Source organism: Cupressus sempervirens, chromosome 3 (genome assembly GCF_028749045.1).
Source record: "Cupressus sempervirens isolate cs-2001-9-10 chromosome 3, ASM2874904v1, whole genome shotgun sequence".
NCBI classification, from domain to species: domain Eukaryota; kingdom Viridiplantae; phylum Streptophyta; class Pinopsida; order Cupressales; family Cupressaceae; genus Cupressus; species Cupressus sempervirens.
The window spans coordinates 1,044,417,497-1,044,489,585 of NC_143120.1; the positions used below are offsets into that span (position 1 = coordinate 1,044,417,497).

At 34.6% G+C, this 72,089-nt stretch overlaps 1 protein-coding gene across 2 annotated transcripts; it reads right to left on the bottom strand.

Annotated features, from left to right (window-relative positions):
• Positions 1-35,072: 35,072 nt before the first annotated feature.
• LOC149570308 (putative sugar phosphate/phosphate translocator At3g11320) lies at positions 35,073-53,640 on the bottom strand. 2 transcript variants are annotated; one of them, XM_089822936.1, is made up of 4 exons: positions 52,772-53,640; positions 51,581-51,684; positions 49,283-49,511; positions 35,073-35,552 (listed from the first exon to the last, which is right to left on the bottom strand). In XM_089822936.1, the coding sequence occupies exons 1-4, from the start codon at positions 53,285-53,287 to the stop codon at positions 35,406-35,408; spliced, it is 996 nt and encodes a 331-aa protein (XP_089679062.1). In that variant the 5' UTR covers positions 53,288-53,640; the 3' UTR covers positions 35,073-35,405. The 2 variants fall into 2 exon arrangements, with proteins under 2 accessions (XP_089679062.1, XP_089679063.1); XM_089822937.1 differs by having other exon boundaries at positions 35,073-35,669.
• Positions 53,641-72,089: the final 18,449 nt, after the last annotated feature.

The following is a 72,089-nucleotide window of genomic DNA, read 5'->3' on the forward strand; positions in this document are numbered from 1 at the left end:
ATCCTAGATGTATGATAGCTATAGGTGGCAAATGTGTGGTAGCTATAGGTGGCAGTGTGTAATGGTGGAAGTGAGATGTATTTCATTAATCTTATAAGTGCCACAAACGTAATAGATCTTATAAAACAATTAGAAGAGTTTTTAAAATTGCAAGTTATTTTGGCAGAAGACTTGGAGTTAATGATCATAAATCGACAAAGAGGAGAGGGGAAGAAATATATTCCTTGTTTAGTTAGCAGCGAAGTACTTACATAGGTTATGAGACAAAAAAATCTTTGAAAAAATAGCCAAAGTCAAATATTGTGATCATATGAAGAACACAAGGATTCGTTCAAGATTACATATGGAAAATATGGGTGACAAATGACCTAAAAGATACTCCACTCTTCTCTATTCCATCCACACTCATTCCATTCCCTGCAACGTCACTAGTATGAATTTTGATATGTATGGAAGAGGGAAAGAAGTAGAATAGTTCCATAGCCATAGAAAACCAAAATGTGGTTCAAACGCGTTGTCAAGAAAATAGAACAGATACTCACTATGCTTAAAGACTGATCACTAAGAAGGTAGTGGAAGGTAGATCATGTTTGCATTGCACTGGAAAATGATACTAAATGTTTGAACATGCATTGGCTCAGTCATTCCCTTCAAATGTGGAACAAGTCAAAGGTATTGATAGATAGTGGGGCACATGAAAACATTATAAAAGGAATAGGGCATATAAGCTCACAATAATATCAACTACTAACATGTTGAGACATTGATATCCAGCAATGACAAAAAATGATAACAATAGAAGGGGAATACAATGGAAGTACTAGCAATGAATATCATGGAAGACATGGTATTGGGTCATGGGAGTTTGTGTGACCCACATAGACCCTACAAAAGGGAGATTGGACCATTGCAACAACTTATAAGTTATATATTTTAAAACAATGGTGTAACCCTCAAAGATTTGAATGATTGAATATAGACCATGTTTATAAAATTAATAACTAGCACTTGCACCTTTGAAGGGTGCAAGGGTTATGCTGATAGTTTAATACATATCAAATCATGTCACTATAGTGTTGACCTAGAAAGCTTTATCATACTATCTTTTGTACATATTAAAACATTGGAAATATAATATTTAGACCTTTATTATTTTATCTTCCTTTCTACCTATGGAATACACCATATTAAAATGTTCTTTCATCAAGGTTCAATCCTTTCAATAATTTTTCTACGTAGCTTTTCCAATATCTTTATACCCTTTTTCACTTATAATGAACTTTATAGACTCTTGGTGATTATGGTTTGTACTTTGATTATCCTCCTCCAAATGCATGGATACTATAGAAGAATTGGCATTGTTATTAATGAAGTAAAAACTAATGAAGTCATTTTGGTTAAACAAAATTCCGATCACATCATATAATCTTTGGGATAATTATAAAAGACTAATTCCAATCACATCATATAATCTTTGGGATAATTATAATGGAATTTTTTCCTGATGGTGTTTGTCTATGTATTTTCTCTTTTCTAACCCTTCTCCTATATCCCTCATATGATTTTAAAGATTGATCATTGTAAAAGTCTAAAACACAAAAACCAATCAGTTGGAAAATATTCATTTTAAACCCATGTACTGAGAAAATTTATATCAATAATAATTATGTTTTGGCATGGTAAACTCTTAATAGTATAATAATAAATACTTTATGTTCTTTATACCTTCTATTTACAACAAAGTCATAGCTAAACCATCTTATCAATATAATTTATATTTTTATATGATTAGTTGAAACAAAGAATAGTTGGAAATTTATTTTTATTCAATAATACTAAATACATAATTTTCTCATCTATTTTGATAGGAAAACTATTTGATGAGTGATATTGATGTTTTTATAATGCTAATTGAAATATTATCTCATCAAATCTTAAATAAAAGGTTAGATTCAACAAAGACAAAAAATATGGATCTCATATGGGAAAACAATGCATTTTATATTATATGATATTTTATTTTATTTTTAAAATTTCTAGCCAATTATTATTAATTCTTGCCATAGGAAGTTACTATACAAGAGAAGGGGTGAAAGTGAAGGTAGGTGTGTGTGTAGATATATATACATATATATACATACACACAGGCCTATTATTATATGAGAGATTTCCATTTTTATGAATTCAATGGATATGTAAAAATTTAGAATATAATAAGGTTTAGACATAACAAAGGAGGTGTTTAAACATTCATATATATTTATTGATTAGAAGCAAATATCTTTTTCAAGTTTTGTATCTTACGAACAATTGTAAAACTAAGGTCAATATGAACTCTAGTTTTCAAATATCCACACGCATTAATATTTTAGTTAAACCCATCATCTTGCTTAATGTTTCATATAAGATAATTGCTAAGGCCTTAGCTCTTAAGATTCAGCATCTTCTTCACTTAATCGTGTGACTTGAGAAAACTAGTTTTATCGAATCTAGGTATATTCTTAACAACATCATTGTTTTCTGGGAAGGCATGAAGTGGGCTCATGTAATGCCTCCTCAGGGAACCCAAAAGAAATTAACCTAAATTTTTACTAAGTTTTCCAAACATTTTGTTTTGAAAGATAATAACTTAACAACAATAAATATAATATAGTGGAAGCATTAAAAAACAATGATCAAAACTCATACCATAAAATAAATTACAATTCTTAAGGGTCCCATAGCGTTGTATCACATTTAATTTTATTAACAATAAATCTAACACATAACCAAAATTCACCTCATAGAAATATTACAAGTACAAATCTATTTAAACAATATACAATTATAGAATGTCTCTTGGCAATAATTAGAATGCACAATCATCCATTATACAAGTCGCAGGGTACGAAAGGCTGAAAGAATATACATCATAAAATAAATGCATCTCATAAGATCTCTTATAATAAAGTATCGTACAATAGAGAATAATCGTCCATCATAAATTATACAAATAGAAAATAAGGTACATCTACACAAACACATCCAACAACGGCATCCAATGGTTAGATCTCAATGGTATAAGAAAAATACACTACCACCTGACCTCGTGGAACCTAAATGGCCCACTCCCACCACACTGAGGAGATAAACTCAAGTCTCAAATAGAAATCAAAACACAAGTCAAAACCAACATCTAGGTCAAGGAAACACCTAAAAGTAGACTATCTCAAAGGGTGCCAAGACACAAGTATCAACTAATCCCAAAGGCAACAAAGACACATAGGAAATCTACTATGCAAGTGGGCAAGTGTCATCACATGAGCCAACTCTAAGGTTACTCTGGTAGCCACTATGGACTGTAGCCCCTTAGTGTCTCTATCCAGCATCAGTATCCTTTTGTTCAGATAAGGTATACTAACAAGTCAACTCTAAGGTTACCCTAGCAGTCCGTTAGGACTTCAAACCCCCTAGTGACCTTATGTGGAACCTTATCTTATTAATTCATTTTAACCCATTTAATGAAATGTTATCACTTATTAAAATAACCTACAATAGGTTACTCGACAGCCTCTTTGGAGCCTTAGCCTCCATTACAATCCACTTCCCAACATGACATACACATAACCTACCCTAAGCTCAGTAAAAGCAGTAGATCACATATGACCATAAATCACTTATCAGTTCTTAAATAAGCAACTGCAAAAATATTGAAAATATTATTGATCATAATCACAGATTTCACCAATATGATCATCCTAACAAGATTGGTTCGAAGTCAACTAAACATAAACCAAACCATGACATAACATGACATCATCAAAAACAAATCAGAGAATCATGACACTCCTATACAAGCAACTGGGAAGCAATCCAATGATAACTGATCGAAGACTCAAAGGTTACACAAGAAAAGTCACACCATTCACTTCAATTCTACACAAGAGAAACTAGAAAGCAATAACAACCAATAGATCAAACTCATCGTAGAAGACATGTGACTACATCACAATGGCCAGGAATAAAAGATAAGATGCTTAACATCATCACTAAATAAAACCCCCAAGCCTTTGGTAAACATCCTGATTTGGTCATAGCTAAGGCAAACCCAAAACCCATAATAGTAACCCACACGTCACATAAAGTACACACAAAAGTAAATTTCACAATTCATTAAGTTTTGAAAACACTAAAGTTCAATTATCACTAAAGGTTTCCAAGTTTCCATTTTAGTTTTCAAAACACAAAGATTTGATAACAATCAGGGTTCCAGTGTTCGTTTTTGTTTCAAAGTTTCATAATGACAAAGGTTTTTCGATTAATAAAAATTTTCCTAGTATTATAAATTATTCTTATATAAAAATTGTACAGTCAAACAAAATTTGATTTAACCAAATTTTCCAACTTCTCAAATCACACTTTATTGCACAATTACATTTTAATAATTAATTAATTAAAAACTTCAATAAAATATTATTAAAATTAAAATCATTAACCATTAAATTCTTAAAGATAATAGTTATTTATATTTATTAACAAAATAACCCATATTAAATTATTATTAAAAATTAATATGAAATTACATGTAATATTTACTAAATAAATAAAAAATGAGTATATTTAAAAATATTTATTAAATTATTTAAAATTTAATAATTAAAAAACTATTTTAAAAAACAACATATTAAAAAATAAGTGTTTTAGGCCCACATAGCTGGTAGTAAAGCTTGTTAGAGTAATTATTTGTTCGCACTTATTAATTAAATCACTTTGATTTAATTAAATAAGTTGCCTATTACTCTAGTTTGCTTAAGCTATCTTGTAGGTGCATATAATTAATATTTTATTAATTATATTGTACAACCTAGCTTTTTTAGGCTTTAGGTTACCCTTTTCGGGTTTCAATCTCCTTTTATAAGGATTGATCTCTTTGTATTTTTCATTATGAAGATCTGGTGAATAATATTTTCTTCGTCTGAGTTTTTCAGATCAAACCCTTGCCTTTTCTTGTCTTTTTCTTCTCCATGACAGGTTTTCTACATGCAGGTTTTCTTGGGCTTCATGAACTTGTTATGCACTTTTGCTCAAATCCTACATGGTATCAAAGCCAAATCTGTTGTAGCTTGTTCGGTGTTTCAAGAAAAAGGTAGAACAAGGGTTTGGCAGATCGAATATGGTGTTTTTTCAAGTTTTTCTAAAAAAATAGGGGGATCATTGATTTTTGGAGCAGTTTGAGGCTAAACGGACACTGCCATTAGATCCGAAAGGTCGTTTACAATCAAGATTCATATAATTTTTTTTGTTTTTTGGCTTCCATAGTGTCAGGCAAAAAAAATTTGCCCCCCAGGAGGCCGTACGGACACAATTTTTGAGAAAAAAATTTTAAAAGTATAAAAAAGTAGCCTTAGACACCACCACCCAATAGCCACCACCACGCCGCCACCGTTGTTGGCAGCAGCACTGCGGAGCCACCGCGGCACCACCCACCAGCCTCCGCCGCTCCACGGCCACCCAGCGTCGCCTGTCATCCTCCTCTGCTACGGTGCCACCAGCGTCTTTAGCCCCTGCGGCCCCTACTGCCAGTAGCCACTGCCCTCCTATGGCCCCACCTATTCAACAACCCGTGTGGATTTTTCCAGCCAGTCAGTACCATTCAGTAGGTGACACGTGGCATGGGTGCCATGTTGGCACCTGCCACCTCTGCCTGCCATGTCACCATTTTGGGCCCGCATTGCCATGTGGCAATCCCTTTTTTGCTGCAATGACCCCTTGGCTATGAATTTTTTTTCCATAAAATGCTAACATCAGCACTGCATCAGCATACCTGCAGGCTCTCCAAGGTCCCTTTTTGACCTACTCGCGCTTTTTTGGACATATCTTGAGCATACAGAGGTATTTTTTCGATCTGAAAGAAGCACCAAAAAGCTGGTTTCGAGACAGAGAGAGTGGTGTAGGAGTTTTTTGGTTTTGATTTAGTTTAGTTTCTTATTTTTGTAGTTAAAGTTTGAAGTTCCATTTTTGACTCCGGCGAGCATTTCCTGTGCGTCCCATCTCCATTTTTTGAAAACGTGATATTTTTGGAAAGCTAGTTCTATCTACTTTTCAGAAATGATGTAATTTCTTCCAGATTCTACCCCATGCTCTTTCTATCATGTTTTTGGCATTTTTTCTTTATGATGGATATCTTAGGTGTTTCAGGTCCGAGGATCATTTTCTTGGCATGGGATATTTCGTTTTGTGTTCTACTATCTTTTGTATCAGCTTTTTTCCCTTTCTGATCATTGTTGATATTCATTGTAAGCATCTTTATGCAAACGCACTGAGATAAAGTTTCACTCTTGCATTTTGGGATCCTTTTCATCATTGTGATTCATTGTACTCGCACTATTTTATAAAGTACCATGGGGGGGATAGTTGTTTTCTAGTTTTGTGCCCTCTTCCTCTTTTGCCTCATGTAGTGTCTGTGACACGTGCCTTTATAGGTGTCTGTACCTCACTCTTGATGTGTCTGGTTCCCGTGTTGTAGGAGATTTTTTGGCCAACCTTTTCAGCTGCTTGTCACCTCACCTGCCTTAAGGGGGGGTTATATTGTTGTTCTATGCTTCTTTGGTTGATGTTTCGTTGGTGTGAGCTATGTATTTAGTACTTGATCCTACATACTAGGCGATTGCAGTGGCTGGTTACCTATGCATTTTAGTGAGATGGATCATCTACCATATAGATTGGTGTGAGCTATGTATTTAGTACTTGATTCTACATACTAGGCAATTGCAGTGGCTGGTTACCTATGCATTTCAGTGAGATAGATCATCTACCATATAGACCCGCTCAGTTTGTGCCTTCTATTTCCATGGAGGTTCTATAGATCAACATTTTGATAGAGTTTTGTGGTTCTTCATGCTTCAGTGATTCTCTTCTGATCTCTTTGTTCCTTCTTCTAGAACATTCTTTGCTATCTCTTTTTGGAGTAGGGTTTTTCCTATGTGGTTTTCTCTATTTCTCCTCTTTATAGAGATTTTGTTGTGATTGGGTACCTGATAAGGCCTTGTTGCCAGGACCCAATTTTCTTGCTTTCATAGTTGTGCTAGGTTAGCTTACCTCCTAAGCTTCGCTTAAGGGGGGTGTTAGAGTAATTATTTGTTCGCACTTATTAATTAAATCACTTTGATTTAATTTAATAAGTTGCCTATTACTCTATTTTTCTTAAGCTATCTTGTAGGTGCATATAATTAATATTTTATTAATTATATTGTGCAACCTAGCTTTTTTAGGCTTTAGGTTACCCTTTTCGAGTTTCGATCTCCTTTTATAAGGATTGATCTCTTTATATTTTTCATTATGAAGATCCGTTGAATAATATTTTCTTTGTCTGAGTTTTTCAAATCAAACCCTTGCCTCTTTTGTCTTTTTCTTCTCCGTGACAGGTTTTCTGCATGCAGGTTTTCTTGGGCTTTGTGGATTTGTTATGCGCTTTTGCTCGAATCCTACAAAGCTGCCATAGTAGCAGTACATAGTATTGTTGTTGTTGCAGTAGTACATGTTGTACAAAGACAGTAATAAGACCGGCATTGAGCAAGAAAGCCACAGGGAGGAGAAAGGTGGGTGGGGGGGTGTTGGTCCCTGTCCACTCGAATTTATATTTTTATTTATATGATTTTCAATAAAAACATAAAATGTAATGCCCACCACAATTAAATTCACATTCAATTACTATGTAATTACATTATTAAATATTAAAAGGAGGAATGCGAATTTAATTGTGGGGGGCATTATTGTTTTATGTTTTTATTAAATAAACATATAAAGAAAGCCATGAGGAGGAGAAGGGGGGTGGGGGGTGGTTGTCCCTGCCCACTTGAATTTATATTTTTATTTATATGTTTTTTTATTAAAAACATAAAATGTAATTACCCCCACAATTAAATTTGCATTCCTCCTTTTAATATTTAATAATGTAACTAAATAGTAATTTATGATTACATTATTTTTTTTTATTTTTTTTTGATAAATTCTCCAATATAACCTTGGTATAGAAACCCAAATCAAACAATCAAAAAACTAAAATTTTAAAAAAAAAATCCTGATTTTATTTTCAAAAACCACAACTCGATTTCAATAAATCTATTTCGAATCACCTAGTTTAAATCAAACAAAGGTTTAGAATTAACGATCCATATACAGATGATTTCAAAATGAAGAAAAATGAATTCACCTACAAGGGTTTCAACCCAAATAATATTTTTTAACCTAGAAATACAATAGACATGAAGAATAGAGAACTTTGAAGAACAAAAAACTACTGTACAAATAAACCCACAAGATTCTACCTGAATCTGATGCTAATTTGACAATGCATGAAGCTGGCAAATGATCTCCCTCCCTCTGAAAACCTTCTTCCAAAAATTGCTCCTCCAAAACCTTGGTTATTGCAAAATGAGCTCTAGATCTTTGATAAAGAGTTCTCCCCTAAGTTTAGGGCTTCGATTGTGCAATCACACAAGAAAACTTGTTGATCTTTATCTTTTATTATTTCATTATATTTTAATTTCATGCACCGATTTATGCAATTTAATTAAAATATTTTTTGTTAAATTAATGTTTTCTCTCTTTTATTAAATCATGAGACACTTTTTAAATAATATATTTATTAATTCAGGCAAGAGCCTACAGCACAACGGTAACTTGTGAGTCTCTCATATGGGAGGTCTTGGGTTCGAATTCCCTTAACATATAAAAATAATTAATTACAACAAATAACAATAACTAATCTAGGCTTCGGCCACTTACCAATCAATCTATATATATATATATATTCAACTAATATTATTATTTAGAGTTTATTATTTAAAAATAAAAATTTTAAATAATAATTATTAAATTAAATAAATATAAACACACCAAAATTAGAAATTTAATAAAATCTTTAAATTTAATTATTTTATTTAGTTAATTTCTCAATTAATTAAATATAATTAAATATTGAATTTACTTTACAAAATTTTCATTAAATTATCTTTTAATATGATTTAATTATAACTAAAAATACATCAGACCTACAAAACTAAATTTGAAAGCTCAACTGAAGACAAAGAACATAATCAGACTCCTAGGTCAAAATCACGAATTTGCATCACTTAACGAATTTAGATAGGTAAACAACTCAAATACTTGTCCTACTTTCTAGGACAATTGGATTAGGCTAAGATTTGGACTCAAGAATTATCTCTCCACTTATACCATTGAGATACTATGATAGGGTACGATCATCTTGGCAATTCAAGGAAATCAATACTTGGTACCTACAATCTGCATAAAATCCACACATGTACATACACATATAATTTAAACTAAATAGGCAATGGCTGGGAGTGGTACATCGTGTAGATCCCAACTAGTAGGTGACTATGACTCTCTCCCTCAACCACATTAATAATGTCAATCATAAAGTAAAACATACATGTACACCATATGCATGCAAGTATGGGGTAAGTATCCATAAAAATGCATATAAATCATTCATCTAACTAACATCATGAAATAACTAAAAGTCACTAAACAAACATATATATCATCATTGAAATAATCCTGAAATAACTAAATAACTCATCACATAAATCAACTGAGTATGAAATACATTTAATCTAATTTGGTAACCAAGTCTCGAGAATCATAAACATAAACTTAAAACAGGCCTAAAAAAATCTAACAAACAACAAGAAAAGCCAACTAGGGGTAGGCATTACAGCTTGTAAGTCCAACCAACAGACTCTACTTTTTAAAATTGATTTTGCCAAAGCTTATGATTGAATTGAATGGCCCTTCATTTTGGCTATGCTCCAGGCTTTTGGTTTTGGCCCTAATTTTCTCCAATTTGTGGAGATGCTTTTTGGCGATGCTAATGCTTGTATTACCATCAACAACTGACAATCTAAAGCCTTCGGGCTTTTTTGATCTATCCATCAAGGTTTCCCTCTAGCTCCAACTTTGTATGTTCTTTCTGTTGAAGGTTTTGGTTACCTACTTGCCCACTCTATTTCTTCTAGTTCAATGCATGGCATTTCCTTGCCTGAGTCTTCTTCCTGGCTTGTCAATGGTTACTTTGTTGATGACTCATTTCTCACTCTCTTGGAACACGAGGAGAATATCACTAATTCCTTGCAATGTTTGGATACCTTTTGTCAAGCTTCTGGTTAGACTATTCAATGACACAAGACCTTCTGTTACAGACAACCCTTTCTTTTGGCTATGTCTTGGCTTGCTCAATTTGAGTGGAAAAGGGTCACTCACAAGGATATTTTTTTCTTTTTAGGCATCCCCTTTGCCTTTCAAGCTTCTCCAGTGGATTTGTGGAATGTTGTGCTCATGAAAATTGAGAAAAAGCTTGACTACTTGTGGGAAGATTCCACATTTTCTTGAAGGTGTTGACTACTACTCATGTGTATTATTCCTCTTATTGGGCTTCCTCTTTAAAGCCTCCCACCTCAAGTTGGAATGTTTTCTTTGTGACTTCCTTTGGGATGTTGGTTTTGATCATCATGGCTTTCATAGGGTTGCCTAGGATTTTTACTATCTCCCTAAAGATTTTGGAGGTCTTGTCCTTCTTTCCATGCAGAAGCAAGGTCTTGCTCTTTGTGCTAAGTGGATTATTCATGCTCTCACTAGTGATGAAGCTTAGAAAGTATTGGTTTGACACTATATCTCTTTTGGATTTTTTATCAATAGTCTTGCATGGAAGGGGATTGGTCTTCAAACCCTTCTCATTATGCAAGAACCTATTCATATCCAAGGCTCTTTTGTTATCAAGAGCATTTGAAAAGCTTGGGAAGTTGTGAAGCCTTGGCTTCATTGGGATGGTGATTGGTTTCATGATGGGATTTCTTTGAATCAGTAGAACCTTCAGTGGTCTCTATTGTTTTCCATTCAAGGTATTCCTCTAGCCAAGATACAAGGCACTAGTGCTCTACATTTTTTCAAACATGGCATCAAGACTCCTAAGGATGTCTTCTCTAGGGTCTTTATGAGTCTCGAATCTTGGGAGGATATGTAGGTCCAGTTCCATCTTGCTCATCCAAATCGTCAAAATTTTGATTTGTTTCTTTCTCCCATTCCTGATCAGTTACTTCATAAGTTGGGAATCTAGTCTTTGTGACCTTGGTAGAAAGACAAGAAGTGGTATCCTATAATGCCTTTCACCAGTTATAAGCCCAAATTAGGGTATCGATGGCTTTCTCCCCATCTCCCTATGGTTGATACTCTCAACCAGTGATGGCATCTTCAGTCTTCTCCTTATCATTGGAGGGTTCGATTGGATACTATTTGTGATGCTATCACTGAGCCTAAGATTGCCCATTTTTCCTATGCATGTTGTTTCAAGGGCTTCCCCTTAGGCTGTGGCTCAAAAATCTTGGTGTTCCTAATCCTCGGTGCCCTTTTTATGGGCATCCTGAGTTATTTTTGCATTTTTTTTTGTTTTGTAGGCATGCTCAAAATTATTGGTAATGGATAAATGAATTTTTTAAGCCTTTCAAGCCAAAACCCTTTTCTTGGCACATGATTTTGTTGGGTGATTCCCCAAGAATTCCTTGTCAATTTACCCAAATATAGCATACTTTCAGGATGGAGATTTTGTTTACCTTGTGGAAAGATAGCAATGTTGTTATTTTCACTCACAACTTTCTTGATATCAATGTTGCTATGTACACTAAAGCATGCATTTGTAATAATATCATGTTGCAGATCTAGGTCCTAGCCAATAAGGTGGCGTTGGAAGTGACCCACCTCTAGGAATTGCTCTTGATCATTGGGGTAACGCGCCTTGTATGATCGCCATAGTTCCTTTTGACTCTTTGGTTGACCACACTCCACCCTAGGGCCATCGTCGAGGCTGAGTCACAATTCTTCTGCTTGTCGTTCACATACACCACACTCATAGGCACCCCATCATTGTTCTCCTAGTGGTGGAAATATTGGTTGGTGGCGCCACTCAGCTTCTCCACCTCGCCACAATTCTAGCTTGTCCCATTTCCTGTGGTTCCCCCTCCTGTTGCCCCTCCTAGCTCTAGTTGCTCCAAGTGGTCTTTCCCTCGGCTAGATCTGGCAACTTCTCTATCGTGGGTGGAGGAGAAAGACAAAGAGAAAGTTGCTAATGAAGATGTTGATGCCTGGATTGTTCCTAGTCCACCTGCCAATCCAAATGTCTCCTAAGGTTATAATGATCGTGATGATCCCCTTTCACAGTGCTCTTATGGCCTGAGGGAACTACTAATATGTTTTTTTGGTGAATAGTTGTTGTTTCTGGCTTTTGTTGTCTGAACTTTCATGAGGTGATCTTGTGTCCCCCGACCCCTTTTTTGTGAATATGTAACAAGTATATTACTTTATTAATAGAAAGGGACTATTCATCAAAAAAATAAATTATAGTACAATATTAATATTATTGAAAATAATATTACAAACAATAATACAATAGATTTTGACTCTGCTTCATCTTTAACACATAAGAATAATTAATTATAAAAAATAATAATTAACCAAGACTTCCCTATTTAATTATAAAAAATAATAATTAACCAAGACTTCCCTATAAGATAAATTAATATAAAGTGTTTCTCAAATCCTTGAATTGTTTCTAGATTTATATTTTGGAATACATGTACACAAATATTCTACAAATTAAATAAGTATTTTTATTTTAAAGTTGAAGGTGAGTATAGATTTTTAAAAAGGGTAATAAAAATAATAATAAAAGCTATTTTTTAAAGTGACAATTTTTGTAATTTTAAAATTGAAGGCAAATAAAGATATAGGAATAGTGATTAAAGACAAAATATCTTTTCAAATCTTTTAAAAGATCCAATCAGGCGTGGAATTTGGAATTTGATGGTTGTATTAGTTGTTTTAGCACTTTTGGACTATATATGACAGGCTGAAAATTTGTTAGACCGTATGAGTTGATAGGCTAAATTTCTAAAAAAGTGTCAATATGACATTTGAATTTATTACTAAACCATCAATATTTATTATAGAGAACTCAAAATTTTACTTAATAATATAAATAAAATAGAATAAATTTTAAAAACTTAGTTCTAGTCATTTAGAATATTACTATCTAGTAAATTATTTTTATATTATTTATTGTATATTTATATTAATTTGAAGTTATGAATTTAGAAACTTGCTAAATATTTTTAAGGGACTTTTTATACATTACTAGTTTATATTTATTCTTTTCATTATTTTTTAAATGTTAAAATTGACACTCAACTTTATTTTTAGAACATAAAATGAAAGAAAGGTATCAAAACAAGTTTTCTACATTCAATATCTATTTTAGGTAAAAAAAGGTGAAAAAGAGAATGCAAGAGAAAAAAATAATAGAAGATATTTTTGAGATTCTTTGAAATATTCTAGATTTTTTTTTCAAAATCAGAGTGAAAAATGAATTGTAGAATGATAAAAACAAATCAATATATAGATATTTTTCAAATTCTTTGAAATATTCTAGATTTATTTTGTGGAAACATGGTTAGGCAAATATTGTGTAATTAAAAGTAATATTTTAATTAGAAAGATAATGCATTTGAAAAATTGTTGTAATAATATTAAAATATACACACATTAAATAGTAATTTAGATTTTTTAAACAATAATTGTGGTAGTATTATAGTAAATTTTCTAACAAATTGAATGCCAAAATAGGGTTTCTCTGTCGCTTCATCCTTACATTCTTTTCAACTTCTTCATCTTCACCTTCCACAGACAAGTTATCTTCCGGCTGTTGCGAGGAGGAAGCTTCCCCCATACGTACGTCTTCTTCATCTTCTTCATTTGCCTCGGCCGCAAATGAGTTCACAGGGGATTCTAAGGACTGAATGTGTTCTACCGGATTTCTCTTAGCCAAATTTCTCCTGCATCTGAATGAGGAAATAAGGTTTTTCTCCTGCTCCATCCTTACGTGATTGATCCTTAATGGATCGATGCACGCTAAAGCAATTCAGGTTCTCCTCTTGCATGTAAGGTTAAATACTATAACTGTTGGTATGCAATGTTGTCATTCTACCTTGAATTAATAAATGTCATTAGTTGCAAAATCCAAATCTGAAATCCGATGGTTGTGGACGCTCAGCACTTCAGCAACATTTTTGCTGTCTCACTCTATACAAATCCTACCAATGATCTCCTATACTCATAATCTAGGCTTGCACTGAGAGAGAGGAGCTTTTCCTGTTCAGAAACAACAAGTTTTTCGACCAGCGAATTGGCCATCTGGAATTCGGTTACAACAATTACATTGAGGCAGAAGCGAAGATAATTTAAATGTGGTTGTGCATGACACATCTTCCTCTTCTCTCCATTCATTGGTCTGATAACTTTCCCTAGACCCCAAATTGATTTTACTAAATCTTCAAATATTACAATCCGGTATTGCATTGTGTAATCGCAAGAGAAATACGAGAGATAAACTCTGAACAAGGAGCGAGCTTGAAAACAATAATGATTCGCATTGATAGGACGAAGTGAGAGTAAAATGAATGCGATACAAATTTCAGAGAGGAAGGCTGGCTATAGTTGTTTGGCAGACAACACTCTAAATCTTTTAGGCGGCTAAGACTGCCGGGAAATCCGGACAATCCGGCCATTGTTTCTCAAGGAGAAGATGCCTGTAGGCATAATAATTACATGAAATAGGAATATAAGACGATGGGCAATTAAGAGGGATGACTATATCATTGTTACATATTAATAATAATAAAGTCAAAAAGTTGAACAAGAAGGAATATGTGATGGGATGGAAATTGTGGATGTGAGATAAGTGTGAGAGACAATAAAATCACTTTTTCAAAAGAGATATATTTAACACGGCCTACGTTGTATACAATGAAGAGGACAATATGGAAACACAATAATAAGTGAGTTAAAAGTGACCGGGTCATTCCATGATGAAGTGGAAATCAATATAAGGAGATATAAGTATTTTTATTGTATCTTGAAAACCACTTCTATTTATTTTTAGTTAATCTCTTAGTTGTATTCATGAATGATTAATAAGAGTTATTTGCCTTGCTCTTTTTCTTTTTTTTTTCAGGGTTATTCTTTTCAAGAAAAAGAGGGAGTCTGACGTTCAATTAGAAGTATCATTGGATGAGGAGCTTAGATGATTGATATTCAAAAGGAGTCAAAAGTCCATATGTGTGACTATGATTATAATGGCCTTACTCCCTTGTGTATATCATGAGGAAGTAATGGCTTCCAAATGATGCCACTTGTATTTGTAGAAGTTAATGTAAGGTGATGATCTTACAATAATTTGTATTATGAGATCAAACAAATTGAGTATATGGTGAATGTCTTGCATCTCAACATTTTGAAAGGTCGTTACTTAAAGAGTATATGGTGAATATCATTGATATTCTTATAGACCAATACTCTTGATATTAGATGTGATATCATAACAGTTTGAGTACTTGGTGAATATCATCAATATTCTGGGAGGCCAATACCCTTGATATCAAATGTGATATCAAAACCTTTTGAGTGCTTGGTGAATATCATTGATATTCTGGGAGGCCAATACTCTTGATATCAGATGTGATATCAAACCTTATTTGGTACTTGGTGAATATCATGTGTTGATATTCTAGAAGACCAATACTCATGATATCGAATGCAATATCAAATAATGGAAATCTTCTGATATATCCTTAAAATTGTTATTTGTAATAAATTGAAGTAATATTTATTCTTATGTGTTTATCCTTCAGAGCTAAGAGGGAGTGTTGATTTTTGATAGCTTCAGTCAGATAAACCTATATACAGATATAATGTGTGTGTGTGTGTGTGTGTGTGTGTGTGTGTGTGTGTGTGTGTGTGTGTGTGTGTGTGTGTGTGTGTGTGTGTGTTCTTTATATTTGAGATATAAGGTTATTGTTATATGAGAAAAATAAATATAATGTGTGTGTGCGTGCGTGCGTGCGTGTGTGCGTGCATGTGTGTGTGTGAGAGAGAGAGAGAGAGAGAGATTAAGTTTGTTATTAAATTAATTGTCTAATTAATGACTAGACATGTGTCCTATGAAGGGACATGTCTATTCATGGCCTATACTCAATATAAATCTAAGATGTTGCATTTGGAACACAGATACTAAATAGACAATCGTTAACACCAATTTAATTTAATTATTTGTTGGAATATTTATCATTATATATCAAATATTATCTAATGCATCTATTTGGGTGTAAGTTTTCATTTAGGACTATTTGAGTGCATTTGTGTATAATGATAACCTTGCATGTTGATCAATTCAATATTTTGGGTGCAATATGAAAACAAGTGATAGTGGAGCTTCACAAGCAAGTCTAAATTTGATTGTGGAATGGATTATTCATGAGAGACAAAACATGTAATATTTTCTATAAATGCTTGGCTAGAAAGTCTTTTGAGAACTTTTTGTCAATTCATTTCTCTTGCAAGTTGTTTGAATGATTGTCTTCAACAATCTTTCTTATTTACATAAAAATTCAAAGAGGGATATCAACCTATGGATGAAATCCTATAGGTTGTGATGGTCATCCAATGAAACCCCTATAATTTGGGATGTAGTTTCGCTCAAAAGTTACATTTAATCTTTGAAGATTGCAAATTTCTCGATTTTGTTTAGTTTATTGATGGCAAGTATCATTTTAGGTTTAAAGATTTTGTTGTTTGATGTCACTTTCTTTAGGCATTTTATTTCTAGTAGATAATTATAGATTAAATGATGCCTTGAGTTTAATTTAGATTTATTTTTAGTAGCTAGGACTTCTTGTGTTGTTTTTTGAGTATTCAATGTAGTGAATATTTTCCCATTTTGTGTAGTGTGATAATCAAATGTTAAATTGTTTAGAGATTAATGACTATTGTAATGACCAATAATTACATTTTATATTTTAGAGATTACAATATATTGATTGTGTCATATTTCTCTCTTTTGTGCATTTTGGTGAAATTGATTGATTCAAAATAGATTGTTTGATTACCTGATCAATATTGTAAATTAAATTTGGGATATGTTTAATATAGTATAGAATCAAGATGTGCAATTATTGTCATGATTGTTAGCATGAATGGTGATGATACTACATTGGGGGAGTATCCTAAGAATTGTAGAGTATTAACATGTTGCATTCATGTTGTGGTTTTCATTAATGTCAACATAGCAGCAAGATTGTGAAGACTAACAAAGTACCAGACAGAGATCTAAGTTTTTATGGACAATGTTTTGATTGTTTGGTGATGCGCATTCATGGGCATGTTCAGTACAGTGTCCTAATGTGAAGGTTCAATGTGCAGCACATAAGTCGAAGACGTATGGAATTTATACCTGATTTACAGAGAGCAGTACAGAGACAGAGTACCTGAGAAGTGGATTTTGATGTTTGCATTATATCCTTTGCCAGTGATATAATATGTTGATGAGCAGTCAGTCAGTGACCTATGACATTTTGATAATGACATTAGCTAATGCACAAGCCCTAGTGTCACACATGTGAGAAGTTGTATAGACTATGAGTCGATAGTACTATTGTAATTGTAAATTAATTAATTATCTTAATATAATTAATTGGAAAAGCCTTAAGGCCAGATCAAGGAATTATTTTGAAGATATGGTATAAAGAAAATATATTTTCCTTGTTTATAACATGATTGAAATATTAAAGTGTATGCAAAGTGTAAAAAGGAGTAGAGTGTTTATTGAATGCGAGTAAGGGATTTAAGGGATTACTAGATTTGAGATTTGTGATCTGGTTTCAAGATCAGAAGGAAAAGAAGTCAATTTGACAGGACAGGAAGAGGAAGAAGTGGTACTATTCATTTCTATTATTTTGCAAGGAATAATATAGAGATCATTTGAACAGTGGATTCATTGATCTTGCCCTTGAAGTTGTTTGGGCAGTGGGTCCAGTTGTCTTCCACAACTCTTAACAAGGTTGGAATCTCCTAACAAGGATTCAAAGTCTCTTAACAGGGACTAATATGTATTGAATGTTGTTATGAAATCTTAACAAGGTCTATCCTCTAACAAGGAATATTTATATTAGTACATCATCTTGTGGGTACCATCCCCACCGAGGTTTTCCCTAGTTAACATATCTAGTGTTATTGTGCATGAGTATCTTGTTGTGGTGTTTGGTTAAATTGCTCATATGGTCAAAGTTTAATAAGGTTGATAATTGTGATATCAGTTGGATAATTGATTCACCGCCCCCGCCCCCCTCCCCCCCCCCCCCTCCTCCTCTTAGTTATATCGGTAGACTATATATTCTTGTAATTAGTATCAAAGAATCAAGTCCTTGAAGGGAAAGCTTAATAGCTTTGGGAGATCAATGGCGAGTCATTTTAGAAAAGATACTCCTAAATCTGATGGAGAAAATTTTGACACCCAGAAGATGGAGCTTCTTGGTGAGCTATCAGAATTGTGTATAGATTTGAGCATTGAATTTCTTGATCTAGAATCCTTTTGTTGCATACAAAATAATAGAGGCACAAGTAAAGATAGATCCAGATCCAAAGAAGACATGAAAATCAAAGGTGATATTGATATACTTATGAAAAGAGAACTAGAAGGTATGGAAATTTTTGTTTGTTGGACATGTAAAGAGTTTGGTCATTTTTTGTCTAGATGTCCTAATAGAGTAAAAAAAATCTAGAAAGATTTCAGTTTCTGATGAAGATGAAGAATTGAAAGCAAGTGTGGAAAGATTCTTGAATTGCTATGATGTTAAAGGGGTAAAAGCACAAACTTGTGTCACCCTTTTACAAAAAAAAAAAGGCTAACAAAAGTGTAGTTGTTCACATTCAATGACATAAAACTAGTATTATTATTTAGAATTTTAAAATGAAGTAAACTAATGAAATGTGTAGAAATGGATGAATTTTAAGATTATAATTTTTAATAATTATTTAGAATAAGAAATTATATATTTTCCTATTTTTAAAAAATAAATTTTAGTTACTTAAAAACATTGGAAATTAGGGGTGTAGTTCCCACCACAAAACTATATGGAAATAAACTTATTTCCCCTTGATCTTAGATTATGTTATCGATAATATATGTAGCTAGAACAATCAAAAATAAAAATGGGCTTTAGACCTATATTTTCTCTTTTATAACGATTCAAATTTCAACTTATTCAAATCAATAGTTTTCATCTCCCACCACATTTTTTGAAATAAATCTATTCTAACCAAAAGAAAAATTATAGATTCTAGAAGAGGACTCTCTCCTCTAGAACGTCATTTAATTTTTTAATTTTTTTATACTATTTAATATTTTTTTCTTTCTCAAAATTGACATCTTCTTGAGTGTTAAAATACTTACTTGTAGAATTTTTTAATTATAATATACTATATCTAGAATTAAAACACTATGAACTCTATATGAGAATATTCTTGACTTTGAGCTCTATAAAATGGTGTTTATATGTTATTAAAAAAAATCATAATAAATAGTGAGAGTTATTGAAATGTTAGTTTTCTAAAATAATTATATTTTTTTAGTAATTGGATACTAACTAGTATAAAAAAATGTATTTAATAGACATTTCCAATTGGAAAAGTGTGAGACCATATATAACTTAGCTAGAATAATTTTATCAAGATCGTATGTTTGAGAAAAATATTTTTCTAGATAGAAAGACTCAAATTCAGTCAGTGTGTTAAGTTAGCCTAAAAGGTGACACAACTTTATACTTTTACCCAATTTAGATAATGAGTCTGAATTGGTTAATGAAGAGGAAGTAGTAGAAGAGATAGCTTTGGTAACTATTGTTGATCCAAAGACTAACCATGAAAATGTGGAAGTTATCATTGAGGCTAACAATGATTTGTAGAATGGGAATCAGTTTGAAGAGCAGAGATCTAAGCCTAGAGCAGAAGAAAGACTTGAGTTGACAAATCCTAGCACAAGTATATTTAGGAACAACAATGGACAAGGAAAATTTATAAGAAACAAGGCTAGACTTATGTGCAAAGGATATTTGCAGCAAGAAGGTGTTGGCATCATGTTGTATTTGTCATTAATGACAACACTTATTCAATTTTGTATGGTTACCGAGCTCATCATTCAGTCTCCAATGTTTACCAAGCAATCCAGTGTTAACCAAGTTTCACAATTCATACCGAACATTCCTGAAGCTACCGAGTAAATACAAACAGTATGCAATCTAGCAATTATCACCGAGCAGATAGTGGTCACCGAGCTTTACAGTGTCTACCGAGTGATGGAATGAGTAGTGTTTACCGAGTGACAGCAAGGAAAACAAACGATTTAGTATCTACTGAGTGACACTATATCTACTGAGTCTCCAATGGTTACTGAGTTCGAAGCTACATTGTGTGATTGGTATGGACTGAGCCTCTACTTCTACCGAGTGCATGATGATGCCGAGTAATGCAGTGGACATCGAGCATCAGAAGTTCATCAAGTCAGCTTACAAAACTTGAGTTTCTACTACTTGGACGACTCAATAATATTTTGTTTACTTGTGTTTTAGCCAACCTTGTATTTGTAAATATTAGAATGGTATATATGTAATGTATTGTATCATTTGCAATATGTGCATGAGTATATCAAGGAATGGATATGTAATGTTTTGAGAAGAGTGAATGTGAATCAATAGTAGAGCAGAGTATTCAACAAGGTCTACAAGGAGCAGTAAAGTTATATCAATCACAAGAGATGATATGTACTTCAACGATCTTATCAGCAATCAAATTGTAAGTCAGATCCACTATTTTATCCTAACAAGTGAATCAATTTTCTAAATCCTTTAACAAGGTAGACTCAACAGTCTTTCTTTAAATCTCTTAACATAGTGCATACTTCATTGTATGTTTGTAAAACCTTTTACAAGGTGGATCTAGCAATCCAAATTGCTCTTAACAGGGCATATCATCAAAAGTGGTCAATGTAAGCCTTAATAGACCAACTTTATACTGCAGTAGTGAAGTTTTGTGAGTATCATCCCCACCCTAATTTTACTCTATTTGGAAGGTTTTTGGGTCACCAAAATTATGTGTTCGTGCATTATGAATGTTTATATTTTCTCATGCATGCAGTAGATTAGATGAAAAAATGATGAATGGATTAAGTGTTGAATTAATTTAAAGTTTTTGAGGTTACTGATTCACCCCTCCCCTCTAAGTAACCTAGCTAGTCTTGATTATTTCCAACAGAAGGCATAGACTATAAGGAGACATATGCCCCTATAGCCAAAATGGAAGTAATAAGAATGTTCTTGGCTTATGCAGCAAATAAGAAGTTCAAAATGTATCAAATGGATGTCAAATCAGCCTTCTTGAATGGAGAATTTGAAGAAGAGGTATACATTGAGCATCCTAAAGGTGTTCCTCTGACAAAAGACAAAGATATGGTATGCATACTTAAGGAAGGTCTACATGGACTGAAGCAAGCACCTAGAACCTGGTATGCAAGGTTGGATAAGTATTTGACAAAGCTTGAATTTGTTAAAGGTATGACAAATAGTAACTTGTATTTGAGAGAAATTTAAAATGGTTTGCTAATAATAGTAAGATTTGTTGATGACATAATATGAAGCAAGTGATAAGTTTTCTAAAGAGATGGAGATTGAGTTTGAAATGAGTATGATAGGAGAAATGAAGTTTTTCCTAAGGTTGCAGATTATGCAAAATAGTGATGTTATTTTCATTTTACAAGCTAAGCACTTGAAGACTTGTTGTAAGCCTATTGGTACACCTATGATAACTAGTCACAAGTTATCTAGCAACAGAAAGAGCACTAGTGGTGGAGCATTTTTTCTTGGAGGAAGTTTGGTTTCTTGGCTAAGAAAGAAACAAGATTGCATTTCACAAAGAACAGTTGAGGTAGAGTATGTTGTAGCAGTAAACAATTGTAATCAAGTGATGTGGATGAAACAGATGTTGAAGGATATCAGGATTGAGTTTACAGAACCTGTTATTATATACTATGATAACACAAGTACTGTAAGTATGTCTAAGAATCATGTATTTCATTTTAAGACTAAGCATATATCTATTAAGTATCATATCTTGAGAGAGAAGGAAGCAAAAAAAGAGATTAGATTGGAATATGTTAGTACTAAATATCAAATTGCAAATATCTTTATGAAGCCCTTACCTAAAGATACATTTGAGTACTTCAAAGGTATGCTTGGGGTTATGCCCCTGTCTACTTCTAAGTAGATGATGCAAAGAGTGCATCAGTCCAGTGGCAAAGAGCACCATTGTTAGATTGGACTAAATGTCGATGCTTCCTGTATGGCAAAGTATTTGTGATGAGTTGAGTCATTAAGGACTCTTGGTATTTGGTCTTTAATAGTCTCTTTGGACGCTTGAGCTATTTGAATACTTGGAGCAATAAATTGACATAATGAGGCATTTCTCATTAATGTCAATGGGGGAGATATGTACATGAAAAACACCCTCTAGTTGAATGGGGGAGAGAATGCATAAGAAAAGTATGAATGGGAGAGAAATCTCTACTTTATTAGAGAGATTTAGAAAGATTCATGTAAGGGAGAAGGAGGGATATCTCTATGGGGGAGATATGTATGGTGAGTTGTTTAGTGTGAACAACTGTTGTCGATCCTGAAGAAGAAGAAGAACAAAGTAGTGTTCCAAAAGTTTTCAGATTCGATTGATGAAGAGGATTTGAAAAGATGAGAATAGTAACAACAACAAAGTACTATTTTTTTTAGAATTTAGATGTTTTTCGTCTATGTTACCATCAATGCCAAAGAGGGAAATTGTTAGCATGAATGGTGATGATACTATATTGGGGGAGTATCCTAAGAATTGGAGAGTATTAACATGTTGCATTCATGATTGTGTTTGTCATTGATGTCAACATAGTAACAAGTCTGTGAAGATTGACAAAGTAGAAAACAAAAATCTTAGTTGTACAGACAATGTTTTCATTGTCTAGTGATGCGCATTCATGGACATGTTTGGTACAGTGTCCTGATGTAAAGGTTCAATGTGCAACACATAAGTCAAAGACGTACGGAAGTAGTACCTAATTTACAAAGAGCAACATTGAGATAGAGTACTTGAGAAGCAATTTCTAATGTTTGCATTATATCCTTTGGCAGTGATATAATTTGTGATGTGTAGCTAGTCAATGACCTATGCTACTCTGATGATGATGTCAACAGATGCACAAGCCCTAGTGTCACACATGTGAGAAGTTGTATAGACTATGAACTGACAATGCTATTGTAATTGTAATTTAATTAATTATCTTATTATAATCAATCGAGAAAGCCTCAAGGCCAGCTCAAGGAAATATTTTTTTAAATGGTATAAAGGAAAGATGTTTTCCTTGTTTATAACATGTTTGAAAGATTGAAGTGTATGCAAAGTGCGAAAAGGAGTAGAGTGTTTACTGAATGTGAGTAAGTGATCCAAAGAATTATTGGATGCAAGATTTGTGATCTACTTACAAGATCAGAAGCAGTAGAAGTCTGATTGACAAGACAATAAGAGGAAGAAGTAGTACTATTCATTTCTATTATTTTGCAAGGAATAATGCAAAGATCATTTGGACAGTGGGTTCATTGATTTTTCCCTTGAAGCTATTTGGGCAATGGGTCCAGCTATCTTTCACAACTCCTAATAGGGATTCAAAGTCTCCTAACAAGGACTAATATATACTGGATGTTGTTATTGACTCCTAACAGGGTCCATTCTCTAATAAGGAATATTTATATTAGTACATAATTTTGTGGGTACCATCCTCTCCGAGGTTTTCCCTCTGATCAAGGGTTTTCCTAGTTAACATATCTAGTGTTATTGTGCATGAGCATCTTGTTGTGGTTTATGATTACATTGCTCATATGGTTAAAGTTTAATAAGGTTGATAATTGTGATATTAGTTAGATAACTGATTCAACCCCTCCCCCCCCTCTGCTGCCACCCTCTCAATTATATTGGTGAACTATATATTCTAACAGTGATATGCTAATTTTCCTAAATATATATTTAGGAGGTTTTCCATTCCATGAGTGAAGAAATTGTCAATTCCTAAGCTTCTAGCATAAGAAGAAACTACTACTTCTAGAGCAAAAAAAAAAAAAAAAATTAGATCTTATTGTTGCAAATATATAATTTGGCATTTTACATTATTCTTCCTACTACTATAACGAAGTGAGTTGATAAAAAGTGCCAAAGAAACTCATACGACTCCCTATTATTGCAGTTCCTAAGAAATGGCATGTAGGTTCAAATCTAAACATACACAAAGAGGGATAAATTTCTAGACAATCAACTTATACAAACATATTTAACATAGCATACAATCCTAAAAAACATAGAAACATTCATGCAAATATGAGAGCAAGAAAATTTGCGCAACATATTCAATGTGAGAAGGTAAAAAATGGTAGCTTTATTAACGCAAGCATGTGGTATCCATTTGTAGACACTTAAAATCGTCCCTAAACACTATATTAATTAATTTTAATATTGCACATGACATCGTAATTAATTATTAATTAATTAATTATATTGCTCACATTCTTCTACTTATTTAATTAAATTAATTAATTAAATGAGTTCATTCTCTTAAGTATTTAAATCTAATTTAAATACTTCTAGCCTTAATGTGTTAAATTAATTTAACACATGATCCTCCATGTTTCCCCATTTTTAAATAAATTTTATTTATTTAAACCTCGCACCCCATTAATTCCTCTAAACCCATGATTAAACTAAATCTCATTTAATTTAATCTTAAGCCTAACCTAGAGCCTAGTCTACACCCATCATTTTCATCCTCTTAAGCCTACTTCTTCTCTAATCCCACTTAATCATTCCTAATCATCTTCCTAATCCCCCTCATTAGCCTAAGAGTGTGCTCACACGTGTAAGATGGCATGCCTACACACTCCCCTTTGCACTCTTGTCTCCCACTACTTTAAATTTTTGACCATTTGCATGGCTTGCATGTCACCTTATGTGGCATCTACATGAATGCCACTTCACCAAGCCCTCTCTTGAGCGTATAAATAGAGGGCTTGTCTCAAGCATTTTCATCTCCCATTATTGCATTGTTACCATGCCATTTTGAGTTTTGAGTTCTCATGCTAAGAGTTTGCATTGTAGTTTCATTGTCATAGTGATTTTTAGGTGCATACTAACTATTTGGTAGCTGATTTAGTTTATCTCATGCATTGTTAGCCTATTTGCTTCATGTATTAACATCTCCATTTTATTTATATCTTAATTTAGTTTGCACATCTCATTGGTTTCTTAGTTACATTCCATAGTTTCATCCTTGAATGCTCTCAAGTATGGCTTTCTCCATAGCCATTTCTTGAGGTGTTCTTCATCTCATTTAGCCTAGATTCATATTTCATTTTCACTCACACTTGCACATCCACTCAAGAGATTCACTCCATTGTTGTGTTTGCGAGAGCACACCAAACATACCCCCCATCTTAACACACCAACAAGGCCTCTTATGGGTGCCCTTATTGAGCTATAGAGGTGGTTGGAAGATTGGATTTGTTAGCTGCTTAGGGTTGCAAAACCCAAGCAAGCATTAGTTAATGTTTGTTCTTTTCATGTTGATGAATCTTTGATGCACTTTCAAAGTTTTTAGCTAATGTTTGTTTGTTAACCCATGCTCCTAGTAGGTCACATTTTCTAGCACACACTATTTATAATAGAAAAGTTGCAAAATCACAAGTCTTTGAAAGAAACAAAGAGAACCATTTATAAAATGAGAACATATCACAACCATCTTTTTTTAGGTTATTGCTAATTGAATTTTATAAATAAATACTTATTTATTTATAGTTTGAGAAAACCTTATTATGCAAAATTCTATTATGATTCTAAGTTTATTAGGATTTTATTAATGTATAAGATTGTTTTCTTTTTAGTATACCCTTCCTTTATAGATGATTGGAGTGGGGAAGGAGGATCGAATACTTTTTCAAAAAACATTACCCACCCTTAAGAGAGATCTATATTTACCTCTTTGGTGCCTTATGTGTTATGTTAGGCTACTTTTAGCACCCAAGTTATAAGCTTTGAAAACTGGGACCCATGGAGAAGATTTCCCGAACATTCTCATGACTTATAAAGATTTTTGCTAATGATGGCTTTGTGAAGTTATGCTTGGGATATTTTCAATTAGAGGTATTGAACTTGAAGCTTGAACCACATAGTTCAAGTTCAAAAGCTCAAAGTTTGAATTTCAAGATAATGGTTTCAAAAAAATAGTCTTGTTGCGGGAGTGATATCTCCAAATTTAACCATTGTATTTCTCTCCATTTTGGATATGTTTTGAAAGGCAAATTTCCCAAATTCTTGCTAGAGTGATTGGCAAAATTGTATCAGCTGTAAAAGTTATTAATCTTTGAGTACAAGCCTATCAAAACAGACACGTAGCTTCAAGTTATCATATCAAACTTGAACCTTGAACCACATAGTTCATATTCACTAGTTCAAAGGTACAGATCCAAATTTTGGTTCAAAAGTTCAAGTTCAAGGTTCAAGAATTCAAAAGTTCACAGACTCGATTAGTCTAACAATCTGGAATTGTTCTTCAAAGTTTCATTTTAGAAAGTTGTCATATTGAACTTGAACCTTGAATCACACAATTCAAAGTTCAAAGTGCTAATGCAAAATCAAGTTTGAAGTTTTAGGCAACCCAATGGTTTAATTTCCAAGGACCAACCAATTCAAATAGTTCATCCAACTCACGTGTTCAGATAGTTCATAATCATCATGGTTCAAAAGCTCAGGCTTGTAGGTTCAAGGTTCAAGGTTCAATATGACAGTCAAATTTGCATATATATTTGTTGATCCAAAAATGCATCCAAAAAAGTGTTTGAAATTTTGAATCTGAGGATGACCCACCTAATATTTTGGCCTCAAATACCCCCAGATTTAATTTTATGATCATACAAGCTCGTATGATATTTTATTTTAATATTTTATTAGTGCAACAATATGGTTAGCAGGGTCAATTTACAAAGGAAGTACTATGATTTGGTGAGATGTTCAAAAATAGTTTAAAACCCATTTGTAATTTTAAAAATCATAAATGCTTGCAAATTGTTAGGATCAGATGCCTAGTTAACTCATCGTGGGGCTGCAAGAAAAATTACCTATTTTCCCACTCTTTTAATGTAACAATTTAAAATGGTTTAATAATATTTTAAATCATTTTTAGAGCAGCATTTTAAAACATTTTAGTAATGTTTTAACTAGCTTGGATAGTAATGATTCCATCGGAATGTGGAATGTTTATTTATGTCTCTTTTAAATCAAGAATTGTATCAAAACTGAAACGTTACAGCATGTTATTTATGGCTGAAATTTGAAGAAAGAGGGGTTCTTCTTTTTCTCGAGAGTCTTGTGGCTACAAGGAGAGCGAGATTACATTTTTCTAAGCAGTGATTGTAACAGGGGGAATAAATAAGATTTGTTTTTGTTTTTTGCAACTTGATTGTATTGGCAAGGATAGAATGGTCTTGTGGTTGTTCTGTTACATTTTTAAAATAAAGAGGAATATGCTTGTGTAAAGATCTTATGGTTTGTATGTTCATTTTATGGGTTAGAACAAATCTTGTGGTCTTTTCATTCCTATTTTAAATATGGTTCTGCACTATTATATCAAGTATTCATGTGATTGTGAATCAGATGATTAACAAGCTTGTAATTTGCAGAACAAGTTATGTAATTCTTTTTAATTTCCTCTATAATGTGAAAGACTTGGTAGATGGTCGTGGGGCTGCTTTTGGTTTTTCTCTCATTGTTGTGCTTCTAAATTTGGTAATTGCATCCATTCCATGTTTATGAATGAATGTCAGAAAGCCTTTGTGACTTGAGGTTAAAGACATAACCAGTTCATCTGATTTATTGAATATCTTTCTAAGAGGGAATTGTACCTCTAAATTCAAAGGAAAACTATCATGTCTTTCCAACTATTGGTTCCATTTGTCTTCTCATTTTGGGCATTTAAGGGTTATTTGTAAAGGTATTTTTGGAGAGGACAAATTTGTTTACTAACAGACTATGAGATCACGAGCTTAGGTTCTCTCATTCAAAGATATCTAATGATTTTTCATATTATAGTTTGAATAACGGTGCTTTATATATTAGCTAAGGTCAAGAGGTTGGTGTCTCTCATTAAAAGAGATTAATTATTTTTCATATTGTATTTCAAATATTAGTGGCATTCTATAGTAAGAGATCAAAACATTGATGTCTCTCACTAAAAGAGATTTCATTGCCTCTTACTAGATTGGTATCTCATTATTGGGGATTGGTATTTCCTATACATAGATGTCAACAAAAGAATCTTTGATAATAAAGTAGGTTGGTGCCTATATGAAGATCTATATAAGCAATATTTTGTCATGGTTTTCTCCCACGAGCATTTTTACATTTTGCTATGGATAATGAACTTTTACAATATTAATGTTGTGGTTAGGTTTTGAAAAGGTGAAAGATTGTTGTAATACTAAGTAATAGAGATGGGTGAGTTTCTACTTCAAACCTTCCTATTGATAATCAGTGCAAAAAGATCCTTCAACCAAAGCTTACAAATCATTAGTACTTACTATTTGACTACTCATTGCTTACTATTTGATTGTTTATTCTATTTATATTTACTATATTGTTACATTAACATTTAGAATGTGAATATATTATGTTGGACCAAATTCCATGTCTTGTGCTAATTTCAAGTTTTTAGGCATCCTAAAGCAAGGTAGGGTGTTCTTCATTTAAAGGATTAGAAGTAGCATGTGCTTCAAGGTTGGGTGATAAAGTGTTTTGACAATGCACTCACCCATAGTGTCCTTATGCAAAGATCATATGTGTGAAGTATGTCTCAAGAATTATTCAAGTTTGCACTTATACTTGACCTTATGTTTTTCGTATTAAAAAAATTCCTTGTATATTTTGCCTACTCATAAGGCTTATGTTCCCCAACTTTTGTTGAAATGTAATAGCACATCTCTTTTTCTTATATTTGAACAAATAAGATTAAATTTGTTGTTTATGTGGAGCCAAATCATATTCAGAGGTTAATTTTTCCCCACTTTATTCATCATGGTTTCCCCCTAGATTTTACTACATGAGGGTTTGGGGGTGCTGCCCCCAAGACAAGGTCAAGGGGAAGCATCCCTTGTAGTGTCAAGTGTGCTCCCTATCACAGTATAAGGCAAGGTCGAGAAGCAATATCTACAAAAGGATTTTCGAGGGCATCAACCTCAAAAGCTCAACTGGCTTTATTATTGTAAGGCATCAACTACTATTTTTTCTATTAGACGACTTATTCTAGCCCTAATTTTGTAAGTGGCAAAAAACTTGTATAAAATGGCTCAAGGTTAAGGATTTCATAATGTATAATGAGATTGTAGTTTCTTGCAACAGTATTAAGCTATAAGATAAGATAACATAAAATTATTAATGTCCACGAAAAACCAAAACGGTTTATGGGACTAAGCATACAAACAGAAGAGCCAGCCAAGTAAAGGCACCAAACAATGACTGAAAAGGGACAAAGCAACAAGAAGAAAAAAAGACAAGGAAAGGACTAAGGGTGTTTCATTGTCACAAAGAAATCTGTAATAGAGAGGTACATCTGTGGACAATCCATAGTCTTTGGATGTTGTGAAGAACCCCTATAGGACTGATGCTGCCTGTAGAGACTGGTACAATGTCTGACAGATCTGGAATGTGAAGTAGTGAAAGGCCTTTTCAAACCCCGCAAAGGAGACAAGGGAGAGAAAAAGGTGGTAATGAGTTGATCAGAAGTCTATCTCTGATGAAAGGACTGCAGGGTATTTTCTCGAAGATGGGTGGCCTCCTGAAGATAAAGTGTTAAACACCGCTGATCAATATAGCTGAAAAACATCGAGAGAGAAGAATAGTCTCTGAAAAGGCAATAGAATCTCCCTCTGATCTCATAGTAATGAGGACAACGAAATATGAAGTGAGTCTTGATCTTAACCTCCATCAGAGTGCATAACTGGCATAATCGATCAGCTTGATCCATATGTGATCAGTCTAAGCCTTGAGACGATGAGAACCAACCCTAAAAGAGCCCAAAGAGAACTGTAATGCATAATTCCAACGCCGATAAAGATAGGCAGGGCGAACAACAATACCATCCTGAATAACAAGAAAATGCTCAACATAGAAGGCCATCTTAAGTCGCAAACCACCCAGGGGATGACACCAAGTAGTGGTAATGTACTACCTATAGATATCTTGTCTGACATGCTCATTCAACTCCTGACGAGAGGGAAGAAGATGAGCCAGGGCATTCAGCAAAAACTGATAGGGAGGAAGATGATCAATCTCAATCCCAATCGAACCCAACAAAGAGGTGGCCTGAGCGTACCAGCATCTTGATCTAGCAGAAGTGTCAAATCTCATAATCTCGATCGAAGAACAATATGCCAAAAAAGAGTATCTATGCCGGTGAACACCTATCTCCATAAAACCATGAAGCCGATGAAGAAACCAAATCAAGTTAAAAATAACAGCAAGTTTGAGAGGATGAGCACCAAACTCCACTAAAACAATGTTGTGAGGGGTGAATCTATGGCACCTAATGATACAACACAAAAACAGTGTCTGGACCCGCTCAATAGAAGCCCAATCAGAAGCAATAAGAGAAGGTCCCCAAACCACTGAACCATAGAGGACTGTCGGACAAACCAAGGAGTCAAAAAGGGACAACTTGGACGAAATATCCTGAAAATGATGCCTGAAGCATTGTCTCTCCAACAAAGCCAGGAAGCCCATACCCTTACTGACTCTGGACTGAATAGCAGGTCTCAAACTGAAACATGGTCCTGAGAACTTCACACCAAGATACATGTAAGAGGGAGTAATCTCAACCTCCTTCCCCTGGAAGAAGAAATGGAGATGAGAGGTCTTTAAACAGTTAAAGACCATAACCCGTGTCTTAGATAAATTGACCACAAGCTGTCGCTGAGTACAGAAAGAAGCAAGACTATCAAAGAGTCTCTGTAAGCTATCAGGAGACGAGGCCAAGAGAACGACATCATCAGCAAAGAGGAGAATGGAGATCAAAACCTGATGTAAATAACACCCATCTCCTAGTTGAGAGGATTTCATAAGGAAATCCTCCAACTCATCAATATACAAGCCAAACAGTGTAGGGGAAAGAGGACAACCCTGCTTCATGCCAATGGTGCTCTGAATCGGATCAGAAAAGCCCTCCGGAGTTCTGAGCCTACCAGTAACCTTCTCATAAAGTCTCAAAATAGCAGTCTGTAACATATCTGAATTCCCAATCTCTTGAAGCCGCTGAAATAAAGCCAACCTAGGAACAGAATCAAAAGCCTTACGGAAGTCCACAAAACAACAATAGACCTTCTGAGAGCGGTGTCTAGCATCCTCAATGATAGCCCGCAGTGTAAAAACATGATCCATAGTCTGGTAGTTTGCTTGAAAACCAGCCTGACCTCTCACCCTACATCCCCGTCCATCAAGCTCACTGGATAACATGGTGTTCAGAGCAATGGCATAAAGTTTGGCAAAAGTATGACCAATCATAATAGTTCTATAATTTCTTGGATCAGAAACAGGCCCAGACTTGTGAATAGGGTGAACAACATGTCTAGACCAAGAATCAGGAAACCCAGTGCAAACCACTCTATTAAAGAGTGTAGGAAGGTAAGATCCAAGAACTGAAGCACCAAGTTTGAAAAGTTCTGCCTAAAAACCCTCTTCATCAACTACTCTACTACATCTCAAAGATCTGATGGCCTTCATAATGCTAGAATAGGTGAACAAATGGAAGTGGGCAGGTGGAGTGGAGTAGAGAGGGGGTTGCCCAGGAATGTCATAAAGCGTAGTGATATGAGAGGTCAGAAAATGATAGTCCAGAATGGAGGATTGGGGGGGAGCAACAAGGGAAAAGGGTATGCCAGAAGATCTGAGGATTCTAGATAAACGTGGAGCAAAGGGTTCTGCACTGAAAAGAGGCAAAAGAACGTTTCTTATGACAAAGAAAATGCAAATAAGAAACGCGCAAACGAGTAAAGGCAGGAGACTGAGCCTCAAAGGCAACACGAATAGAGCGATGGAAAGCTTTGCAATCAACATCAAACCATTTATTCATAAGATAGGTATTCGGTTAGCTATGAGAGAGAGAGAGAGGGGAACAATGGGGATTAGAAAGGAGAGCAGAATCCCATATGGAAGAGGCAAGCGAATCAAACATGTCCGAGGCAACCAACAAGTCATCAAAACTAGCGGGTGACAAAAGACACCTAAGGTGATAAGTAAAGAGCTCACCATCACTCTCAAGGTAATGGAAGCGAGTAGGAAGGGAGATGGTACTAGTCCGGCAAAGCAAGGGCGGGGAAGGATGGGGTGAAACACAAATAGAAATGCTAAGAAGAGCATGATCGGCTAGCAGAAGACGCGAAATGGTGAAACTGCGAATGGAAGAAATGAAAGGAGGAGAGGATTACATATTGTGATCAGGTCATAATCAATGGATAATAAAAATATTGGACTTATTGGTGGATGTAACACAATGATTGGGTGAACCACATTAAATTTGTGTGTCTTGTATTTGATTCTGTGTGTTTTATTATTTTCTGATATTGGATATATTTGCATATAATTGTTATTTATGTCTCGTTAATCTCAACAAAATTTACAATTGTATATTTTATCAATTTTATTATTCTCGTTTTAAGGTCTTTACAAAATAAAGTGCCTTTTTTGGGGAAGAGCATAAAGACTGTAGAAATGTCATGAATCAAGACAAAACTCCTAGCTTCTAGCAAAACAAAACAAATGCAAATTTGTGTATAGTACAATCAAATCTAGGCAACCAAGAACATGTGAATAGCACATCTATGGATCCCCACCATATGCCAAAATTGATGAATTTTGAGTTCAAAAGGATAAAGATTGTCCACAAAATCCACAATCTGGGAAGGGAACATTAAGTAAAAAGGATATTTGCTACCAACGAATGAGGTATGGGGGTCATTCTCCTCCACACTGCTAAAAGCATTTCAAACACTTCTTGTAGTGTCACAACTTGAGATTGAACAATTGAGGCAATCTTCATAACATTAGTGTTGTTTGTACATCAAAAATTTGCCATCTAGAGCTAAGCATTTGAGTTTAAATGCTTAAGCCAGCCACATATCATCTTCAAATTGAATTGAATTGAAATAAGAGCATGGAAATGCCTACTGTCCCAATGAGACAACCTTTGTCAACCATCGCGCATTGAGCATCCATTATGATACTTATCATTGAGGGATGTTGGAAGTGTAACATCTAATTATGACATCAACAAAAAGGATGAATGTGAGAGTGGTGTCAACAAAGAGATGAAGGATGGATAGTGTCAACAAAATAACTAATGACATCAATAGAAAAGTATACATCTCAAGGAAAGAGGTAGAATGATGATAAGACAAAGCCCAAAGTTAAAATGAAATGTTTGGAGGAAATGCAAATTGAATGAGTTAAGGATTAGGGATTGGGATTAAGTACTCATCACATGCCAAAAGAGAAAGGAAGTATAGAGAGAGTACAAGGTCGAAGACTAATGGAAAAGTCTAAAAAAGGGAAACATTTGAGCCTTAATTATTAAAGGAAACATTTGTTGACCATCACACATTAAGCATCTATTATGATGCTTATCATTGAGCAACGTTGTAAGTGTAACAACTAATTATGACATAAACAAAAAGAATGAATATACGAGTGATGTCAACAAATAGATTAAGGGTGAATGATGTCAACAAAAGGACTAATGACATCAACAAAAAGGTACGATGATAAGCCCAAAGTTCAAATGAAATGTTTGGAGGAAATGCAAATTGAATGCGTTGGAGGATTAGGGATTATGGACTAGTCGCATGCCAAAAGAGAAAGGAAGTATGGGGAAAGCACAAAGGCCGAAGTCTAATAGAAAAGACGAAAAAAATATGAAGGAAATATTTGAGCCTTAAGCATCAAGGATGACTCTTACCTTGTACCTAAATGATAAGGTGGTAAATGGGAGTGCGAAAGTTGCACAATATAGGGTTTGGCAGGGGATTTAAATAATCAAGGAGCTCGAGGACGAGTGAACTGAATCACTGAAGAAAGGTGGATGCCGATAGCCCAAACACCCACAAGCTTCAAACTTAGCCGATTTTGCATCCTCTTGTATTGAGTAGCGATGATAACCGGTTTTGCATCCTCTTCTTTTTAGTAGTGATAATGAACTTCCGAGTTATGTGCTTCTGACTAATGATGGACGAGAGAGAAACCGCTATTGGACCTAAATTCAAACTGCTCTCAAGGGGCACAATCAATCTTGATGATCAATTTGAACTTCATCTGCTTTCAAATTCTACAATGTTGTTGCATATACTCTCTATCATTTGGAAGCTAACGTAAGCTATCAGCGGATAGATGTGCATCCACAGTTCAATTTATAAAAAGAATCCATTAGTGTTGGAATCCAATTGTACATTCACAAGACCGACGCTTGCTAAAGCAAATAACACTGCCCAAAACCATTTACTGGAAGATCTAGAATCGGTACAACCCTAGAAAGGATTGCTCATTCGCAGTCCATGATTACGTATGATGCTCACCGACACAGGAATTTCAGTCTAACAATCTGAAAGATCAATGTCCTTTAGTCAGGATATCACTGAACTATGCTAAAGAAAGAAGGGGCATCCTGCCATCAAGTCCGCAATCTAACTTCATGCTCCTAAATATATGCAAATGCATGCCACTTAATATACAGCTGAAATTAAGCTTCTTACTTTGCAAAGAATAGTCAATGCCTAAACGACTTTGAGAAATATCAAGTGTATGGTTGCGCAATTTTTATTTTTCCCTAGCAGTGGTAATTCCATTCACAAAGTTGTCTTTTCTGTATGTAATATCAAGAAACAGCATCTCATAACCTTGAAATTCCCTTCTATTTGGCGCAAAAAGAATGGAAAATAGAACAACTGGTGTTTGACAGATTGCAGTTCTCTCTCTTAGTGAATTAAAGGAAAAGACACCATGGGTAGAAGATCTGTCAATATATAAATAACACGAATGTTTTTCATTAATTAAATGCAAAAATGACATGTGAATTGCCAACTGAAATCTGTTGACCTCAAAAAGAATAAAGAAATGAAATGACATTTTCCTGTCAGATCATATCGCACAAAGGCGGGGCATATAGACCAAAAGGCAGCTCCTATTGGCCTCCCATTAATTCAAATCAGATTTTTTCTCGCTTCCAATGAAAAATTACAGTATACAAAGCATCTCGTGATCAACATTGAAGGGCGGATAAAACTTCCTCCGAAGAGCATATTACAGCACCTGCAGAGCCCACATAAGAACTCCCTCCAATTTTATATTCATCCTCATTTGAATCTCCGTTTCGCTTCACTGTAAAGAATTACCCCAATGACTGTAAGGGTGTAACCAAGCATCCCTATAAAAGATACCGGATTTCTGAAGAGCAAGATAGAAACTACTACTGCCACAGCTCCCTTTGCATTGCCTAGTACCTGTAAGAGAATTGACATAATTTTACAAACGTTTACATTATAAAGGAAAGAAAGTCCTTGATGTTTATTACATTCTTCAATCATATAACCCAGCAACCTTCGACAGCCTCAGATACCCTACATTGACATAATAGCACTATTTTATTTTATTTCTGAAGACAATTTAATGCCTAAATGGGAAATAACTACGTGTATTATTAGATTTTGTAAACTTCCTCAACACTTGTCAAAATGATCGCAAAATAAATTGAAGTTTCTAATAGATTTTGTAAACTTGCATCAACACTAATCAAAATGATCGCAACATAAATTGAAGTTTTTAAAATGCTAATAATCAGAAACCATACAAAACATTAATAAGGCAGCTATATTGTAGATAACTATACTCGCCAAAAAAGTGGGTGCACTAATTGGTAAGTTGTCCAAATTCCCAATTAAGTATAATGGAGTTTCCTAGCAACAATGGACTACTAGAACATCAATCTAAGATTAAATGGGAAGAAAAAGGATCACAAAAGTAACCAACTTGGAAGGAAACAACAAGATATAAATGATAGAACATACATCTCATTCATTGAGAATTTACCCATGAGACTGAAATGTACCGTTACTACTCAATAGTAATCATAGTATAAATGCCTCGTATATTCTTAGTTGAAATTATCACCTGTGAAGCAGACTCTTTTCAAGAACCAACATACAAAAATGTTGAACATGGGTTTCAATGGAGAGGGCATATTTTGAAGTCGTGTTAAAAAATTAGACAGACGGTCAATTTAAAGCTCAGTAAAGCAATGTCCTTGAAAAGAATAGAACCGTATCTTTACACTCTGAAACCGATAAGCAATAGATTTTCCATCAGATATTAACGTACTTTATAAAGTGGCCCTTTAACAATCAGAACACATTTCCAATTCAGGTCTACACAAATGACCAAAACCCCTCTAGTGTACACAATGAAAGTGGCCACAACAGAGATGTCAGAAATATTTAAAAATGAAAAACCTCAATGCAAGGGTGTTCTTAATTTGCCATTAAAAACAAACAATACCCACATAAAAGGTTATGCTGGCCTAAGATATTCGAACAACTACATATTATTTACAAACTTATTTCATTTAAGAATAGAAATAAATGCCAACTTAATAGATTATGATCATATCCAAACATCAGTGCGTATTGATGACAGTAATGCTCTTGACAACTAATTCTTTCAGCATAAGGCCTCACAAAGCAAAGAATATGTTCAACAAACCGAAGTTCTAACTTGAATGGTAGACAAGAAGTTTTGAGGCCATATTGATAATCTGTACGAATTGAAATGCTTATAACCGTATGTGTCTCAGAAAATAAATAAAAATTCCATAAATGAAAGTCTAGTTGAACAACCCAAAAGAGTTTACACGTAACAAATTCAGGCATAGCCTTTTCAGACTTGAAAGGAGAGTAAATTCGATCAGAGTAAAAACCATCTAAAATATGTTTCCTAAACGACCATTTCATGTTGACCTCTTGAGATTTTAATGTTAGTGTTTAATTAGTTAAGGCTTAGATAATAATGACAGTAATGTTGGCACAGTTCAAACAATACTAAAAACAAAGTGGAGATTTATTTTATAATTCATTAAAATAAAAATTATTCAACACTTGCAGAAAATAATTCTTATTGATTAAGACTTGAAAGTTAAAATCAACGTTGCCAAATTAGCTATATAAGCAAGAGCTCTTTGCGAGCTAGAGTCCCTGTCATTTGAGATCATTGTGGGGTTCTAGGTATTAGTAATTGTTTGAAAATTTATTTTGTTGTGCACTTATCTATAAGTGCACTATAATTGAAAGATTTGTATGAGATGTCTTTAGTAGTGTGAAGTTTTGGCTGGCAAAAAGACGGATATCTAAGCTTAGTAGAAGAAAAAGTCAAATGATATTTTACCATTTTCTAATTTATTTTCATTCTGCTAAATTCATTTAAGTTGAATTGGAATTAAAATTATAAAGAAAATAATTAGAAATATAAAATAAAATATTAAATGTATAATAGTGTATGTCTAGATATTTTAGGTACATTTGGTCCATAAAAATAGTTTGTATGTTAGTTTTTAATTAGAATTGATAATTGCCACCAAAAAATAGTAATATGATTTAATTGACTCTTTGCTATATTTGTTTATTAATGATGCTTCTTTTTTATAATTTATGTTGAATTTGTAGTTTAAAATATTTTATAATTATAATTTTTAATAAGAATAATAGAATTTCAAATTCCCTTACAAATTAATAATGAAAATATTTAATTTATTAATTATTTATAAAGAAATTTTTAAAAATTGATACAAACAATTTTTAATCTCATAAATTTCAAATTTTTAATATATTTATAATCCTCGCATTAGTCATTTACTCCTAATTTATCTTCTTTTTTTCTTATTTCAATAATTTTTTAAAAATTATATTTATTATGGATAAATTAAACAATTCCTTTAATGACTATTGTTTAGTAAGGTAAATTAATAAAGAATTTCTTTACGACTTCAAATATGCCCTTTCACATTTTAAATTACAAAAATAATAGAAACAAGTTTTAAATTACAAAAATAATAGAAATAGACCGTCCTCACTATACACTAAATAAAGAACATAATAAGAATTAAAAATGTCATTTTCATTTAAAAATCAATAAAAATAATTTGAATTTTTCCATGACAGTTTGGGATGAATGCTAATTCTGGGACCGAACATGTTGCCAAACGTCATCTGTTGGGCATTTATTACATTGTTATCATTAGTTTTTTACAGCTGTTTATCCTTATCCTTATATTAACCCTAAAAAATCACAAAAGCCTACAGAAAAATAGGCTTAGCCAATAGAAAATTTGGAATTCGTATTTAATAAATAGATTTTTTTAATCGTAGCGCACAAACTTTAGAATATCATCCATGCTTTCCAAGAAAAAATAAATTGAGAGGGGGCAAAAGAAAACAATAGTTCCCTGCCTTTTACGAAGGCATGCAGATTAGACATGTAAAGATGCTGCCAACTAGCCCATCAAGCCTCAGTTGTCAGGAGAAACTGAAACACCTTATCCTAATAATATGAAAATTCTAATAAAAACTTCAGAATGGAACCACTATTCATTATCATGAATCTTGCAAACTGCCAGACTTGGATGGCAAAATAGTTCTGTGACTCTAGAGATTACTAAATCATCTGCCATCCCAGAATAATCTGTTATTCTGAAATCTTTAAGTAAAAAATGCAACAACCAAAAAGGGCATAAATAAGTGCTCCTAGCACAAGTATCACATAATATAATCCTAATCATCTTAGACAACCGCTGCATATAAATTTGCTTTAGACCCTATTGTAGTACTAATACAACAAATGGCATTGGACAAACAAACCAAAGCCAGAATAGATCTAAACACATGGGAAACATCAAAAGTAGATATTAAGAAAGAAAATCAGGAAATTTGTTAGCAAACTGGTTACATAAAGGACTCAAACTCACCAAAGACAAAAAAATGCAGGATAAACCCAGTATGAACAAAACAGCTTGATTAATGACACTGATGAGGGCTGAAATGAAAATGATGAAAAGGCGTGCTTCGGCAGACAAAAATATCAAAAACCAAGTGACTTGCAGAGTCTGAGACTAAATAGAGTGGAATGATAAAACTTTGGACTGACCAGTAGTTGGTTATTTGTTCTCAATGATTATTGAAAATAAAAAGTCCACTATCTGTTACTATGTCAGGATTAGGAGTTGTACCCCTTGATAAACCTACAACCAATTTTTTATGATTTATTTAATAATTTGTAATGTTTTGCATTGTCTGCCCCTCAAGGAACAGATCACCAGGCTTGGAGAAATCGGCGAGATTCCTTGAAAAACACAATATAGCAATTAGCAATTCTATTATCAAAAAGTATGAGAGCGTTAAAATAGATGTTGCATAGTGACAAAAAAAAAAGCATCTTCAACAGTCTATATCAGACAGTGTGTACCGACATCTTGGAAAGAAGTTACACAACTTCAAAATGGAGCACCTAGTTTAATTATTAAAGGGTTACACTACATTGCATGAAAGGTGGTGGCTGGATTTCAGGTGGTGCGTAGGAACATCTTGGAAAAGTGGTTAATATTTCCAAATGGAGCACCTAGTTTGACAAGTCATCATTGAGGGATACACGTCCATCCACTGGTGGTGGTGGTTGGATTTGAATGGCGCTCTGCTCCTCACTATGGCATGGATTTTTCCTTTGGAAGACCGTAATTTAGTTTCCTGAATGGTTCAGCTCCTATAGATATAGGAGCTTGGACTACAGATTTTGCATTCCATTGGATGGTATTGCAGGTTTAGAGTGTGTAATTAGCTAACATCATGTTGTCCGACAATTGACATAAGTGCTACATCCTTTGCGGGATCCTCCCATTGTCTTTTCAGAATTATAAAGAGTCAATGGTGAGATCTATATTTGAGGCTGGGTTTTTCCCGAAGGGGCTTTCCTCAAGATACATTTTGTATCATTCTTTCTCTGTTGATTTTTCTTTTTACTTCATTCTTTCTCTGTTGATTTTTCTTTTTACTTCTTTCCATTCTTATTTCAGTTTGATTAGGTCGGATTCTAGTTTAGAACAGCATATACAATCATTATTATGTTCTCAAGTATAAACATTCTATAATCAATAAAATACTAAATTTTTTAGTGTTTACCTGACCAAATTGCATTCTAATCTAATAAGAATTGTAAGCAACGCACAGCATTCAATTTGTAACCACATTGTAGCCTATGAGTGAGTTGGTTCAGCAGATTTTGCTCTAGATTAAAGTAGATATTTCTTTAGTCATTAACTATTCAAAATATGATATGAAATTAAATCTCTATATATTTAGTATTTACCAAAATAAGGGGTGAATAACAACATCAAATGTTTATAACTTTATATGGATGGACCAAAATGTAAAGATTCAAGGGGTCTGCAAACTTTCAATTCAAATACCAATGGATAATGAAGGAATCTGATTTCTGGTTTACAACAGCATAGACAATCATTATTATGTTCTTGAGCTTAGTTACCCGGGTTCACCATATTGGCCCAAGAACCCTGCCTGGGTTCGAACCGGTTTGAAATTCGGGTCTGGTTCGACCCAGATTCAACCAGGGTTTGAATTTCCTTAGGCTGGTTCGAACCCACAGCCCAGAATTTGAACCCGGGCAAATTTGGGCTGCCCAGATTGAACCCGTCTCAAATTTGGGTCGAATTTCTGTTGTTGGCCAACTTTCAAGTCACTTTTTATAACAAAATTAATATGTTTTAAGGTCCGGTTGCCCTAAAAAGTGAATTTAAGTAGGTTATGTTGGCTTCTAACATCATTTGTGGTGTGCAAATAGGTGATTTTGTGAGCAGATAGGTGATTGAGCAAAAGAAGTTTGTGCAAAGTGGAGTTGGAAGACTAGATTGTTAGCTACAAGGAAGTGTTTGTGTCTCATCACTACATCTTTGCAAGCTTACAATGTCAGGAAGAGGTAAGTTCTTGTTCTATTTTGCTTTTGTTTCAACGTTTCATAAATATTAAATATTATAGGCTAAAGTTTTAAAATTTATTCTCAATAATAATATCAATATGTCAATATGTACACAATTTATTATCATAGGAAAAGGAGCTTCAAAGGGATCTACATCTTCCTCAGTAGGCAATAGCAATATCCCACAAAGAAAAGAACCCCCATCTAATTCTCTTTTATGGAAGTATGTGGATATTCTAGAACCTCTTCCAAAAGGTGGTGGCTTCCATTGGAAATGTCAGGGTTGTGATGTAGAATGAAATAGTTCATATTATCGTGTGGTGGGTCATTTGTGTGGATACCCTGGTAGAGGAGTGAAGAAGTGTCCAAGAAAAAAAAATGCACCTATGCCAAACTCAGTAGCATTAAAATATATTGAAGAGCATGAGCGAGCTAAAGAGAGAGAGGAACTTAGACAAAATGACATTGACGGCAATAAGAATAAGAAAAGAAGAAAAGCAATGAAATCCACCACAGATGTTGTGATAGAAAATCAACCCTTCTATACTACCTCAGCTGCCCCTGATTCTCAAAATGAAGCACCCATTCAACACAAAAGAAAGGGGCCACTTGAAACTGCATTTCAAAATCAGAGTAGGGAAATTGTCGACATTGATGTGGCAAGATGCTTGTATTGAAATGGGTTGTCTTTTAATCTTGTTCGCTTTCCATATTTCAAGTAGATGTTGAGAAGTGCTAATAAAGCACCTACAGGGTATTCAGGTCTCAACTTTGAGAGAGTATGAACCACCTTGTTGGATGACGAGGTCAACTTGATTGATGAGCAATTGAAGCCCATCAAAGATTCGTGGATTATGATAGTGGTAACAATTGTTTCGAACGAGTGGAAAGATGCTAGAAATCATCCATTAATCAATGTTTTGGCAGTGTCCACTAAAGGGGCAATGTTTTTGAAAACAGTAGATTGTGAGGGGCATGTAAAAGATGGGTCATTCATTGCTAATATCCTAATTGAGGCCATTGAACAAGTGGGTGCAAGAAACGTTGTCCAAATCATAACGGACAGCGCAAAGAATTGTAGAGTTGTTGGTTTGTTGGTTGACAAGAGATACCACCACATTTTTTGGACACTTTGTGCAGTTCATTCATTCAATCTTATGCTACAAAAGATTGGGAAGAGTATTCAGTGGATCAAGGAGATGGCATGCAAAAGCTGAGGACATCCAGATGTTCATCACAAACCACCACATGACTAATGTACTCACATTTGGAGTTGCTGAAGGTAAGTAAACTTGAAGTCAAGTTAGTTAATTTAAAAAAAGAAATAGTATCTTACAATTTCTGATTTTGTGATTATGTGATGATGTATATTCTTTTATCAAGTATGTATCTAACAATTTGTATTGTTTTTGCTCTAATTTATGTTAAAGGTTGTTAAGACACGTTTTGCATCAAATATAATAGTCTTGAGACGACTTATGCAAGTGAAGGAGGCACTTACCAATATGGTAACCGATAACAATTGGGCTATATGGCGGCAAAGCAATACTGAGAGGGCAACCACAATGAGGATATTGGATGAAAATTGGTAGGAACGTGTGGAATATCTCATTAATCTCACCGCATCCATTATGATCATGCTTAGATACGCAGACATGGATAGGCCTTGCCTTGGAGAGATCTATGATGGCATAGACTCAATGCTTGAGAAGATCAAGCAAATTGTAAATGAAAAGGAACAAGATCCTCAAGAGACCTTCTTCGAACAATTGCGAGCAATTGTTATAGAAAGATGGAACAAAATGACCACTCCTCTACATTTGCTTGCCTATGCATTGACGCCCAAATACTATAGCACCCAATATACTGATCTACTAGGAAGGCTACCACCCTATAGAGACATAGAAGTGTTTGATGGATACAAAGCAGCATTTGAAAGACTCTTTTCTGATAATGAAGTGCGAAATTTGATAACGGATGAGTTCATACAGTTTGTGGAAGCAAAAAAATTAAGTAACGATGCTCTTCGTCATCAGTTTAGGAAGGATGCTCATAGTTGGTGGTACCTCCATGGAAAAACATTTCAAAGGTTGCAGCCCCTTGCAATCAAAGTGATATCACAAGTAAGTTTAATTTTAAAAAATTGTTATTAGTTTCCTCTATCTAAAAAAATCGTTAGAAATTCTAAGATTCAAGTTACATAATTTTAAATTTTATTTTAATTGTTTACATGTCATGTCTTCCTAGAATGCTAGTTCATCTGCTTCAGAGAGAAATTGGAGCACATATTCTTTCATCCATTCAGTGAAGCACAATAGGTTGCAATCAAAAAGAGTGGAAAACTTGGTATATGTGCATTACAACTTGCATCTCCTCTCGCACAAGACTAAAAAATACAAAGAAGGGGAGACAAAGAGTTGGGATGTAGATGCAGAGTTGGCGGACTTGGATATTTCTACTTCTCAGCTTACAATTGATGACTTTGAAGATTTTGATGCCCATACTATTGTTGTTGGTGCTGATCCCATTGGTCTTAGCTCTATTGCTAAGTCAACTAATGCGGAAGGACTACGAGAAGAAGAAGAAGAAGAAGAATATTAAGATTTTATACATTATGATTACTTAAAGTTGAAACAATGATACTTGAACTTGCTGTTATGATTCATAGATAATGATTTACTTTTAAGTTTTAATGTTTTGAATCTTTCATGTTGAACTTAAAAATTGAAATATATGATGCTATGATCTTTATTCATGATGCTATGATTACAACTTATGTGTTTGAAGTTTATGCCTATGGTGTTTTTGTTGTTTAAATGATTAACTTAGTTTACATCATATGATTTTATGACACTATGCTTCTAGGCTTCATAAATATGTATATATATAATTTTTACATTTTTTTGTACGGACGAACCCAAAACACTTACAAAAATTTTGCTGTACCAGCGAACCGGTTCTTTGAACCCGTATTTCGAACTGCACCCGAACTGGTAACTAAGTTCTTGAGTACAAACATTCTATTTTCAACAAAATACTAATCAGAATATATTTTAGTGTTTATCTAACCAAATTGCATTCTAATCTCATAAGAGTTGTAAGCAAGGCACAGCAGTCAATTTGTAACCACATTGTAGCCTATGAGTGAGTCAGTTCAGCAGATATTGCCTTAGTCATTAACTGTCCAAAGTATGATTTGAAATTAAATCTCTATATATTTGGTATTTATCAAAAAAGGGATGAATAACAACATCAAATGTTTGTCTAAATGGACCAAAATGTGAAGATCCGAGGGGTTTGCAAATTTTTAATTCAAATCCCAATGCATAAACAAGGAAGAAAGCATTCAGGCAGCTTATAGACTGTTAGAAACAATTAAAGACAATAAATGAGTAATGTATTACTTTCAAGAGTCGTAATACATAAGATAGTTTGTCTAATGCTGCATTTCTTGAGTCACCTGTTGACATAAAGGTCAATTTCTCTATTAGTGACTCAACATTTAGTCAATTGGTTACGCTACCGAGCTCTACAGTTGCTGCTGAGCCTATCAGTCAGCTTGCAGTTTTAACCAGGTGATTCAGCTGTTCCCGAGACAAGTAGTCAGAATACAATGTCTACCAAGTACCTAAGTTAGTTTGCAGTGTTTGCCAAGCTACACAGTGTTTACCAAACTTCATAAACAACGTACAGTGCAAACCGAGTGTAGCAGAGGCTCCCGAGCAATTCAGTGGAAGTAAAGAAGATCGTAGTGTCCACCGAGCTCTGTGGAGTTAACCAAGTCCAACAGTGTCTACTGAGCTCACAGGGTTAACAAAGTGGCTCTAGTGTTGACCAAGTGATCCAGTTGCTACCGAGTTTCTCAGTATTCACCGAGTCACACAGTGCTAACCGAGTTCAAGTTACTTGGAAGTGATTAGTGTGGACTGAGCTTCAAGTTCAACCGAGTGCCAAAGTTTGCCGAGTGTTGACAATGTTTGCCGTGTATTAGAACATCACCGAGTTTGTCTTGAAAACCCGAGTTACAGTAGTTGGGCTGACTTTGTAAATTATGATGAAATTGGTATTGTAGCCGACTCCAGTAAGTTGTGATTTAGATTGATATATATGTAATACATTATATCATATCCAAAAGATATGTATGAAGAGATATGATGAGCAGAAGTGTGAATTAGAGAAGGCTACAAATAGTATAAAGGGCAGCAAAGATTTATCTATCACAATCAAGTGATCATTGCAATACAAGGAATCTCAACCAGCAAATCAGAGATCAACCACTAGTTCATCCTAACAGGTGCATCAATCAAATCCTTTAACAAGGTAGACTTAACAGTCTTCGCTAAATCTCCTAACCGAGTGCATACTTCATTGTATGTTTGTAAATCCTTTAACAAGGTGGACCTCACAATCCTCATTACTCCTAACAGGGTAGATCACCAGAAGTGATCAATTGTAAGCCTTAACAAGTTAACTTTATACTACAGTACTAAAGCTTGTGGGTATCATCCCCACTCCAGTTTTACTTTCTAATTGGAAGGTTTCTAGGTCACCATATCTTGTGTCAAAGTGTTATGAATGTTTATTTGCTTTCATTTTTTCATGCATGCAATTAGATCAGAATATTATATGAAGGATTAATTGGTGAAGTGAGATAAAGTTTTATTGGTTCCTAATTCACCCCTCCCCGCTCAATAACCTTGCCTACCTTATATTTCCAACAATAACCAAGGGTGGAGAGCAATCAAATTAGATCAACGATCTTTACTTCAGACTTGAATTGCTTGGTAAAAATGGCTTACAGTCAATCCTTTGGCTCCTGCTTGATGTATGTAGAATATTTTTAAGAAATATTTATAATTTGTAAACCAAATGATCAACCTGAATCCTTGTCTATCCCAAACACAGTTCTCTCATGTATCAATAAAAATAAAAAGCACTTGAATATATTTTAACGAGAATGTGTCGTCATTCACAAGCAAATGAGTCAGCAGGCAATACATGTAACAAGGGAGAACAATTTGTGAATGACAGTAGAAAAGTTCAGAAGTGGCAAATATTTTATAATTTAGTATAAGGTTAAATGAAATGGAGCTAACGAACTGCTTGATTGCTCCATACACTCCAGTAAAAATAAGCGCACAAATATGAGAAAAACTAAACCCTCTGCATACGGAAAAGCCCAGCACTCTGATTGGGAGAAATCAACAGGCAGATGGAATTACATCCACATCAGTGAACAAAACTGCATGAAATCCTCTGTGATTCTGCAGGGTTTCTCTGAGCTTTCAGGATGGAGGGATAGGGCAATCAGGGTACAAGGTTTTGCCATTTCAGGAAGGTGGGGTAGTGACCACTAAAATTTAAATTAACTTGAACGAACTAAAAGGCTGAAAGCAAGTGAAATACTAAAATGTAAACATATATCCTGCATTTGCACAAATAAAACTCCCCCCTTTAAATTTTAGGGTTTAGAGCATATTAACCCTTAAAAATTTAAACTCTTTATGCTTGTGAACAAAATGCAGCAGGTTGTGCAGCTCTAAAGAGAAAATGTACCCCTCTGCTTCCCCAAGTCCCCTGGGCATCCAGGATATTGCGGACATCAACCAAGCCTCCCCAGGTGCATACACCAGGAATACTGCACTTCTATCATTGAAAATTTGAAGGAAATTATTGATTGGACTAGATTGTAGTTGGGGAGAGAGACATTTCTCTTTTGCATTTCAGTTCATGAAATAACTGATCATTCCTATTTTGTACCTAATGACAACTATATGGTAAGTATCGTCAATAACTGCATGGTCCAGTTTCATCTTATCCATTCCAATTGAATAAATGACTTTGACAACCTGGGGGGATAAGAATGTATCAATTTCAGTCCCACCACAGAACAAAGAGGTGAATGAAAGCACAATGCCCTGGCAAAAGGCTTTTACATTTTGGATTGACAGATGATGGTATTGTCAATAATTGCATGTTCCATCTCATCTTAATCCGTTCCGATTGACAAAATTCCTTACCGGAGACTTCAATGACCTGGAGGGAATTAAAAATGTGGCAAATTCATTCAAACCATAGGACAAAATGGTGAAAATAATGCAATGAACGGGTGAAAGGCTTTTAAATTTGGATTCAAGGATGTATTAAATTGACAATTTTGCAAAAACCAATAGACATAAATACAACGCATGAAGACTTTTTTAATGCAAATCAAGAAGTACTGAAGCACTGACATAGAAAAATGGAAGTGTAAGAGGAAGTCGATTACTCAGGTTTTACATGGGAAAACTCAGGCAAATTAAAAAGCACTAAAATATTCATACAAAAATTGGAAAATGCAAATGATGTTATTGCAAGCCAAATATAAAGAGTAGAACGTGAAAAAAACAAGTCTAAAACAAAGAATCTGTTCAGGATTGCCAGTTACTCTCAAATTCTCAATGTGTGTCCTGTTTGGCTGATGAACCCAATCAAATGTTCACCTGCATCCTGAAACAGTTTCATTCTGAAGTGAATATGTGAAAATTGTGGTGCAAATGGAAAACACAGGCCTTATAGACAAAGAGACAATTGTTTTAAAACATCCAGGAAAAACCCATGTGTTATTTAATATTCAATGAGTTATTGGCAGGTAATTTAATAACCCACAAGTTTTTCCCAGGTCTTTACCAAACAAACCCTGTTAGTGTAAAAACCACCCTGCCAGTTCAAAACTGACATGGCCCCAGCCCCAAGCCACATTGAACTACAGACTTTTCTAGGGTAAAGCTGCTACGAATGAGATTCTCAATTATGCCAGAATGCATCCTCTGTTTCTATTTAGGATGTTAATCATTTCAGCTTTTTCCTTCAGACAATTGAGCATGAAGATGATATGATGTTGGGGACTCTAGAAGAAGACACCCACAAATTCCAGACTATGTCCACTGTTGTAGATTTGGTAGCTTCCTTCACTTAGATGAATAAATATAGAATGATTAAAATTTGCATTTGAACTTTGACTGCCTTCAAAAGAAAACAGCAATTGATTCTAAGTGCAATTATGTATGTGCAAATTGTATACAGTTTAATACAAACAAGTATTTCACCCTTTTAAGTAGAGCAGTTCTAAATTGAAAGAAATTAATGAAAGAATAACCCCAATCCAGATTATAGTGAATAATCCTATGACAAGCTACTTCAGAACCACCCTAATTATGCACAACTATGCAAAAGTAAACTATACCAAAAGTCATATAAGTTTTGCAAAAGACTGAGAAAGATGATATACCAACAATCTACTTCAGAACAGCCATAATTATGCATAACTAAACTATGCCAAAGGTTATATAAAGTTTTGTGAAAGAATGGGTAGGTAATATAATGATGAATCAATAATCAACTAAAAATTACTCATATAAAGTACCCCAAAGGCATTAGATCAAATCTTTAAACTGCTGTCCATATCCAAAAGTGATTTTTAATGCTAGCCCACAGATCTAGGTAACATAGTTGCAGGCTAATATTTACAAAAGAAGCAGATTCAAACAACGAAACCCACTAGATCTAAAGGGGAAAATAGTGCTGAAAAAAGTTGCTGCAGTCCCCTCTATAGGGCTTACCAGCATTATACCCTGACGAACAGGATTTTGAGAAAAAATTTGACATACAAATATAAGATGGACACAGCCGCATCTAATATACTGACAAGTCAATAACCAACTCAGACCACTTTCTCCAATCAACTTCAACAGCATCTTTCATTCAAACTTATATATGCTATTGGCCTAAATCTTTAAACTGCTGCCCACTTCTAAAATTAATTAGCAATATTAGTCCACATATAAAGAAAGATAACCTAGTGGCAGGTTACTATTTACATCGGATGCAAGTCCAAAGGCCAAAACCATCTCACCATTAGGCCACAAACTCCAGATTGTGGAAGAGGTTATACTGGCATGAAAAAATAAAATTGAACCACCCACATGAAATAAATTTCTCGCACAAGCATACATTTCTCGGTATAGGAAATAGAATTTGCCTCTAATAAAAACCAATCAAGCACACATCTTCAAGTAAAATGTATAGAAATATAATATCTCATATAACTTATTTTCAAGTTAAATCTTGAAGATGTTTGGATACATGAAAATAGAAATCAGAAGCATGACATCGTGAAGCGTAAAAAGGGAACAGAATAATCTAAGAGAATTCAACATACCTGGAGAGTTAATGCACTTGTGTGCTTGGTGACCAAAAAATTGGTCAAGTTCACAAAATAAGCTAGGGCCGAATTGAAAAGGAGGTAGAAAACTATCTTTGAATCCTGCCTTGCAAGTGCTACGGTTATCCCCAGCACATTAGGTTCCATATATAATGTTGCAGGTAGCAGAACCACTACTGCAATAGGCGCCATATACAGCAGTAGATTCATGGAGCTTAGCTTCTCCCTGTTATTGATCACAACAAATGGATGGAAATCAGATATAGCAAAACTTTTTACTGTTCAAATGCATGTCTATTCAAATTTCAACATACTGCAGACTCTCAGAGAATTAAAAGTCAATTCATACATCCAGTGATCAATTTAGAGACAAAAAATGATCTCCTATCATGGTGCAAGAGCAGTTTATTTGTTGGATTAGACAAAAAAAATTGTAAACATTTTAATTTTTTCCAATGTGCATACTTATACTTGTCGAATGGCATGTTTCAAAATAGGTAATTTCAGCAATTAATCTAGTGACGTGCTCAAAGAGCAGTAGCTAAAATTCTTGGCACGTTTTATAAAGACAGTCACAGGATTTATTCAATGCATAATAACTAGGATGCCGGCTCAGTTCCAAATTTGGGTACGAAGGACCAATTCGCCAGTATGGAAAATTTTGGAAAAGGGGTTTGGGTTTGTTAGTACAACTACAAAAACATGTCAAAACCATTATAAGCATAAGTTAAGATTGGAATGCCACATAGATCATAAAAACATTTAAATAACAAAAGCACCGTAAACTTGTAATCATGGTATCTTGTATCACAATCATACCATCATAGAATCATATACTTCAAGTTCAATATCAAAGATCCAAAACATTAAAATTAAATCATAACATCAAGTTCCAGTATCAATGTTTGAAATTCAACTAATCAAGAATTTTTTTATATTTTTCTTCTTAATCGTCTTCCTCACTTCCCTTTTAAAGATTCTTCCCTTCGAAGCATGTTTGAGGTAGTCTTAGGTGATCTTAGGTGGTAGCAATTTTCAAGTCTCCAAGTCCAAGAGTGAGTTTCATCAATTTTGGCCTGCTAGAAAGTAATGTCTGTCTGGCGTGTAAGCAAGTGTTAAGCTAAGTCTGTAAGGAATATAGAATTGAAACTAACTAATTTGTGAGGAAATGAGTTAGAATCATTAAAAAATCCTTGTTCAAGCTTCAATTTGACCTCAGAAAGCCAAGACAGGTTGTGGGAGATAACACTGCTGAAGGCACGCTGAAGCCTGAAACTTGGCTAAATCTGGAATTTTTTGGAAACCCCCCAAAATATAGAATCTGCATTTTAACTCCTATGAAGCTGAAACTTATCTCAAAAATCTTGACAGTATTTAAACAGATATATCTAAAACTATAAGAAAGGACTTAGATGTTATATTTGAATAAAACCTCTTGCCCCGGAGCTGAAAACATGACCAAGTATGAAAACATGTTACCAAAAGAAAAATCTTTAAAAGTTAAGCCTTTATTCAATTTGCCAAAAAAACATGTGCTCGCTGCTGACTTTGACCATCCGTGGGCCAAAATTTGCATCTGGTTAGATCTGGGTCCATGTATTTTGCATCTGATCAGCCTGGGTCTGACCGGCCCGTGGTCTGGTTCAACCGAGGCCTGTGTGGAACAGACCCACAGGTGGACCAGACCAATACCACAGACCAGTTCAAACTGCGGCTGGTCCAGGAGCCTATTTGGACGAACTGGACAACAAACTTCTATCAGAGGTAATTAATTTGCAGATGTCTGAAAAGTAACAACCATTATTATTCAGACATTTAGCTCAGTCACGGCTAATCTAGGTGTAATTTTAACGCTACATTCTTATTAGCTCTATATGCAAAGCTGAACAGAAAACACATCAGATAAACAATTTCTCTTTTATATATTTCAACCAGAAGCATTATAACAAACCAAAGATGAAGTCTGGCTCTTCTATCATTTGCAGGTTAAACTGACTGATCGAAAATCCTCTTCCAAACTCTTTAAATGTGACCATGCCAACCTTCAAACTTACCAAGAAGGAAAGAACATTTATGGGATGTCCTTTGGTACAAAATTTAGATTACATGCAAAAAAATCAATTGAATAGAGGAGATCTTTTCCACTTATGTAAATTTAATTTCATCAGTACTGAAGAGGTCTTTGAGCATGCTTGTAAAGTTAAACATTTCACACAATGTAACCACATCGTACCAAATGCTTGCAAAAGGATTAAGTCACAAAATGGAAGAGCAAAGACTTTATAAGCACTATACCCTTCAGAAGATAGCAGAAGCCCTTGGAGCACGGATTTGAGAGCTCTTGCAGCAGTCGCTGAGATGCACATTATGAAGCCATACAGATGAAAACTTGGCTCACCCTTCAATACCAAAAAAACAAGAAATCACTAATAATGATTGAATATGATTTTAAACAACTCGTTGTACGAGAATTAACAAGAGAGTCAAAATAAATATAGTGGATGCAAAATTAAAATCCCTTGCCTGTTAGGCCCAAAATAAACTTAAAGGAAACAAAATAGAAAACCAAAAATCTAGGTGTAATTTTGTCAAACGATATGAGTAGGCCATCGGTTAATCTTGAATAAAAGTAAAGATAATAAATAGATCAGTCCCTTCCACTTGCATAGCAAAGGAGCATGGAAGCCAGTATATTACTGCATGCAAACATAAATGCCTGTATTTGAGCGAGAGTGTTTATGACAATTTAGGTAGACTGGTTGCCTTTTCTAGGAGCTTAAAAGAGTTTTTTAATTTCTATGAGGAAAGATGCATATCCCTCAGAGGAGCTCCTGGTGTCTAGAAATTCGAATGTCCAGGTTACTCCCTAGCTTGATCATGAGGTCAAAATCTAGGGACACAAAATTTAAATCCTAACCGAATTAAATGCCCATGGTTTAAGCATACCCTAAAAACAACCCCTTATTGTATACACATGCATTTATGTTCGTGGATAAGTGCATTTATACAAGTGTATTCCCTACCTACAGATACGTAAATGTCCATACGAATTTATGAATGCATAAACATATCCAAGAGTCTGTGTGCACTGCCGCACGGCACATGGGCGCAGAAACACACACCCTTCATATTTCTTGAAGATACTCACAAAATTCTTAAAAGTAAAGATTAAAAGTGGACAGAGAAACCCCTTCCACAAAGGCACGGCAATGGAAGCCCAATGTATCTCTACCAACACAAGTGTGTGAATTAGGGTGATATAATCATGTGCGTGTGTACCCAAACAAACAGAAATTAAATTTCAAACACAACATACACAAAGACAATCAAACCAGGATCTCCATAAGCGCGAATGTGTATATATACATACAACTATACCATTGAACTTGTAAGTACTCATATATACAGATGGACAGGTATAAATATTTATGCATCTGAACATACATAAACGAGCTTCAAAATAACAGGTGGGTAAGTAAAGCTTACCCCACTGGCGATGACGACGCCTGTGACAACAGGAACAAGCGTAAGATATGTCAGCCATGCCTCTCTCTTGATAGTCATAAGATATGCAAAGACTGCGGTGAAAAATGGCGTAGTAGCCCCAACTGCCTGGTTAAAAGAAACCGGCAGATATCTCAACGAGATGTTCCCGCCTACAACAGATGTGCAGAAAATGACACTCAATGCAAAGATCTTCATGAACTGCACCCTTGACCTGATTGCCTGCATTGGAACCATCTTCATCCACACTATAGCTACATAACTCAACAAAGAGCAGGCTGTCATATGGCACATGGTCAGAAAGATAGGGAATCGGAACCCATAGTTGCTGAGCAGATACTTGTTCAGTAGCAGCACACCTATATTCGAGCAATACCAGGCACCCACTAGGCCTATGGTGAATGCCCTGCTAGAATAGTTTGCAGATTGCTTGGAGGCATTCGATCCCCTGACCGAAGGCAGAAGCTTTTCCTTCTCCTGGGCCAGAGGATTCGCCATTTTCAGATCCCCTTTAACCAATGACAGATCTGTTTAGCTACAAACTGTACAGATCTTCATGGTGGATGTTGCCCAATTGAAAGAAGACGTAGGTAGGTATTCCTCAATTCAATGGAGACTAATGAGGGTATTGCTCAATTCAATAGACACTTAAGAGGGTATCCGTCGAATCAAATGAGGACTACTCTGGGCATTTGTCAAATGAATGAAGGTTTCTGTGGGTATTGATATTTCAGTGAAGGCTTTTACGGCTGTTGAGAAATTCAATGGCGACTTCTGGGAGTGCTCCACAATTCAATGGAGAAATCTGTGAGTACTCCACAATTCAAGGAAAGCTTCTGTGGGCACTCGTTAGCTTGAATCTCGTTGGTGTGTGTGTTAAATAGCCAAAATGAATGACGTTAGAATAGAATAGAGACGATGTAGTTGGACAGTGACTTTTGCTCGTGGGATAAAGCCTCATTTTTTGGCTCAACTGATGGAAACCAAATGAGCATTTTATATGCAGTGGAAATCTGCAAGAAAACACCGTATGTGCCATTCACTATGGGAGCATGTGAATATGACCCAAGAAATTTGGCATTTGCTTTGTCCGAGATGCTTTGTTGGTTGCTTCCCTCCACCCGATGGAGGTTGAAGGTCAATGTTCTTGAAGGGTTACCAACCAGCTGTTTGAAGCTTTTAAATATTTATTTCAAGAAAAAGATGCTACAAGTTGGTGTCAATACTGGGTTCAGAAAAGATTTCCTATGCTGGGTATCAATCTATTATTTTGTTTGTTTTAGATTTATTTTCATGTAGAATTTTGTATTGATAGTTCATGAAAACCTCCATTTAAAATTTAAAACTTTAATTTTATTTTATAGATATTCCTGAATTTTGTTTTCTTTTGGTTTTGACTTCTTTTGTGAAAGCATGCAATAAGAGGGGACCTTAGTTTATTAAAGCCCAAATAATCATAGACCTATCCATATGCCTTCTTGTGCTTGATCCCCCTTAGCTATTATGAGAATATTATATTCAATCTTTTCCCTTTAAATTGTTTTGATGCTAGGATATGGTAGAATATCGAATCTATGTTTTGGTTGATAAGAATCTATGTTTTGGTTGATAAGTGGGCAAATAAATTGAATTAATTGTTTATTGGTCTTCTAGACTACAAGATTTAATGTTAAACATTCGATAGATCGTATTTAAATATTTGATTGAAAGGATAAGATTGGAAAGTTTTGTATTATAATATTTTTTAGAAAGTTTTTAAATTAATATTTAGATTGGTGTTATGGGTTGGAGTTGAGAGATATTTTTATATAGTATTTAATTTGTAAATTTTAAAAGTATATTTTAAATTGAAATTAAAATATAGGAAACAATTGTTATAGTGTGTTGAGAGCACTATTAGAATTAATAAAGGTTGTCTATTATCTTTACTATTTGGAGTGTATATTGATTAAGAAAATTGGATAGATGATTATTTTATTTTATGGTAAGTTTAGAATCATCAAGAAAAAGTATGAAGTTTTGGACAATATTTATTGAAACTTTAATTGTTCTTTTATGTCTTGTGCTAGAGGATATTGCAATACAACTAAAAATTGCAATTCAGCATATTAGGGGATCTCATATAAAGATATGGTGAATACCACAAAATAAATTGATGGGGTTCAAAGTGGAAGCATTGTTAATGATACAAATATGGGCAAAGAAATGGATGAGTTGCTACCAAAAGAATAATCAAATGCTAAGATGGGTAAACTTTAGAAACACAATTTATCGATGATGTTATCGATATTATTATCAAATGCCAAAATAATATTTAATGGATACCCAAAAGAGAAAAAGTGTAATGCCCACCCATAGTTTGTTTTTTCATTATATTTACCAAACTTTTTTAATGTCTATTTCATGGATGTGTTAGTTTCAAGGATAGTATTTCATAACTTGGACTAAAGATATATCAATGATGATTACTTGAATGACTATATTTCATGTGTTAGTTAATGATTATGGTTACTAGTGCATTAATGATGCTTTAATGATTTGTAGTTAATAAATGTGATTCCTTTCATAGCAATGTTAGATGATGTTTTAATGATGATTACTTCATATTCATAATAATGCATTATTTTATCTGCGCATATGATGTTTGACTTGTCATTATTATGGTACTTACTTCATACTTGCATGTGTATGGTGTGTGTGTCTGTTTTATCTTTATGTTTGTCGTGTTTGATGTGGTTAAGGGAGGGAATCGTAGTCACCAGCTAGTTGGGATCTACACAATGTACCACTCCCTCCCATTGCTTATTTAGTTTAGATATATTTATATACATGTACATGCTCATCTTTTATGCAGAATGTAGGTACTAGACATCGACTTCCCTAAATTGCCAGAATGAGCATGCCCTATCACAATAACTCAATGGTAAGAATGGGGAGATAATAACTCTATTCATGGTGTACACTATTGTATTGATTGCTTCCCTCCAAAATGTTTTAGATACATCATTCTCAAACATCATTGCTCTTCCTTCCTCTGATATAGATTTGTTCCTCCTTTCTTCTATTCCATTTTGCTCAGGAATCTTGGGTAATGATAATTGTCTCTTAATTCCATTTTCTTCACAAAACATGTTAAACTCTTTAGAAGTAAACTCTCTACCTTTATTTGATCGGAAACACTTAATCTTGACACCAGATTCATTCTCAAGTATATTCTTAAATATATTAAAATTTTCAAATGCCTCAGATTTTCTTTAAGAAATGCTACCCACATCATTCTTGTGAAATCATTGACAAAAATCATAAAATACCTCTATCCATAGAAACATGATGCAAGAGCATCCGTAGTTGGCTTGCAATCCTATAGGATGGTGTGGTTTGGCTCTAGAGTTCGAGAACTTGGTTAAAGAATGAAGTGTGACTCAATTGATACTAAGTTGGTTTGGTTGTTGTATTAATTGAGTGACATGGTTAATGAAGATGTTCAAAAAAGCTTGTTGTGCTCGATAGATACTAAGATCTCAGTTTTCACTTGGAGCTCGTCAGTAGTGTTTCTCGAGTTAGCTAGGTCATTGAAGGGAGCTTAGAAGATATTAGGAGCTCGACATACACTGGGGTGCTTTGTACTAGAAAGATTAGCATACACTATGGTGCTTGCATGCACTCAGAGCTTGACAATGCTTGGGAATTTGTTAATGCTCGACTTGGTCTTTTTGATGCTCAACTTGATCTTGGTTCCTATTGGTGTCGAGTTGTCTATGAGCTGACTTTGGATATTTAATTTGTGTTGTAGCTGACTTGTGGCTCAACATATATTTAATGTGATGGATTTAATTTAATTTGTAATGAACTTGTTACATTGTGGTAACTGATCAAGGAAGTACTATACATACTAATTTTAATCCTAAAGCGACAAAAATACTTGTATAAAGGGCTTAGGGTTAGGGATTGTTTCATTGTGGATGATGCAAAAATTGCTCCTTGTGGTGGTATTGAGTTATAAGGAATTACAGATTGTAATCAGGTTGTAATTATTGGATCGTAATAATATTGGACTCGATGTTTGGTGGACATAGCCCAGGGATTGGGTGAACCACATTGAAACTTGGTGTCTTATGTTCTCTTTTGTGTGATTTATTAATTTTTGATATTGGTTATATTTGCATGTAATTGTTATTTCTATCTAACGTTAACGCTAACAAGTGGTATTAGAGCAAGGGTAGGTTGAGGGTTGACAAGTTTAATGGCCAAAACTTTCAATAATGGAAGATGCAAATGTAGGACTATCTTTATCAAAAGGATTTATTGAAGTCTGTGGAAGGAAAAACCAAGAATCGGAGAACTATGACAAATGAGGACTGGGATATTTTAGACAAAAAGTCACTTGGAAGCATTCAATTATGCATAACACCATCAATGACATTTAACATTACAAAAATAAAGATGATGGAAGAGTTGATTGAAACCCTAGCGAAATTGTATGAAAAGCCCTCTGCTTCAAATAGGGTGTTTCTCATGAAGTGTTTAATTAATATGAAAATGGAAGAAGGTGGATCTATTGTGAATCATTTAAATGAGTTTAATTTTGTTACTAGTTAGTTGTCTTCTATGGGTATTACTTTTGATGAAGAAATTGGAGCTCTCTTGATTTTATGTTTTTTGCTTAAAAGCTAGAATGATTTGGTAATAGTTGTGAGTAATTCTATTTCTGGACCTAATACCCTAAAATACAATGATGTGATTGGTGTTATTTTAAGTGGGGAAACTTGTAGGAAAACCTCAGGTGGACCTACATCAGGAAGTGCTTTGAATGCACAAAGGAGAGGCAGAATTGTTAGGGTAAACTACGGACAGAAATAAAAAAGTACATGCAAATATAACCAATAACAGAAAATAATAGAACACACAGAAATGAACACAGGGCACCAAGATTTAACATGGTTCACCCAATCCCTGGGCTACGTCCACCAAACAGCAAGTCTGATCTTATTACAATCCAGTGATTACAACCTGATTACAATCCGTAATCCCTTACAGCTCAATACCGCCACAAGAACCAATTTCGCATCACAACATTATGAAAAATACCCAACCCTAAGCCCTTTTATACAAGTATTAAACCGCTTTAGGGTTATAACATGTCGGCCATATGTCGGTCATAATATGTCGGCTACTGCCCAAAAAAAAATTTCCCAAACCCCACTATTTATGAAGTATGTACAGTACTGTCCTAATCAGTCACCACAATCTAACAAGAATGACTGAGAGATGAAATAATTTCAAAAATCATGGGAAATCAAGAGAAAAATCAAAGGAGAAGAGGTCTCAATCAAGAGGACCAAATTACTACTGGTACTGTCGAAAACCAAGGCATAAGAAGAAAGATTGTTTGACTCAAAAGAAAAAAGAAGGAGAAATACCAAAGAGAACAAGGAGGCAAATGTGGTAAGTAACAAATCCGAAGAGGATGCTTTGCTTCTGTCTCTATAAAGTGTTGATGATTCATGGGTTTTAGATTCTTGTGCTTCATTTTATGCTACACCTCATAGAGATTATTTCATTGATTGTGTCCAAGGGGATTTTGGGCTTATTTATTTGGGGGATAATGAACCCTATCAAATTGTTGGAAAGGGAAAAGTTAAGATTAAGTTGCAGAATGGTAATCATTGGCTACTACATGAGATAAGACATGTTCCAAAGTTGAGTAGGAATTTAATTTCACCAGGGCAACATGGTGATGAGGGTTGTGTAGTTACTTTTAATGATAAAAATAGGAAGGTTTCAAAAAGTTCTCTTGTAGTAGCAAAAGGTGTGAAAGTAGGAACCTTATATCTTTGTACCGGTCATTTTGTTTCTTTTACTTTGATTGTTTTAGAGAAAAATGAATGTTTAGGGACAATTGTTGTAGTTGAGTAGGGAGAAAAAATAGTTGATGTAAATTTTGATACAATGCTATGGCACAACAGGCTTGGGCACATGAGTGAGAAAGGTATGAAAGTACTTCGTTCAAAGAAAGTTTTACCAAGTCTAGAATGTGTTAATATGGATTTATGTGAAAGTTGTGTGTATGGAAAACAAAAGACTAAGTTTTGTGAAGAGTAGGAAGGAAAAGAAAAGTGAGAGATTAGAGCTTTTCATATAGATGTATGGGAACCAGCTCAGGCATCTTCCCTTGGTGGCTCTCATTATTATGTTACATTTGTTGATGATGCAACTAGAAAAGTATGAGTTTATTTTCATAGATAAAAACTTGTCGTATTTCAAACTTAAAAAATGGAAATGCTTAGTTGAAAATGAGACTGGTAAGAAATTAAAATGTCTTAGATCTAATAATAGTGGTGAGTATTGCAATCATGAATTTGAAGATTATTGCTCCAACAATGGTATTGATAGACATAAAACTATTCCAAGGACTCCATAGGAAAATGGAGTGGCTGAACGCATGAACAAGACAATAATGGAGTGTGCAAAGAGCATGAGGTTATATGTTGGGCTGCCCTTAAACATGTAGGTAGAGGCTATCAATAATGTTGTATATCTGATTAATAGAGGTCCCTCTACTTATTTGGATTGTGGTATTCTAGAGGAAGCATGGATTGGTAAGAAGGTGAGTTATTCTTTTCTCAAAACCTTCAATTGTGAAGCATTTTCTCATATAGATTCTAAAAATAGAACCAAGCTAGAAGCTAAGTCAAAGAAATGTGTATTTGTTGGATATGGCATTGATGAATTTGGTTGTAAGCTTTGGAATTTTGAAAATCATAAAATTGTAAGAAGTAGGAATGTCATATTCAATGAGAAAGTGTTGTACAAAGATCTATTGCAGCAACATGAGATGAAAAAATATGATTATGTAGTGTTAGATAATACTCCAAAAGATGATGTTCTGACAATTCCTCGTGGTTTGTAACAACCACAACCACAAATACCACACACTAGTAAATGTTAGACAAACAATAAGGCTATGTAGACCTCCAGAAAAATTTTCTCCCTCTTTGTATTCTATTTTACTTACTAATGTTGGTGAATTGGAATGTTATGATGAAGTTGTGCAGGTGGATACTAAGATCTAGTAGGAGTCTACAATGGTAGATGAAATGGACTCCTTGCTAAAAAATAAGACTTGGGATTTATGCATATTGCCTGTAGGTAAATGAACTTTACAAAATAAATGGGTTTAGAGGTTGAAAGAAGAGGATGGAGGTAAGAAAATATTTAAAGCTAGGTTAGTTAAAAAAGGAATTACGTAGAAAAAAGGCATTGATTTTGATGAGATATTCTCTCTTTTTTGTAAAAATGACTTCTATTCATACTATTTTAAGTATTGTGGCTACTAAAGATTTGCATTTGGAGCAGCTTGATGTTAAAATAACCTTCCTTCATGGTAATTTGGATGAAGAGATATATATGGCATAGTCACAGGGTTTTGAGGTCAAAGGTAAGGAAAATTGTGTGCAAATTGAAGAAAATTTTATATAGCTTGAAGCAAGCACCTCGGTAATGGTATCTGAAATTTGACAGTTTTATGCATGAGCATGGATATAGTTGGTGTCATTCAGATCATTAGGTTTATTCTAAGAGGTTGGATAATGACAACTACATTATTTTATGTTTAGATGTTGATGATATGCTTGTAGCTAGGTCTAATATGGATCACATTAAGGGGTTGAAACACCAGTTAGCACATGCATTTGTTATGAAGGATTTGGGGGCAGCAAAATAAATCCTTCAGAGATAGGAAGAACAAGAAATTGACATTATCTCAAGCTAATTATATTGTAAAGGTGTTGCAACATTTCTTTATGGAGAATGCTAAAGTTGTCAACACACCTTTCTATGATCATTTGAAGTTGACCAAGGAAAAGTGTCCAAAGACACAAGACGAGGAGGATAAGATGTCCAAGGTACCTTATGCTTTAGCTATAGGAAGCTTGATGCATACTATGGTATGTATAAGGCCAGATATTGTCCATGCAGTGGGAGTCGTTAGCAGGTATATGAGTCATCCAGGGCTTGAGTATTGGAATGTTGTTAAATGGATTCTTAGATATTTGGGAGGAATATTTAGTAAGTGTCTACATTTTGGGGGCTCTACTACTGATTTACAGGGCTATATTAACTCAAATTTGGTAGGAGATATTGATACGAGGTAGAGTACTACAGGTTATATATTTATTTTTGGTGGGCAAGCAGTAAGCTGGGTTTTTAGGTTACAGAAGGTAAACACTTTATCCACTATAGAGGCAGAGTATGTTGCTACTATAGAGGCAGCCAAGGAGATGATATGACTTTAGTTCTTCTTGCAGGAATTAGGACACCCTTGGAAGGATAACTATTTGTTTACAGATAGTCAAAGTGCCATTCACCTTGTGAAGAATTCAGCTCTGTACTCAAAGACAAAACACATTCAATTATGGTACCATTTTATTCAGTCAGATTGGATGATGGATAGTTAGAGTTAGATAAGAGACATACTGTTGGATACAATTGTTCAATTATGTGTTGTCTTTGATGTTACACAAATGTCATATCAATTATCAGTTAGAGTCTACCAAGCTCAAATGGTTAGCAAGGAAAAAGACAAGGGTTACCGAGTTTAGAAGGTTAGTAAAGAAGGTTTACAGTGTCTACCGAGCATTCTCAGGCTTTACCTTGCATAGGCAGTTGTTACCAAGCTCACTCGATCTTCAAGAGAAAATAGTGCAAGAAACAGTTCTAACCGAGCTTTCATGGATAGTGAAAGAAATTCAGTTGTTACCGAGCTCACTCGGTCATCAAGAGAAAATAGTGCAGGAAACAGTTCTAACCGAGCTTTCATGGACAATGAAGGAAATTTAGTTCTTATCGAGTTAACTCAATAGCCAAAGGATTTTGTAGCTTTTGCAGTGTTAACCGATTTAAGAAAGTTAAATCAAGAAATTATTTCTAAAAGCAGTATTTACCGAGCAGGGTCGACCAGTAAAGGATTCCATTATTTTGTGAAATAAAGTTTCTTTGTTTAATGTAATACGTGTAGCTGACTGATATATGGTTTATTGGTAAATGTAACTTGTGAATGAGCTAACTTGATAATCTGAATGGTATATACAAGAGGTCAAGTTGTGAATTCTAAGTGTGTGATGGATGTGGATGAAAAGAAGGACTAAAAGCGAATTTTGAAGGATGATCAGAGATCATTGAGGAGCGGCAAAGCTATATTTGATCAAGAAGGATCTAATAGTGCAAAATGGAGATCTGTTATCAGCAAATTTAGTTGCATCTTATTCAGGTCAATTCATTGTTACTTTCTAACCATTGTAGCAATGATTTCAAATCTCTTAACAGAGTTGGTTTAACAGCCATTTTGTAAATCCTCTAACAAGGTGACAGTTTAGTTGAATTGTTCTAAAGACCTCTAGCAAGGCCACTCCTAACAGTGTGATTAAATCCTCTAACAGGGTCACACCTAACAGTGTGTATTGTAACCTTTAACAGGGTTGGCTCCTAACAAGGCTCACTTAAGAAGAGTGAAAAATTGGTAGCTAGTTACTTGGTGGTTTTTCCCACATTGGGTTTCCACGTTAAATCTGGTGTCCCTTGTGTTCATTTTACTTTTGCATGCATATTAATAATTATAAATGCTAAATGATTAGTAACAAGTTAATCTACCGAGTTACATCATTCTTATAGTATTTATTGAGTATCAGCAGTAACTAGTTGTTTAAGACATCTAAGGGATCCGTGGATTTGTTTTTGTGGTAATTGATTCACCCCCCAACCCCCCAACCCCCCCTCTTAGTTACTCCATCTGTAATTCCAACAACATACAAATGACAATCCAACAGATATGTTTACAACAGTAGTGACAAGGGAGAAGTTGAACTCCTCTTCAGCTTCGGTTGGCCTTCTAGACTAAATAGAATAAAAAGATAGCAGAGTTTAGGGTAGTTTGATGCAGTGAGAGCCTCATAGAGTAGTGACGTAGCTATAGGATCGGTCTCTAAGTGGGAGATTATTGTTTAGTGTGGAGCTTGATTAGTCCGCAAGTGGGAGATTGTTAGATTGCGGTGACTGATTAGGGAAGTACTGTACATACTCTATAATTCCTTAGAAAAAATTTTGGGGCTATTTTATCATCATTTTATGGCCGACATGTTGTAACTAATTTTAACCCTAGAGTGACAAAAATACTTGTATAAAAGGCCTTAGGGTTAGGGATTGTTTCATTGTGGGTGATGCGAAAATTGCTTCTTGCAGTGGTATTGAGTTGTAAGGGATTACATATTGTAATCATTGGATCGTAATAATATTGGACTTACTATTTGGTGGACATAGCCTAGGGATTGAGTGAACCATGTTAAATCTTTGTGTCTTGTGTTCTCTTTTGTGTGACTTATTATTTTCTAATATTGTTTATATTTTTATTTAATTGCTATTTCTATTTGATGTTAATCCTAATAGAACTGGGCCAACTTGTGGCTTAGTTGGATATAAGTAGGGGGTTTTGTGGAGTCTTTAGGCATTATGATTGAGCTTTGAGAAGAGGATGAAGGGTAGATGTGAACTTTGAAGAGCTAGTAGCTATGGCTTGAGAACTAGAGGATTGCTTAGAGGACCTAAGGGTACAAGTGTAGTTTTTTCTTGGTGTTCTTATCCAATTGTGGACCTAGACTAGATGGGATTGGGATTATAAGTTGAATCTTGTTGGATCTTGTAGAACTGTTATTGCAATTGCTGTTGTATATGGCTCTAATCTGGAAGGCCTTACAATTGGGCATATTGCATGTAAATAATTATATCTAGGAATAAAGAGTGGTAATTTGGTATCAAATATTGTATTTGTGTTTTCATTGTGTAGTTATTTGTTGGGGTCTAGGACATCTCCTTTGGGTATTCTCCTACTGTGTACTACATTAGGTGGTATTAGAGTGAAGGTTGTTCTTGAGTGTGTGAACTGAACACTGAAGCTTAGGCAGTTTGCACCAAGACTTGAAGTGAAGGTTGATCTAGTAGAGTTGGTTGATCTTTTTGATTTGTGGATATATTTCTTTAGATTTGCAAAAAAATTGGAAGATGCCTCTAAGAAGATTGGACCCTAGGGAAATTAGTGACCTTAGTGATGTTGTGAAAGAAAGGATCTTAGAGAAGATTAGAGCAGAAATCAGATCTCTGATTGTATTGATGAAGAGTGACATGATTGTTGAAATTGTGAGTGCTTTAGGTGGTATACCTAGGCATGTGGGTACTGAAGATGGCTATGAGGAAGTTTTTGAATGCTTTGAATTTGTTGGATCTAGTGGTGAGGACATAACTGATTGTGTGGAGAGACCTATTGGAACTAGGGCTAGTTAGTTTGCTAGGCCTAGATCTCAATTGAAGCTAAAGCATAAGATGGAGGTTTCTAATTTCTCAGGTACTTTGACTCTTGAAGACCTAATTGATTGGGTTGGTGAATTGGAAGACTACCTTGAGCTTGAAAATATTAAGGATCCACTTAGAGTAAGGTTGGCACAAACTAAGTTGAAAGGACACGATGCTCTTTGGTGGAAAGAACTGCAAAGAGACAGAGAAGAGGAAGGTGAGATAAAGATCACTAGATGGAGGTTGATGATGACTAAATTGAAAGCTAAGTTCATTCCTACTAATTATGAACTAGAGTTGTTTAAGAGGTTGCAGAATCTGAAGCAAAACTATATGAATGTGAAGGATTATACTAAGGAGTTCTACAAGTTGACTATTTAGTCTAGGCATAGAGAATTGTCAAAGAAGAAGGTAGCTTGGTACATTAATGGTTTGAGATTCAATATTTAGGGTGAGGTTGGTATGCTAAATATTTCTTCAGTTGAGGATGCTTATCAGTATACACTAAAGACAAAATATAAGTTGAAGAGGAAAAGTCAAGGTAATGCTAGAGGGAAGGAGAAGTAGGATAACTCAACATTTAGGCTAAACTAAGTGTTGAAGGTGAACCAAAACCTATCGATTAGAAGAGAAGGATAGGTGGAGGTGCATTTAGTGGTAATTATTTTAGATGTGGTGAAGAAGGGCATAGATCTTTGAAAGTCCTCATGGTAGGAAAGTTGCTATTGTGAATGAGGTTAAAGTCCAAGATAGTCAACCTAAGAAAAGAGAGAGTTTGCTAGCTCAACGAGTACTAGTTGGTCAGAGGACATTGGATTCTTGTCAGAGGATTAGTTTGTTAGGACTTGTTGTAAGTCTGGTGGTAAAGTGTGCAAGGTCATTGTGGATGGTGGTAGTATTAATAACCTTATTGTTGAGGAGATGGTTCATAAACTTGGTTTGAAGAGAGTGAGACACCCTTATCCTTATAGAATTGGTTGGTTGCAAGGTGAGCATGCTTTGGAAGTGAGGGAGCAATGCCTTGTTGATTTCCAAACTGGGCAGTATAAGGATCAAGTGTTGTGCAATATTGTGGATGTGAATAGTTGTCATGTGTTGCTTGGTAGCCCTTGGCAGTATGATTGCAGGGCTGTGAATGATTGTGTCAAGAATGTTTTTACTGTTGAGAAAGGTGGCAAGAAGTATTCCTTGATTCCTTTGTGTTGTCACAAAAATTTTCACCCTTGTCCAAAGTGTTTACCTAAGGACAACCTTGTGAAACGTGGAAACAACCTCCAAGATGTGGGACTTGAACTATGAGGTTGAGTCTCCAAAGAAGGCTGACTTCCTTTGCTATCAAGGCGCACCTAATTACATTTGGAGAGGAAAAGGGAGAAGGAATGCATGAAAGAAAATCTACCTACTCTGACCTAAGGGGAGATGCACCAAAATAGAGTGTTTGACCTTATCTTTTCTCATGAATGCACAATTAACCAAGTAAAACCTCAAATAATACAAATTCAGACTTTTCTTATTTCAACAATGAAATTTAGATCAAATAATAAAAGAATTCATAGGAAGAGTCTTCACTTAATATCGTTCAAATGTCAAAAGTAGATACAATCGTGCAAGTTGCAGAATATAGGCAAGAACATTAACTAGAAGCAAAGAGGACTTGCACAATGTGTTAATGGCTAAAGAGACTTAACATAAGATTGTAATGGCTCAGAGGCATGAGAAATTATAGTAGTATGCATGGAAGTAATACTAGAGAATCAAAGAAAGATCAACCCTTACAAAGACTACAAAATCTGCCTTTATAGCTCAGGCATAACTAAGATATTTCCAACTCAAGTGATTCCACAACTATTGCCATTATGTTCTTAGAGAACAATTGAGGTGATCTAAAAAGATTTGATTTGGTACACTTACAGAGGCGTGAAAATCATAGAACTCTGATTGGAGCAAACCTTGAAGTGAAAAACAGTGCCAATCAATGCTAAAACTCCTCAAATGGATGGTCACACAGTGGGAAGAGTGTCCTCTGCACCGATAAGACTTAAAATTAACTCTAGAGTGGTTGAATTCGATCAAAAAGATTAGATCATGCAAGAAAACCCAATCTTTCCTTGTTTATGGCTCATGAATCAGCAAGGTCAACCCAATCACACAACTAGAAACCTCCATGTGGACCAACTGTATCATTTCTTTTTGCCACCTCAAGGAGTCTTCACACATTTGACAGTATCATATTAACTAATTGCACCACCTTAAAACCTAACTGTGATGGTTTATGATACTGTCAACTTGGGCCCACTAGGACACGTGGCATAATGTCACTATGTTGCCATGAATAAAGATCATGTAACTTCCCATAATGACAAAATGACCATTGTGAATCTATTTGCATCAGACGGTGGAAGGTATAACTGAGAACATGTGACCCACCAAATTGACCATGTCCAAGACTCAGCCAATGAAAATACCATCGTACGCCAGTTTAGTTTGACTCACCACCCTGTCACCCTACATTCCAACAAAGAACTTAGACCCACACCGACATGTGGTGTGATGTCGTTATGTCACATGAATTAAAGCACTCATATTTTTTCATAATGATAAGGCGATGATCATAGATCTTGAGAAGATCAACGACTGAGAAGATACACAATGAACTCTATAGGAACTGACCCATAAGGAAAGGACCCACCATGCTACGTCATAATATTAGCCAATGAGAAACCTGAAAACCTGCTAACATGCCCTGACAAGAAAAGGGAGTCCACCAAAGTACACACCTCGAGTAGTCACTATGTTGCATGAAATAAAGTACATGCAACTTCACACAGTGACAAAGTGACCACCATGGACGATGAAGGATTTGACAGCGAGGAAGTTACGAGCCTATGAAAACATTAAAGTATGTAGTCATTTAGGAAATAAATCATAACCTAAAGTTTTATATGAAATATTTTTGCACCACTTTATTTGAATTTTTAAAATATGTGAACATTACTATGTTCAAATTCAAATATGATAGTTTTGGCAGGAAGCCAAAAATGATCAACACTTTGTAGAATGAAGAGCTTAGTAGGAGGAATCTGAGTATTTGCAATTGAGTTGAGTAGGCATATTCTGAGAAGATTAGAGTTCAATATGGAAAGAAGATCTATAGCATGCTAAGGATGGATATGAAGAAGCAGAAGAAGAACAAGGGAAAAAGAGTGTAGAAGTTGAAGACTTGGAGGATATGTATGTGAAGAACCAATTTGGGATTAATTTACTAAATCCTAGAAGATGTTCTTCCAGCTATTAAGAATATATTTTGAACTTGGGGTGTCTAATGTAGGAGCATCCCTAGTTGGTTTGTAATCCTACAGGATGGTGTGGTTTGGCTTTTGGAGTTTGGGAACTCGATTGTAGAATAAAGTGTGACTAGTTCCACATTGAGTTAGTTTGGCTCAGCAAATATTGGAAACTTGATTTGCATTGGGAGCTCATCAATAGTATTGCCAGAGTTAGCTTAGTCATTGAAGGGAGCTCAAAAGATACTAGGAGCTTGACATACATCATGGTGCTCGACATGTTCTAGGAAGCTCGACATACATTGTGGTGCTTGACATGCACTAAGAACTCAACAATGCTTGGAATTTTTTTGATGCTCAACTTGGTCTTAGTTCCTATTGGTCAAGTTGTTTGTGAGCTGACTTTGGGTATTTAATTTGTGTTGTAGCCAACTTGGCTCAACATATATTTACTGTGAGGGATTTAATTTAATTTATAATGAATTGGGCTGATTTGTATCTTATTTGGGTATAAGTAGGGGGTTTTGTGGAGTCTTTAGGCATTATGATCCATCTTGGAGAAGAGGATGAAGGGTAGATTTGAACTTTGAAGAGATAGTAGATGCGGCTTGAGAACTAGAGGATTTTTTGGTGGACTTGAGGGTACAAGTGTAGTTTCTTCTTGGTGTTCTAATCCAACTGTAGACCCAGATTAACTAGGACTATGATTGTAATTTAGATCTTGTTGGTGTTGGAAATATAAGAGGAGTAACTATAAAGGAAGGGGTGAATTAGTTACCACTAAAATAAATCCCAGATCCCTTAAATGTTAATACAAAACATAAAATCTATTAAAACTATTGTTACTTGGTTAACACACAGGCACTAAGTTAACACTAATAATATGATGTAACTCATCAAGTACTGTGATATCAACTATTACTCAGCAAATACTGACCATTTAGATCTTAATATGTTAACTATGATTAACCTTAATTAACTTAGGTGTATACACATAAAAAAAAATGGCATGAACACAAGTGACACCAAGATTTAACATGGAAACCAATTTTGAAAAAAACTACCAATTGCAACTAGTTACGATTTTTTACTCTTTTGAAGTGAGCCCTGTTAGGAGCCAACCCTATTAAAGGTTACAAAACACACTATTAGGTTGACCTTGTTAGAGAATTTAATCACCCTATTAGGAGTAGCCTTATTAGAGGTCTTTAGACATTTAATCTAGAAATGCCACCTTGTTAGAGGATTTGGCATAGAGTTGTTAGGCTAACTCTGTTAAAGATTTGATACCCTACTATAGTGGTTGGAGAGTAATAATGATATGACTAGATTGTTGATGTAACTATATTGATGATTTTAGATCTTAATTTTGGCTCAAATACCTGATCCTTCCTGATCATATTAATCTTTGTTGCCCAACAAGGATATTTTGCTTATCCTTCCAATTCGCTTCCTCTAAGAATCTTCTTATCTTCCACATTCTCACACACATTTAATCCTCAACTTGACCTTATACTTATATCATATACATTGTTAATTTGGCATGAATACAACTTAGAATAATTAATATTCATCTCCTTAGTCGGTTAGAACCAACAAAAAAATCCATTAAACTTAATATGCCAAAACAAGAAAAACCTTTGTTAGTCAACCCTGCTCAGTAGATACTAACACTAGAATGATTTTTCTGTATTAACCAAGTGAGCTTAGTTAAAATTGCATCTTTGCAAACTTCCTTTGGTAACCAAGTGAGCTTATTTAACACTAGTTCCATCCAAATTTCCTTTGTTAACTGAGTGAACTTGGTTAACACTCAACTTCTAGAAACTTCTCTTCGACACTGGATTGAACTCAATAGACACTATCTTCTAAACTTGGAAAAAACTAAAATGTTTGGCAAACATAGGAAACTGTCTTCATCCCCTAAGTGAGCTTGACATATAGTGACTGAAAAATATATGACATTTTGTGTAACATCAAAGACAATATATAATTGATCAATTATTTTCAGCAATCTCCCTCTTTAGCATAGATGGCAATACGACATGTCATAATACAAAACAAAATAAAGTAAGGAAAATATCCTTAGTTTCATTCTGATTCTCATCCATGAGAACTCCCTCTATTAGTGTGAACTCCCTTTGTCAACAAACTCTTCTATCTTCAACATCTTCTTCTGATAGCAAACTCTCTCTCTTTGATATCAGACTTAGTTCCTCCTCTTTGACATCTTTAAACAAAATTTCTATGATATGACACAAACTCTCCCTCTTTGACATCTTATGCCAAAGACAATATTTAGTCCCTCTTTGACATCATATTCATATGCAATCTACACTTTCATTAGTGCATCAGCTTGACTGATATTCAACATGCTCTGGTTGATGCATCACTAAATCCTATTTAGTCAGCTTTAGATAGGGGAATAACCCCTAATTTATCTCTTAGATACAAAAAAAATCCTTAGATAATGGCTTGGTGAATACATCTATAATTTGTTCTTTAGTATTCACATATTCCAATCTCACATCTTTGTGTTGCACCAATTCTCTCAAAAAATGATATTTTATTGCAATGTGCTTGGTCTTGGTATGCTATTGGAATTACAATAGGAAAGGTAAACTCTGAGAGGGGGGTTGGGGGAGTAAACCAGTGCTTCAAACGTATACCCATAAAAACATTCACCATACATTCATCTCACAATTCAACAAGTAAATTGAAATATCATATAAAGCATATATATCTAAAGTATGTAAATAAGTAAGTATTCACACATGCATGACACAAGATATGATTACCTAGATACCTTCCAATGAGAAACTAAAACTGGGGTGGGGATGATAGGCACAAATCTTCACTACTGTAGTAATAAAGTGTATCTAATGAAGGTTACAATGCTTGATCATGAAGCATGATCTACCTTGTTAAAATATTATAAAGGCTATTAGGTCTTAACCTATTAAAGGATTTCAACACCCTATTAGAAGTATGTCTGATTAAAGGACTTTAACTCATAATTAAGTAAGCACCTTGTTAGAGGATTTCAAGACAACCTATTAGGACTACTCTGTAAAGAGATTTAATTGATTCACCTATTAGAATTTTTTAGCAATGATCCTATGATTAGCACTCTTTTGCTTGATGTTAGATTACCTCTATACTGATGCATACTTGATCCTTTTTTATCAGATGTCTCTCTTTTGTCCACTATTTCCTTTCCTCTGTTCTCCTTTAACTGATTCTACAAATGATACTCAAATCATAATACATTGGTCACCATGAATGTCCTATTTGTGCATGCAAGCTCTCCCTCTCTCCTCTAAGAACATTTAGGGTTTGTCCTCCTTAAGAAGACCTAGGTGACTTAGGATTAGGTATGAATCAACGGTTGTGATTCATCCATATTGCCACTTAAACCTTCCCTTTTTCTAATTGGATACATGTAATACATAGAAATTCACACTTAAGATTCATCCTTATCAAAAAAAGATTGTAAATCAATCCTTAAGTCAGCTTAAAAATAGTTCACATAGTAGTTTGTGCCAATACAAACAACTATTTCAAAACTGTATTACTTGACATCTGAAGTCCCTAGTGCTCGACACTAATTGTAACTTCAATGCTATCACTCAGCATCTGAATGACTCGGCATGTACTACTTGCTCGACACCTAAATCACTCAGCACATACTATTTTCTCGGCATCTAAGCGACTCAACACTTGAGTGGCTCGGCATTCACTAATTACTTGATATGCTCTAGCTTACATGTTGTGCTCGAGATATGTTACTTGTTCGACATGAACTAAGTAAATGAATTAAGTGTATAGACACTCACTTGTCAAAACCAATCTAAGATTAACAATCTCCCCGTTTTCCATGAGTATCAAAAATACTTGGTCATGCATTAATGATCTTATCCTTATGAACATAACATAGATATCTATTTGGATTCAATACAAAAATTTCAAAATTTTGCAATACATGACTTATCAGTCATACCTCAAAATTGCATAACTCCCCCTAAGTTGATTGTTCTGTTCTATATCAAAAATTTACTCCTACTGAGTAGATTTTCATAAATCGATACTTTGTCTCTATTTTTGTCTAAGCTAATATTGTTCACTTACTCCCTTACTCCCCCTTGGGTTTTTCTCCCTCTTTGCTCTACTTACTTGTTCCCCCATTACTCTTACTCCCCCCTTTTGACACTTATGTCAATGGGTTATACACTAATAGTGTATTTGTCTGAAAATGATTTATGGACCTCAATGTATGATCTTTAGAGTTGCATCCCAATTATCACAAGCTACATCCAAAGACTTGAGTTTGATGGCCAACTCGGTAGTAAGGTGGACTAAGTCACCCAATGTAGAAAGATGAGGATCTTTCTTAATAAGAGTTTCAACATAGCCTAGTTCCTTGTGCAATATCTCCATGTGTGGAGTCAATGTTGACCAAAAGCTGATTAGTTTAGCCCTAATGTTGGCTTCATCTATTTGTAAAGATGCTAACTGACTCTGGGATTGCAAGAGGTTCCTAAAGTGTTTCTCACTTTGATCTGGAGACTTGGGAAAAGTAGCACTAGATAACTGTATATTGCTCTCCAAACCCAAGATGTGATTCTTTATTTCTTGTATGAAGAGTTTAGGATTACACAATTTGGTCTACAAAGAGA

What these genes read in the sequence shown, in the direction of transcription:
- LOC149570308 (XM_089822936.1), bottom strand. Translation starts at nt 53,287, where the DNA reads ATGGCGAATCCTCTGGCCCAGGAGAAGGAAAAGCTTCTGCCTTCGGTC. An exon ending in GCGTCGTCATCGCCAGTGGG is followed by an intron (nt 51,685 to 52,771) that starts GTAAGCTTTACT and finishes TTGGTATTGAAG; the next exon opens with GGTGAGCCAAGTTTTCATCT. An exon ending in CTTCTGCTATCTTCTGAAGG is followed by an intron (nt 49,512 to 51,580) that starts GTATAGTGCTTA and finishes GATCAATAACAG; the next exon opens with GGAGAAGCTAAGCTCCATGA.